Source organism: Lissotriton vulgaris, chromosome 4_1 (assembly GCF_964263255.1).
Source record: "Lissotriton vulgaris chromosome 4_1, aLisVul1.2, whole genome shotgun sequence".
Classification (NCBI taxonomy): Eukaryota; Metazoa; Chordata; class Amphibia; order Caudata; family Salamandridae; genus Lissotriton; species Lissotriton vulgaris.
Window position 1 is genome coordinate 834,163,760 of NC_141691.1, and position 72,089 is coordinate 834,235,848.

The window sequence follows — 72,089 nt, forward strand, 5'->3', positions numbered from 1 at the left end:
CTCCATACAGACTTTCAAAGTTCAAGCCTGGAGGGCTGGTGGAATGCCCAAAGTGTAGAAGTCCCAATGAGAAAGATATACACATGTTCGTGGAGTGTCCAAATATTAAAGAGTTTTGGGAGGAAGTAAGTAGCTGTTTATCCCAAGCTATCGACCAGACTGTCAAGGTAAGCCCTGAACTTATTATAACTGGAAGGTTGAATTTGCAGATAAAAAGCATAGATGATAAAGCTAAACTTGTATTTTATGGGATACTTTTGGCCCGCAGAGAGATATGTAAACTTTGGGTGTCCCCTTTATCTCCCGGGATTTTAGACTGGTTGCGAGCTATGAGATTCACAGCTAAAATGGATACTTTGGGTTCGACAAAAGTTAAATGCAAATTTTGGACATTATTTTTGGCACACTTTGGGTGATGAGTGTTTTTCTTAGAGTAAAGGGATAGTTGGAGCTGTAAGTAACTTTCAGTCCAATGATTAAGGTCTTGGCCTATCTCGCCGGTGGCGTTTTTTTCAACGTGACGGTGGAGTTCACCCATGTACCAACCTCCTACAAAGGGTGGCATATATAGGGAGGCGGTCATGGACTGACACTACTAGTGTGGTTGTTAATGGTCCCGGTATATGAGATAAAAAACCCATAGGTGGCATCGTTTGGTTAGAAATGGGTGGCGTAAAGGCTAATGAGGACAAAAAAATCTTTTTTTTTTTCTTTTTTTTAAAAAAAAAGAAAAAATTAAATTAAAAATATTAAAAATAAAGAAAAAAAATAAGGAAAAAAAAATTGCACACAAAGAAATATTAAAATCACTGCCCCAAATCACATTGAAAAAAGATACAGGGTATCTAGCCCGATATTCGGTTAAAATAGCTGATATTTTGTTAAAAATATTTACAGATTCAGGTAGGGACAAATTGTTGTAGAAGTTAACCATTAGATATGGGAACCCTTTATACGCCGTAATTCTGATGATTTGGTAATTCTCGGCTACTTTCAATTCGGATATTTCATTTAGAGGGAGGTCATTCGATAGACATATAATTAGGCCTCCTTTCGGTCTACCTGAAGGGGAAGGACGGGCACTAGAGTGAAACGTCTTGTAACCCTGTAAATGAATAGGAGAGATCGACCAAGTCTCCTGGAGACATACTATGTTGTGTTTACGAATTAATTCGAGCCAGGAGCATTGGTCGATCTTTGCACGTAACCCTGCTATATTCCAGTAAATCACATTCATAATTTTAAAACTTGGTGGTTCAATGGCAGGGGAAGGAGAAGGAACTTGTAGGGCTTCAATTACTGGAGAGCATTCAGGGAAAGAGGGATTAAGTGGAGGATTAAGAGAACTGGCCGCCAGTATGCATAGGTCCCGAGTCTGTAATTTAGAGCTGCACACTAAAGGGGGAATATAAGAAAAAACATCCAAAATAGGAACATCCAATATAGATGCTTCTACAGCATCAGTACCTGAACTAAATACAGGTGCAGGGACCTTTTGGGTCTTATTGGGCTTGACATCGAGTCAGTCTACCCCCTCTAAGCTCGAGAGAGCCATAAAACGATTGGTAGTGGTTATGTTAAAGGTGGAGCCCATGTTAGTCTTGGGATTCAGTCCGACCAAAGGTCTTGGGTAAAAATAACTTAGAGCTCTTGTTGATATACCTTCCTCATAGCTATCACTGTACCAGTCTCTAATAAAGCTTGTGGCCCTGTAATCTTTAAAATTGATTATTACGCAGTCCCCTTGTGCATCTTTAGGTCTTTGGCCCAACCATGGTAACCTCCTAACATGTAGTATTTTACCATCGATACTTGAGGGTAGTGGCCTGTTGGTACTTAGGAATGCACTTTTTTCTATGGACATCAAAGGTCCTAATGATTTTAATCCATTATATTCCAAAAATAACGATTCATATGCATTTATGATTTGTCATTCTTTTTCTTTACTTCTTAATGATTGTTTCTCATTATTGTCAAGTATTGACAATTTTCATACTTAATGCATTTCACATTTAACCCAATGCATTTCGGGTGCAAATGAACCCTTCGTCGGGGGTTTCTGCACCTTCGAAATCACAAGCATTGAACGCGCAGTCCAGCATTAGTTCCTCTGAGGTACATCCTTCCATAGTGAATTCCTGGAGCTCTGACACCTTCCGCTCGGGAAACATCTAGAACAGACGATAGAGCGTCCAGCCCCAGCGTTAGAACGTGGCAGAGGTTCCTCTTGCATTCTAAAAGTGATCTAAAAGTCTGGGGTCTGGACCCCACTTTTTATAGTACAGATTACGTTGTTCTCTGGAGGCAGAGAGTGTCTGTGCTCAGCAAAAAACTGTTCTGTCCTTTCTGGCCCAGCTTCCTGGCAGGAGCTGGAGACAACATTGTCCAATACAGACAAGGCCCATTCAGGTGTGAAAGAAATCACCTCCCCCTACTCTGAATGCAGCCCAGGTCTATTCAGCCCAGCCCTGACTTACCTTGTAAAGGCAGGACACACCTCAACCCCCCCCCCCCCCCCCCCAGTGGCTGTTGGAACAGAATGCACATCCAAAGCTCCTGTCACTCCAGAACCGGACAGTCAATACACAACCATAGCAGAGGCACACTTGATGGCTCAGCAAGAAAATACCTACTTTCTAAAAGTGGCATTTTCAAACCCAGAATGTAGAAATCCTCCTTACTAAAAGATGCAGCTTTAGATTCTGAGTTCAAGCATATTAAACTCCATTTTCCTACATTGTTCCCATGGGCAGTTATACTTATTATAAGATGGTATAAGTAAAGTCACCATTCTATCCTATGGGACATATAGCTTTTCAATAGTGAAAAAGTAAATCGGCAGTATTTCACTATAAGGATATGCCACACACTTCAGGACATGCCCTAGCTTGCTATTCACCGAAAAAACACTTCAACACCTCATCAGCAACAACAAGCACTAAATAAATGCAAACCTTTTTTCCCTCTCCTATCCCTCCGCTACCCTTCTCAATCCAAATACCTGACAAACATATCCACCACTCAAATTACTTTCATATTTCACTACACTAATTCAACACTAATCTTTTATGGGTTCCGGAGTAGAGTGCTACTCGCCAAAAAAGTGCTTCAACACCCATCAGGGGTAACAAGCGCTATATAAAAGCAAAACTTTTCCCCTCTTCTATCCCACTGCTACCCTTCTCAATCCAAATAACTGACTAACATATCCACAATCAAATTACTTTCATATTTCACTATACTAATTCAACACTAATCCTTTATGGGGTCCAGAGTAGCATGCTACTCGCCGAATAAGCGATTTGACGCCTTGTATGGGGTAGTAAGTGCTATATAAATGGAATTACAATACAATACATAAACTGCACCCTGCCCACAAAGGTACCTTGGGCCTACCTTAGGGGTGGCTCATATGAAAGAAAAGGAAAGGTTAGGGTCTGGCAAGTGGGAGCTTCTCCCAGTTTGACATGGCAGCCCAACCTGCACACAGACACTTCAATTGCAGATCTGAAAACCTTTTGCAAGGCTGCTTGTGTGGGTGGCACAATCAGTGCTGCAAGCCCACTAGCAGCATTTGATTTGCAGGCCCTGGGAACACACAGTGCACTGTACCAGCGTCTTAGTAGTAAATCAAATAAGCCAATTATGGAACCACTAATCCATGACAACAATTTACAGAGGGAGCACTTGCACTTTGGCACTGAACAGCAGTGGCAAAGTGCCCAAAGCATCTAGACCAGCAAAAACAAAGTCCAACACACAGTAAAAACACAGGAGGCAAAGGCAAAAATACAAGGGAAACATATGCCAAGGATGCCAGATCTGACACAGGACATCTGGACAGATACATACTGGCCCACACTAGCTCTTCCAGAGGTCGAGAGTTACCGGTGTCCCTGTTATCAGACAGTAGTGCTTATCATTTATGACTAGGCCCGAACCCGCATGCTAAGAATGTGAAATCGTTTTATTGTACCTCACAAACTGTATATATGATTGGCCAAAACTTCTGCACATTCAGACTGTTTTCAGATGCGACTCGGTCGATGCTCTACCGGCCGCTGCGTTTAATTAAACCAACTTGTTCCTGTTTTGCTTGGCGTCGCTTGTCTTTTCATTTTTTCACGGTAAATTCATATCCGAGCAACAATTGCTAACATCCATCAGTGACTCTTCTCCCCCATTTCGCCCAATGCCTCAATCACGTCACTGAAACCACACGATAAACACTTATCTCTCTCTCTTTATTTATTTTTGAGAGGGTTCATCTCACAAGTATGAATGCTTTGCTACTGGGATTTAATTCAACGTTCTAATGCATTCAGGCAGTTGTAGTTTTGCAACTCACCCCACCCCGCCCTTTGAAGCAAATTGGATTACATTACCAGATTGCAACAGTTTGTAAAAGAGGGAAGACCCGGATTGACTCCTTCAGCCCTCGGTGACATGATGTCATCTGGTAACCATTCCATTACCCACATATATTTTGGTATCTAGTATCATTTTGGTCAAATAAACATCACTTTCAAGATAAAGGCGAGTGATAAGAAATACGCATATACGCGTAGAGTACAAATAACCTATTCTATCAACTCTCAGCATGCAGAGCAGCGTCATCTGTCTTGAAACAGTAATCTGAAAATTCCATGGTTTACAACTGCAGTTAGAATGCAACAGTAATATCTACGCCAAACCGAGTAAAGGTTGCATTTTCTTCTGCTGCTTTATTTTCGCTCAGGTTAATATTTAAGCGGGGCAGGATGTGCGTGTCCAGTAGCAGAGCTCTTGGCCTCTACACAGCTATAAATGGAAAGGAGCGGGAGGGGGGAGGGGGGCGTGACCTGTTCCAGCTTGTCTGTCAGCTGTTTGTACAAGGTGATCTGATGAATGCAGCTGGCCTGCTTTGAGTGTGCTCCCCTCCCCCGCCTCTCACGCTATTCATTCGCAGCGACTCCCTGATTGGCTGGAGATCCTGTCTGCCTCGCAGACACGGTGACTCTGTTGCTGACTGCAGCGTAGTCCTCTTCGCGTGAGATTACTCTGCGTGACCTACTTTTAAAGCGGCCTCCCACACCCGCCCTGTTCACAACTCTCCTTTCACTCCATTCCATTCGAGACAGAATAGTAATTAATGCTATGTATACTTCATATAATACATGCCCTATGCTCCTGCTTAGTGCATTACTTATGTAATGACAGTTTACACATTAATAAATTATAATGAATGCAAAAAAATATCGATAGTGGTGTAAACCAAGTTTAACACATTTCGCCGAAAAGAAAGTCATCCCAGTACGATAAACGTACTCGGTCACGGTGCTCCCTAGAGGGCTTGAGGGTTTCTGCAGCCCATTGGTTGGCAAATGTGCTGCCGCGCACGCCCCCTCGTTTCCGCTGATTTGCTGGGCCAGTCTAGTTAGTCACACAGCTCCCGGCCAATAGGAATCCGAGTCGGCTATGTTTCTGAGGCTATCAGAACAGCTGAAGTGATATGAATGCGTGGTCTGATCCGTCAGCTGCTGCCTGCAGCCCTTCGGTAGTATGTGCCACACTGCCAGGGGTCAAAGGCAGTGCTAAGCACGCGACGACAGTTGTGTTGTTTACACAGAACGTCTTCCTAAGAAATTCCATCCTCTTTCTGGAAACACCGGCAGCACCCAGTGAAAGTCGCATTGATTTTCCCCGTTGTTTTTGCAGCTGCTCCAGTGAGCGGAAGCAACGCGTTTAAAGTAGTAGAATTTTTGTCACACCTTATTTTTTTCCATGACTAAAATCTAACAAATCATTCACAGATTTACACTTTCGTGCCAGCGTCGCAACTGCCTTTTCGCCTTCCCTTCGTGGCTAATAATGAGCGCAGCTTGACATCAGCGAAGACCATATTACATTAGTTATGGTTTTAAGGCTCTATGGTATATCAGGCAGCCTGTTACGATTTGAAGTTTTACTTTAATACAGCCGACCCCATTGTGTGCTGGTGGTCGAATCAATGTCAAATACTGCTCAGATTCACCAAAACATGTTTTTAGTACTGCGCATCGCATGGTAGAATTACCATCCTTTTCAGTGAATTTACGCTAATGTATAATGTTTTGAGATTCTGGAGGGGCCAGGTGCTGGTATTTGAATAATGTTTTGTGTAAAATCCTCTGTATTTATTTTAAACATGGCAATGTGGCCAATGTTTTTAAAACCTTTGTCATGGTAAATACCTGCCACAATATTATAATATTGTCTTGGTGGCAATCCTATCTTGGTTCATGCGCTGCTCTGCGATGCATGCTGTATTCAGGTATGGCAAAAACACAAGAGCAACCCATATGTCCGTGTGAACTGGGTATAGCTATTAAGCTGAAACAATTGTTCACAAGAAACTCATTTAAAAAAAAATGTTTAATAATACTGCAAGTATCTCGATTTTTTTGCAAATACTCTCTCATGAGCTTTGACAAAGAGAATGCAGTATTCATAATGTCTGAGTTAATCCAACATAAAAGGTATTTGCCTAACACAGTAAAAAAGTAGGCCAAAAAGGTTGATGTAATTAGTACTCACTTCAGCCTGATCCAGCCTTTCTCCAGGGATAAACTCTTCGCAGTCAACAAGAATTTCAAATGAGCCCATATACACATTCAAATTCCCTGGCTGTTTCGCTAGGGGTCAACTTTTATGTTCACTTTGATCTGGATTAGTCAACATCTAACTAATCTCCACAGATCAACACTCTTCCTTTGGCCAATGGACCATTAGTTGAGTAGTTGATGGTGATATTAACAATTAACTAACTAACTTACAGATCTAAGGGCCATATGTATCAAAAAAGAGTTTTGCAATTCTCAAATTGCGATTTTTAGCGAATCGCAATTAGAGAAACGCAAAATGCAATGTATGTAGGATTTGCTAAAAATTTTGAGAATCCTACATATTCCTTATTTGCAAATTGCAAGCAATTAGGAAATACCTTTCCATTCATTCCTATGGGCCAGGAGGACCATAGGAATGAATCGGAAGACATTCTCAATTTGTGATTACCAATTAGAGAATCGCAAATTGAGAATGCAATTTCAAGGGTGCAAGAGTGCCAAAAAGACACCCTGTTGCACCTCTGAAATTTGCATGTGTGCATATTTTGCGCACATACATGCCCTAAGGGCATGTACGTGCGGCATATGGCACTTTTAAATATAAAAAAAGTGCTTTATTAAAGAAAATCACAAATTACCACCAACTTGAAGTTGGTGGTAATTTGCAATTCCTTAAGGCCAAATACCAAATTTCTGGTGCTTCCAGAATTGCATTTAAGGAATCGCAATTTGCAATTCCTTAATTGCATTTGCAAAATAGAGAATCGCAAATGTTGCAATTCTCTATTTTGCGATGGCTTTTTCCAATGCGCAAACGGGCCGATTCTGAAAAACAGCCCGTTTGCAAATGGGAAAAAGGCTTGATACATATGGCCCTTAGTGAAATAGCCATAGACTCTGGGTAAGATTCAATAACTTCTATCTATACCTTAGTCATAAATGAACGATCATTAGTACAAACTCACAGTGCAAACTCCATCAACTTTCATGGGAGAGAAAATTCATTTAACAATACATTCAATTCACAGACTCATTCAACAATTCAATGCATTAAAAGTGGATAGATGAAGAGACAAAAGACATAATAAATCATTCAAAAGACGTGCAAATTTAAAGACCAAATAGTATTTGCCTCAGGGAGATAAAGGGAAAATCGGCCCTCTGGCCAAAGGACTGATGGAGGACCCCTGATTAAGAGTCAGGAGACAAAGACTATACGACAGGCTCAGGACAGGGCAATACTTACTAAGACTTCTCTACAGACCCAACGCACCAGGGCGCACCCCTCTCGTACCCTCTCTCCCTCCTCGATATTCTTCCGGAATCTTCAATCTAATCAGGTTGTCATTCAGGTATGAATCTTCTCAGTATGTTCTCTCTTTTCCACATCAGTAGCAGCTCTCGCCTCTCCCTCTCTCTCTCTCTCCCGGCATCAATGCAGGAAAAACGACGAATCACCACTTAACTCAATTAGTCACTCTAGTTATACTCTATTTCTGCATGTCCCACCCTCAGAAGTTGCAAATATTAGTGGTTCATGGACTGTGATTGGGCAGGAGCAGGGGAGTTGTCATCACCTCTTGCCGTCATGTTTAATTTCTTAATGAATCCTTTTATCTACCAAACCCTTCCCCTTTAGCTCATTTATTATTCTGCCTTATTTCTTTTCACGTGTTTAATGTTTCAAAATAAAACATATTTCAATAGTGTTCCACAGTCGAGAAAGCATTCAAACAGTGACTTGTCCTTGGCTCTTGGCAGCTTGTCAGCGAAATGGTCAGCGGGTCACATCATTATCACATTGCGCATGTCTTAGTTCGCTTTCATCTTCACTGCCATCTTTTCCCTTTGCCTACCTCATTAGGCCCAAACGTACACTATTAATAAAGGAATCATAAACAGATGTTAATTTCTGAGATATGTGATTGTCACTGTTCACCACCCTCTTCTACTCTACCCCATGTTAATTTCTCTTTATTTAAGCAAAAGCATTAGCAGCAACAGCTCTCTTTAAATTTAGGCAAGCATATGCCAGGCATGACCTAATGTTAGTAACTTATGCACATGCGTGAGAGTTTTCCCTCTCAAACAGGTTAGACACGTGGTTATCTACGCAGTTCTGGTTTGCACATGCGCAAAAGCGTTTTTTGGTTTAAAGCAGGGTTTGGTCACGCTGAAATTTATTTTTTGTTATTTAAGCGTGCGTAAAGCTCTTTTCCCCATATATAAATGTTGGGTGTATGTTAATTTTGTTTTCAATACTATTTTACTGATCTGATGAGAGATTGCTTCCGAGCAAGTTTCGTTTTCTTTAATCCTTGCTCCATGAAGTCGAAATGAGTAATCTATTTATTTATTTGAAAAAAACACAATCCTTATAAAAAACACACCTATTTGAAATTTATATCAGAAATAAAAACAAGTGACATTTGTGACCCCAGTGAAGTGACAATAACCAACTTATAATTTAAAAACATGAGTTAACTGTAGAGTAGAGGACAGGTTATTGGAATGCACAAGGATGTCTCATAGGATTCTAATTCAATATTTTCAGATTGAGGACCAAGGTTTTGTCCGGTGTTCTCAAAACTATCCTTAACTGTTGTCGACGGCGTTTCGACCCCACTATGGATATAGGGGGCAAAAGTGAAGTGCAGCGTCAGCCACACGTGATAGGGTAAGTTTGGGGGTACTCTTTGTCATGGGGAGCGGCACCTCAAAGCGTGGCAAAGCAGGGAATAGGGCTAGGTGATGTAGGTCAGGCCACAGCCCGTGCGTGACGAGCCTTTATGAAGATGGGTGGGCGGGGCCTAAGCCAAAGTGAGTATTCATGAACATAAAGCAACATAAGCAATTGTGCATTTTAAAGCTTTGAAACACAATGTGTCAGGAAGCATGGCTGGAGACATGGTTTTCTCATTTAAAACTCGACAAGTGCAAGCTAGCGATACTCTAAACAGTCTAGAGCTGAGTTCATCTCACATAAAAGGAGCCTGGGGTCCTCGTGGGGCATCAGCACCATGAGGAGAGATGATTCACATGCTTGGAGAATGCACAATATGGCACCACCCTGACACTAAATAACATTTCTCAGCAGGCTGTAAAGTCCTACATAGTGTAGCAGTGCATCTTGGATTTTTGAGAGTAACTTCACTTTGGGCCCACAGCATCTTTGCTAGGCAATTGTGATGCTGTGTTGCTACATCCACTGTCTCGAAATGTAGACCTAGAATGTCCCTTGAAACTACTGTTGTTTCCTTTTGAAGTTGTTCTGAAAAGGGAAGACAATAGTTTGTCAGTTAAAGTTCATAACTGTCAGGCCAAAGCATAAAGGCGCTGCTCACTTGTCTGCAGCTCAGATTGGAGTTCCTTTAGCAGCAATAAACACTACCATCTTGCATAATGTTCAACCATTAAAGGATGGACAGGGTTAAAATCTTCATCTCAACAGTAGCCATCATTTTGTTCATGCGCAAATGAGCTAAGGAATACTAAACTCCACATACTAAGACATTTACACAGGTTTGCACAAATTCATTAATATCTGAAATGTTGGCTACCCTGATAAGACAGATATTTTACAGCAATCCATTAACCCATGACACCTCACACCTCTTTCTGAATGATAACATGTTGAATGGGGATTGAGAGGTGGGGCTGGGGGAGGGGTTGAGGACGATAAATCGGAGCTGGGCACTGCTGAGCCTTTTCACTGGAGCCCACTGCTGTTTATTTTCTTTCTTTTTTTTCAGTTTATTAAGATTTATTGAGAATTTTTGCAGAGAACAGAATACATGCCAAAAGAGAACATATTATTATCATGAATATGAGAATTAAAAAAAAAAACAATCTGGCAAAGTATTATACTATCAAATAAATCTAAAAGGGATGGGCAAGGGATGAGCTAGAGGGGAAGAAGATAGAAGAGAGGGAGAAAGAAAAGAAGAAAGGGAGAAAAAGAAAAGAAAAGAGCGAGCAAAACTCATCTGTTTATTTTCTTTCACCAGGATAGAGGGGCTATAGGGGAGGAGTCGAGGATTGGCTGAAAACACAAGGGCTTATGTCAAGTAAGAAGTGCTGAAAGCAAAGCAGTTTCGAGTCCAACTGTGAGCTCAACAGCATGTGATTCTGGGCAATTCAATCTCTCCTCGCCTAAATAAAAAAGCTCCTGCACCTGGGGAAGAGGTCAGGGATGGAGGGAACAAGCAGGGGGGCTGACAAGCTTGTTCATGAGAAAGAAGTTCCACCAAAGCAGATGAGCACAAGTACTTGGGGCATGGAATACTGATAAGAGTAGCACCCGAGGAACAACAGGAAATAGCATGTTATAAACAATAGAAACAGACAAAAGTAAGTGACAAGCACAAGAACAAATGAGAAGTAAGGGGAGATGCAAGCTCTTTTTGAGATTTATATTAAATACAATAGATTTCACAAGAACAGCGCAAGCGCTGTGCAGGTGAAACCTAAAAATGAGCAGCCAGAGTAGCAACTCAAGAATTAGATGTCTCCCCTGTAATTAGATCAATATACTATCTAGAACGTGGGATAATGCCACGAAGGGGCAAATGTAATTGTATTTAAAAACAACTATGAACCCATTGTCCAGAATTGATTTTTCTTTATTTGTAGTCAAGTGAACTGTTTTGATACTGATTTCCCAGCTCATAGCATATCTTTTCATTTTCCAATCTTTATTTCGACCATTTGGTCATAAAAGATGCACATACAATAAAATCACATGAATTCTGTCAGATTTGTTAAAACATCAATACATGGTTTTAAGATCAACACAGACAATAAAAACAGTTATTAAGAATGGAAGCGATTCTAAAGTCTACCCAGCATTTTTTAAAAGACGAATACGCGTATACCAAACATTCGTAAAGAATTTGGAAAGTGCAAAAACGGTTGGGCCAGAAACGTCGGATTTTAAAATCCTGTACATAGGTGTAAATTCCCTGCCACCCAAATTCTTAATCAAGGGAAGCAGCCAATGCTTTCTGGCTGCCTTGTAGGCTGGGCAGAAAAAGATCACATGCAAATCATTTTCCTCTTTATCAACGCAAAGAGGACAGTATTTGGTGGAAGGGACTTGTAACCAGGTGCTTGAGAAGGACCGAAGAGGCAATGTACCGTATCTCCACTGGAGAAATAACTTTCTGGCGAGTATGGGATATATGGGATCGAAAGCCTTCTCAAATCTGTAGAGATCCTTAGTTTGCAGGAATATGGAAGAAAGGGACCCCTCTGTCTGGGTAGCTAAGGCCCTTGCCCTTTTGTGTTCGTGATACAGATTCACCAGGGATCTCTTAGAGATTCCTGGCGCTGCATTCGCTGGTTCGGTCCACAATTCAGGGAGCCCCAGATCGGTGCAGATTGACTGGATGTTTTTGACCCAGGGAATACTGAGCGCCTTGGGGTGCTTTAATAGTTCGGCCAGTTCCGCCCTATAGTCGGCGAGATCATCGCCGCTCCATAGCCTGCGCCAGAAGGCAATGGGTCTTAGACTTATCTCGTCGGCAAGTGGCCGTAGCCCTAGATCAAGCCTCAGAGGAAGGAGTGGAGTGCTAGGGGGAAGTGCGGTTATTTGTCTTATAAACCTATTTTCCGTGGAAGACAGGGTCCGACATGGAATGTGGCCCCACAATTCAGCCCCGTACAAGATCGCCCCCCTGGCCTGGGCTTTATATATCTGAATTAAGGCCCCCAATGGGCGGTAGGTCGAACCAGTCATCATCCGGGATATACCCCCGGTAATTTGCACTAATTTAAGGTTAGCCCTGCTCTGATGGGTCCCCCAGGTCATATTTTCGTTGAGCGTCACGCCGAGGTATTCAAACGTGGCTACTCTTTCCAGCCGCACTGCTCCCAGCTGGGGATTCGGGCGCTGTTTGGGGCTCGGATTCAATACCATATATTTGGTTTTTGTGGCGTTGATTTCCAACCCTCTATCCTGGCAGAAGGCCACAAAGGCATCGAGTATCCTTTGGATGCCCATGGGTGTTTTAGATATTAACAATGTGTCGTCCGCGAACATTATTGCGGGCACACTGTTGCCGTTTAATTTGGGGGCATCTGTATAGTCGGTGGCGTTAAGATGGGCGATTACTCCGTTGACAAAGAGGCAAAACAGGGTCGGCGCCAGCACACAGCCCTGTCTTACCCCTCTGCCAACGGGGAATCTATCAGTCAGTTCCCCCGACCTTCCACACCTCACCTGGGCATAATTGTTAGGATGCAACCTCTGCAAGGTCAATAAAATATCTGGTGGTACGCCCATCCCTGCCAAGATGATCCAAAGTTTTCCCCTGGGCACGAGGTCGAAGGCGGCCCGTAGGTCCACGAAAATCGTGTACAAACTACCGCCCTCGAACCTCACTGTCCTCCAATAGACCAGATTCAGTCTAAAGACCTGGTCCACAGTCGAAACCCCTTTCCTAAATCCTGCCTGATAGGGACTGAGGGCGCCCACCTCCTCTATCCATTCCTGAAGCCTATTCAGGAGAACCCTGCCGAACAGCTTCTGCGCTACGTCAATCAGACTAATCGGTCTGTAGTTGGCTGGGAGGAGGGGGGATCCCTTTTTGAAAATCGGGACCACCTCAGCCCCCAGCCAAGTACTAGGGATTTCCATCCCACCGAGGATACCGTTGAAAAGAGCAGCGAGGTAAGGCGCCCAGACGGTGGGCTCCTGCTTGAACAGGTCTCCCGGTAGCCCATCCAGTCCAGGCGCCTTCCCCGAAGCCAGGCCTGAAATAGCAGCAGTGACCTCACTCAGTGTTATTAGATCCGCCTGAGGGCCCAGCCTCTCCGGTTCGATTGGCGCACGAAGTTCTCCGGACTCAGCGCTATATAGGGACTGGAAGTGGGCCTGCCACACTCCAGGAGCTATGTTAGGCTCCACTGCCGAGTGTAGACTCCCTGATCCCCCATTCACAATTCTCCAGAACAGGCGTTGATCTTGAATTGCTAGGGCCTTTGTGAGTTCTTCCCACTGATTTTCCTCCCATTCTATTTTGGCCTGAGCAAGAAGCTTCTTGTAGGCTTGCCTGCGTTGCTTGAGGCGTTCCCCTCCTGTGCCCTCCTTAATTGCTCCAAGGAGTTCTGTTTTGGCCCGTCTACAGGCTACATTATACCATTGTGTTTTACCTTGGCACCTCTCCCTTGGCTTTCGTAAGTTACGAGTAAAGTGGGGTGCCGCAACTTTTATGAGTTCCTCGTGGGCAACAAACAGTTTGCTCCTTATATCTATTTTATTTGCCACACTGTCAAGATCCCCAACAGTTTCCAGGATGGGAGTAATCTCTGCATAAAGCAGTGGGAGCTTATCCTTGCTTGTGACCATATGCTCCCACCTAATTCTTCTCCTACTGTTATCTAGGAGGAGCGTGGGGCGATTCCCTTCCTCATGGGTCACTGGGGCCTGAGGTGCTGGATGGGCAAGGTCTAACTCGAGGGCATTGTGGTCACTGTCCAACCTGTCTATTACCCTGAAGTCCTGTATTGTTGACCATCTCACCAATTGGACCAGGACATAGTCCAAATGAGACTCTCTTCCCCGCCGATTGTAAGTGTTTTTGCCTGGTATATCGGATTTGATTCGCCCATTACACGCTCTGAGACCAAACCTTAACGTAAGGGCAGTGATTTGCAGTGCCAGTGGGGTCCAAGCTTTCGGAGATGGCACATCAACCCATGGTACTGCCCACCTAACTTCTTCTTCAGATAAGAACCCTTCCTGGAGGCCGGGGAGTGGCTCAAAGTGAGAGTTAAAGTCCCCACCCACCACATAATATGAATCAGTCGACAGTTCAGATAAGAAGTTCGAGAGTTCATCAAAGGTCGGTGATTCTTTTGCCATTCCCATCGGCCTGGAATAGATGTTGACCAGCAGGAGGTTAGCTTTGTTTGGCCATGTTAATAAGACCGCAAGGATGTCATCAGAGTTGAATGGGAGCCGTGTGGCCACACAGCCCAGGTGCGCAGCAACCCACGTCGTAAGGCCCCCTGATGGGCGGCCTTTGCCTTCCCACCTTGCTGGGATGAAAAATGACGAATAGCCTTGATGTCCATAGTCCTCTCTGGCCCAGGTTTCCTGGAACATGCATATGTCACCAGTTTCTATGTACTTTGCCCAAGCCGGCTCTTCCAGTTTGTTAGCTAATCCCGCGATGTTCCAGGAAATTATCTTCAAATGTTCGGAGGTGGCAGATGCCATACCATGAGGGTTGGAGGAGGTGAGTCCAGGCCCCACTTCAGTTGCGGGACCTGTAGTGGGGGCAGCAAAAGATGCATGTGGCACCGGTGGTCTTGGCGCACCATTGCCCACAAGGAAAGGAACCGTAGTTATCCCCTCAGCAACAACTACCCCATCAGTGGCTTGGTGAGAAGATTCGGTTCTGCCATGGTCTGAAGCAGCTGGATCATTCAGGGGGCCAGAAATTGAACCGGAGGACACAGTGGGGGGTTCCAGGGGGCCACAGGAGCCCGAGACCCCTGGCACTGTCTTACAGACGGTAAGTCAGTCAACCCCATCCAAACCGTTCAGGCAGTTAAAGCGATTAAAATCGCAGAAAGGTGTGTCCGGCGGTTGGAAGTACGGGCGTTGTAGGAAGCCTTTGTGTTTGCGTCTGTATTCCACCCTTGTCCAGTCATTGTGTATTGGGACCTGGTGCCTGGGAATCGGGGGGAAGAAAAAAGATACTGGGAGAGTCTGTATGGTGGAATCAAGGGATCGGTTCATTCCTCCACAAATGTGTCGTACCGTGCCCGGATCCTTAAAGGTTACCATAATGCAGTCCCCCACTATGGTTTTCCTGGTCTTCCCTAGCCATGGAACCCTTCTCACCATGATGATTTCGTTATTAAAATGGGATGGCAAGGGTCGGTTCCAATTAAGCCATTTGATTACCTTTTTCTTAAGGGATTGGTAGTCCTCATTTTCCCCTGATCTTAAGTGGGGGGCACCAGCTAAGACCACCATTAATCTATTAGCTTCAGGCGGGAGGTCTGGCCTTCGTGGTCTGGGAGTTGGGCAAACGGGCGTGGGTGGGGGGGGCGTTAACCTGATCTTGATGTATTCCAGAGGACTCTATTTGAGAGCTATGGGAGGCTAGGTCCACTGGGTGGCTAGGTCTGATGCTTTGGTTATTGTGCCGTGCCTGGAGTTGGATGGCCATAAGGGGTTGCGGAGGGGGGGCAGGCGGCGGGTTTCTGGGGGGGGCTTTGTTGGCATTAGTTGCAGCTTCTGCTTTGGAAGGATCCCCAGCAAAGGAATGGGTTCCCACTAGCTTTGTCTGCTTACTTACTAGAGTGTTCAAAGTGGTAAGAGAAGTTTCTAGTAGGGTGAGCCTGATCTCGACTTTTTTTAGGCTGTCGGTAATGGGCTGCAAAAGGGAGCGGAGTAGGAATTCAATGCTCCCTTTGGCAGAGAGTGGGAGGTTTAAGTTTGATGAAATTACCTCTGGTTCTTTGGTGGTGGCCGTTATACTGGGGTTTGGGGGCTTTGGCGGTGAAATGGTAGGCACTATCTCCGTAGGCTTCCCCGATAGAGCGGTGTTAGTGCGTTTCTTGCCAAAGTCAAGATGTGATATTTTGGATTTCCCCCGCCCCCCCACTGTTTTCCGAGCACGTTTACTGGGTGGGGGCCTATGTAACTCCGCCACTACATTTAATTTGGACTTGCTCTTATTAGCCAATTGCGTAGGTGGGGTTTGAGTTACCAGGTTAACAGGGGTATAGGAGAACTCAAGAGGGGCTGGCTCTGTGTTTTTTCCAAGCGCTATCCCTGGAGTAGAGGGAATTTCCCTTAATAAGACGGGGAAGTCCTCGAGTGTCGATTTAATTAGACTGCTGGGTGGAGTGCCTTCCTCTTGAGTGGTGGGGTAAGGAATGATATCGGTCAAGGGCCTGGTTTTCATAGATTCAATGGAGCGCCTGCGCTCCACCCTACGTTTCTCAAGCGAGCTTTCCTTGTCCGCTTCTCCTTTAGTGGGTTTAAAGTAGTTATCCAAAGTCCCGGAGCTGGAGGCGCCATCCCTTGAGGGGGTTTCCCGTGATGGGGGCGAAGGCATTGCCTTAATTGTGACACAAAGGGGGATCAAGAGAGTGGGCCCAGCCCGGCCTCCTTCGGCCACTGACGGCCAAAGACGGTCCCGCCCTTGTCCCGGGCTTCTCCCGGGACGCTCCCGTGCGCTCCCGCGCAGCGGTGTTCGTGCACTTACTTATGGCCTTGGATACAATTGGGTAATGGGTAAGGGCGTGGCGATGAGGGAGAGCGGCCCAGGTGTTGCGGGCGGAGCTGAGCTGTGACTCTTGGGAAACTGAGTCCAGCCCCTCCTGCTCGCAGCCCTCACAGCCCTTAGCCCTGGTCTGTCCAAACAACAGCAGCTCCCAAGTTCCAGGCGCCCCTTGGCGAAGCGGGACCCGCGCAGCGGGTTCCGCGAGGCGTGAGGTCAGAGGCAAAGGCAAAGGCGATCCGCACGCCGTCCCGCAGGTCCACGTACTGCCCAGGTATGTGCGAGTGTTGTCCCACGTAGAGGGAGGAATCCGGCAGCTTTCACTGGTCAGCTGAGGGCGGGGCGATGAGGGAGAGCGGCCCAGGTGTTGCGGGCGGAGCTGAGCTGTGACTCTTGGGAAACTGAGTCCAGCCCCTCCTGCTCGCAGCCCTCACAGCCCTTAGCCCTGGTCTGTCCAAACAACAGCAGCTCCCAAGTTCCAGGCGCCCCTTGGCGAAGCGGGACCCGCGCAGCGGGTTCCGCGAGGCATGAGGTCAGAGGCAAAGGCAAAGGCGATCCGCACGCCGTCCAGCAGGTCCACGTACTGCCCAGGTATGTGCGAGTGTTGTCCCACGTAGAGGGAGGAATCCGGCAGCTTTCACTGGTCAGCTGAGGGCGGGGCGATGAGGGAGAGCGGCCCAGGTGTTGCGGGCGGAGCTGAGCTGTGACTCTTGGGAAACTGAGTCCAGCCCCTCCTGCTCGCAGCCCTCACAGCCCTTAGCCCTGGTCTGTCCAAACAACAGCAGCTCCCAAGTTCCAGGCGCCCCTTGGCGAAGCGGGACCCGCGCAGCGGGTTCCGCGAGGCGTGAGGTCAGAGGCAAAGGCAAAGGCGATCCGCACGCCGTCCAGCAGGTCCACGTACTGCCCAGGTATGTGCGAGTGTTGTCCCACCTATATCATTTATTTGCTTGTCTGTATTTTTTAAAACTAAAACTTTTTCTAAACAGTCAGCATATTATATTCCACATAAGCATAGATCTGTGAATGTTTGCTACTGTTTTTATTGGTTTATGTTAAATCTCTTATGGAATTATGATTTGTAATAGCCAGAACTCTATGGAATTAGGAATGAGTTAATAAATACATTTAATTTTTATAATAGTTGTAATTGTTGACATAATGCAGGCATTCATTACATGGTGATGCCCACCTCTAGCGCAAAGATAAGCAAGGGAAAATGTTGCTAATTTTTCATTCTCAGTGGACACTCATGACTTGGTGGTATCTATTTCTGACATAATGCTGTCCCTGGTACAATAGTGGCAAATGTTTAGCATACTGTGGTCTTCCATGTCATGATGCCCTATATATCCTTTGGCATAATGTCTGGCCTGGGCATACATGGTGGCAATTCTTAGTGTAACATGGACACAGATGCTATGACAGTGCCAACTTCGGTCTGATGCAGGCCTTGGCATAATGGTAGTGGCTACTGGCATATTTTGGCATCCTCTCCATAATAGCTCCCATTTCAGAAATAATCCTGGCATAATGCAGGGTCTGGCACGATTCACATCCACTACCAATTACATGCAAGTACAAATGTGGTTGGTGGTTTATTACAGCATTTGATGGGTTGAAAGAAAGATGTCCCTTGCATCTTGCTCTGCTAATTACAAACCACATGCACAAATTATGTAAACATTCAAAAGTCCAGCTCATTAATTCACCCGTGCACTCACTCATTCATCCATCAATCCATGTACTAACTCACTCATTCATTGAACAAGCCATGCATTCTGTCATTCATGCACTCATTCACCCAAAGAATGACACTCACAACTCAATAAAAAACACTATCATTTATTTAAAAAGCCCAGAGCTATTGGCTTTGTCAGAGCTTGTCTAAATACTGGAAAAAATGACAACATTTTTCCATGCTGGGTAAAAGTTGCCAGTTTTCATCACCAAATTCAAGATGTGCATCATTAGAGGAAACCAAAGCACCCCAGATTGTTTAGATATATTCTCAAGTGGTCGATTAATCCCTGTGCTCATGAAAGGTCGCTGGGATATTGCTGCCTTCCTTACCCTTTTGTAGGTAAATAGTGGCAGTATGTCTGCATTTTCCTTCATTAGCATACTTTTGGACTATCCCTTTTTAGGCCTGGCTTGACAACACAGCTGTCTCCAGACCTTATGTGGTAAAAAAAATAAAGTTTTCTTGAGTAATACCTATAGGGATGGTGGCTCCATCCAGGTATTGGTTCATTAGTGTATAGATTCTTGATTTGTCAAAAGCTGTGCCTTTCCACCGAAAGACTATTTATACTTCAAACAATTGTGCTCATTTGGTTATCCAGGTGATTGATTCAGGCGCTTTATGAAGCAAAACTATTGCGTTTTACCTTTTGATCAAACACATGCCACTGTGATGGATAGTGCCTGTCCTTAAAGGTCATACAAATGCCATTGTGTTGCTATTGAACAACATTTCCTAGACAATTAGATTGTTGTAAACATATCTAGGACCCTAGTGTAAATTTTCCCGATTCATGCCCTTATATCGGTATACATTATCCAATCCTTATATAGGCATAGAAATCAGTACCATATTTGGCCTGAGCCTTGCAGCCCAAATACGGCATGGCTACTTCCACTAAGTTCCGAGAATCAACAACGATTTCTTGGAAAAACCCACCTTCAGCAGCTAGGGACTTCCCCCTGCTTGAATATTGATTTATCCAAGAACTCCTGGAGTTTTCAAAGAATTGAGACTTTGAGTGACGTTATTAAGTCCAATCATACGTCAAACTCGGCACCTTCGAGGTATAAATATGCCTACATTTGCCCAGACAAACACACAGTGGTTTGGAGCAGATCGACTAACTGCTTGCCCGACGCCCTGCAGCAGCAAGTGCCGAAGGAAGCCGACCCTCCAGCTGACGCACTGAGAGACGCTGTCTTTTTTCTTGCAGAGAAATCCAGCTCCAGTGTTTCCGGCTTACCCTTGCGGGTATCTGGGAAATCGAGTCCTAAGAGAGAGATACAAGACCGCCTTCATTCTGAAACCAAGGTACGGAGCTGATTAGACCCTTAGAGAATTCTTGGAATAGATTCTTGGCAGAAAACTACTAAACTTTAGCTACTCCTCACTTACTTCTTCACTTGTACTAGACTTAGGTTGGGTACACCGGGGTAGGCGTATTTTAGAAGCACCAGTTGAGTACTTTTAGTCATTATTTTATCACTGTATGTATTTTATACATTTTAGGCAGCTTATGGCCTAGAAACCATATCATACTTTTACAGTACTACTTTATAATACTGTTCGTAATATATGCCTTGTACTTTATAACCAGTATTACAATTGTAGCAGTACATTTCTTATGCTTGAGAAAGAAGACTGTTCAATAAATACTTTTTATTGAAAACGCCCATCTCTCTATTTTCTTAGCACCTCTGGTGAAACGAGCATGCACGATTGACTGAGTAAAATAGCTATCTATTGTTTCCGCGACTCTAGAGATTGATTTCTTATTCTTGGGAAACAAAGTTGTCATGTTTATGCGGTTGTCAGAAACTAATCACTTCTTGTTTATTCGAGAAAGTTTCTAGTGACCTCTGAGCTAGCTGGCACTCACAATTAAGTTTAATATATTCGTAAAGACACAGTCGACCTCACTCCTATGTCTAAACTACAGTATATATTATTCCAATGCCCAGAACCTATTGGGAATATAGGAACTACACTACATGGCGCCTAATGTTTGGTAAGGCGATAATTTAACGCTAGATACTAGAGTAACTCAGTCGTGCTTTTCACACAGACCCCTTTTTCCCATAAATACTCCAATAGACGTCTGGAATGGGTAAAAGGTTAATATCCGCCAAAACTGAGTAGACGAAAATCCTATGTATTAGTTTTTGGTTTATTCAACGTTGAAGGATACAGTGTTCCAAAATATTGTGCACCTAATCTTTGTGTCCTTGAAACTTGTTCTGCAAACTTTCATTAAACAATGTCGGTTAACGGCGACAACAACGCAACCAGTAGAGCTGCAGTAAATGCGAACCAACCGGGTTTAGACATTACAGGGTTTAATGAAAACGACGAGGATGCTGTAATCATCCCGGCAAATATAAGGAAAACCATAACTATAAAACTTATAGAAAATGGGGTATCGTCAAGAGGTGGTAAAGTTATATTTGTTATAGAGGCACATGAATATCGGCAGACAGAGGTATTCTATTTATTTATTTATCTATTCATAAGCAAATCCAGTAACACAGGAGTTTCACTACTACAAAGCAGAGGAACCTCCAGTGGAATACGTTGCTTTAGAGGACGTTGAAATTCCACTAACTTACCAAGAGCATCAGCTCTGGTTTAATGGCGCCCTACAACATCAAAATCACATTACCAGGCTCGGTCCACTAGGTAGACCAGGAGCTACATGGCCGGTACTAGCCAGCTATACACCACATCCTGACATAGAAAATATGCCAGGTAGAGAATAAGCATGGGCGGAAAATCCGCTCCGCTCGCGGATTTTGCGGATTTTCTGTAAATTCGCGATCCGCGAACGCTCGCGAATTTACCGAAAATCCGCAAATTCGCACGCAGCAGATTTTTTTTTCTTGGTGATACAATTTTGCGGCGTGCGGCGTAAGTTCGCAATTGTGAACATGTAGGTGCGGCGGGCAGCAACAATCTCGCACTCGCGAAATTACAAAATTTGCAATTCTGCACAAGAAATCCACTAGCAAGCAGCATAGACCTTCTGAAAATGATGATTTTTATCAGAATAACTCCTCAGGTTGACATTTGTCTGCCCTTTTTTGGATTTGAGGCCTTTTGATTTTCTTTGGATCACTTTTGGATTAGAAATCAACTTTCACAAGTAAGTTTGTTTGGGGCATTACATTTGCTGTTCTGCAGAAAAACGAGTTCTGCTAAACTGAAAGCACTCAGCAGGTGCAAAAGTTCAAATTCATCATTAGTAACCATTCCCTGTAGTGCTTCCTGACTGGGGCCCCTCCAGAGTTCAGTTGCTAGTTGCAACAATTGTATGACCCTGCTCTGACCCTCACAGCCGGATCATAGAATAGCTACAAGTAGGCCACAAAGGTCCTGGAAAAAAAATTGCACTGCAACAGAAAGCAAATTACAGATAAGGAAGCAGGTGCCAGAGTGGAATTTTAAAACAGTGACGCATTAATAAATCAACCCCAAATTAATTCATGTCAGTTGAAGCAGGGCAGGTGTGCTTGCTTTTCCCCCCCATAATCTACAGTGATGATGATGAACCAGAGGGTGGCATTGATGTACCAGAGGGTGGCATGGGTGAAACAGAGGGTGGCAGTGTTGAAACAGAGGGTGCTGTGAACCTGTGATGATGAACCAGACATAGAAACAACATAGTCGCGACCGTTGCATGCCGACAAGTAAGTTCGCAATTGCGAACTGGTACAAAATCCTCGCGAACTGGCAGAAACCCTTGGGAACACTATAAAAACAAAAAAATCCGCAAATTTGCGAGAATTCGCGGATTTTGCGGATTGCGAGTTCGCAAATACGCAAATTCGCGAATGCCAGATTCGCAAAATTCGCCCATGCTTAGTAGAGAACTGTTAATACAGCTGAAACAGTTAATTAAAATACATAGACAATTGGTCCAATATGTCATGCCGACTTTAACAGTCCAACCTGCTATAAGGATTCCATAGCACACTCCTCACCAGGGTAACACAAACAAAATTACACCACAGACTATACAATCAGTCATTGGTAAATTACCAGCAAAGAGGGAACAAATTCCGTTCTAGTTAGCTCAAAAAATCACTCAGATAGAGGCAGTATTTCCTGATAGTACACCTCATGACACAGAATTCTGACAATCTGTTTACCAATGGGGATAGCACTACATGTGGAGGACTGTGACATTTGGGGTACAGTTTTTGCTCCAATCTATACAAAAACACATGGTGTACTGTCTATTGCTGTAATACCAGACATTCTGAGGCAGATTCAAAATGAATACGGCCCAGAACCGGCCTTAAATCTAGGTATGAAATTACTGAAAGATTTCAAACAGGTCTTGGCTATACTATTAGCTAATATTAAAGGTGAAGCAGCATCCGTGGCAATCCACCAGAAGTTAAAAGAAACAGATATAGCAGATCAACCATTTGAGCTTGCTAGAATTATTGAAAAATCTTATGAAGAACTAGGTAAAGATAGTTTGGGTGGGAAACCGTTAAAACCCCAACTAACTGAAAATACTGAAATTTTTTTTATTAAAAATAATCTCACCACTCCTAAAAAGAAGTGGGAAAACACTAAACAGACTGTTCCTAAAGAGAAACGTTCTCAGTCCAGAGGAAGATCTCCCCAACAGGGAGGTAGGTCTCCCCAACGGGAGCCCTCTGAAAAAAGTTATAACCTGAGAAATAGGGATACTTTAAGAAAACCTGATAGATGTCAAGATAATGATACACGTCCCTCTCGATCTTTTCAGACTTCCTCACAGAAATCGGAAAGAAGAGGACGGTCAGAACACAAAGAGGAATGCGTCAAGTCCAAAGACAAAGAACACGTTCAACAAAGTAAAAAAGCTCAATTTTCCTAAAAGAAGGTAGCAAGCATTAAGATCAGACTTTGACGAGGATCTTGAGGACACAACTCAAGAACGGGGAATGGGCCCAGACAATGCTAGACAGCGCAGCAGAAGTAACCATAGTTTGCAGGATCCTGATGGATCATCTGGAGACAGTGGACTTGAATGAATGCATTCAAGTTGAAACTGCACACACCAGGGTTAGTGTACCCCACAAGTTGTATGAAGTAACACTCTGGATGGAAGGGGACATAACTAGAAAAATAAGAGCACTCTTTTGGGAGAAGCTCTCTAAGGGCTATGACATTCTTCTAGCTGAACGAGACTGGGCACCTGAATTTGTCAGGGAGTACCCACATGGCGAAGAGATAATTATGCCAGCCTTCTCAAATCACATTCCAATTCATAAAAAATACACATATGCCAGAAAATGGGCTGTGGCCAAGGCTCCAGCATTATATAAAAATCATGTGGGATGGGCTGAGGACTCTCCTCACCATAAAATCCAGTTAAAAAATCAACCTACTGCACAGAGGCAGTATCCAGTTAAGCAAGAAGCTAAAAAACTAGTCAGGGAGATTTTAAATCAACTTGAATACCAATGGGTGATTGAAACATGCACCTCGTCAATGAACAATCCTTTGTTTTCTGTCTCCAAACCAGACAATTCATATCGTCCAGTATTGGATTACAGACACTTAAACTCTTGTTGCAAAACGTTTGCAGTACAAAATGCACATAGTGCAGCACTAATGAATAACATAGTGTGTAAAAAATTTAAAACGACATTAGATATTTCGAATGGGTTTTTCTGTCAAAACATTGCACCTGAAAGCAGGCATTTGACCGCTTTCTCAATTATGGGGACACAGTGACAATTTTGCCGTCCCCCACAGGGATTCAAGAATAGTCCAGGGTTATTTTCAGCAAGGGTAACAGAGTTACTACAAACGTACGATGATGAGGCATTGTCTTATGTCTATGACATCTATCTTACAGACGACGATTTGGACGTACACTTGAAAAGAGTGAACACCATAATACTTGGGTTCGCATCTGAAGGGTATAAATTCAATTTTGAGAAATCACGAATTGCCCACCTCAACGTCCTATTTCTAGGCTACGAGTTATCAAGTGAAGGCAAAAGCCTGGCAGCTAATTTTCTAGAAAGATGTGTGCTGCTCCAACCTCCAAAGACGCTGAAAAACTTACAGTCAATTCTAGGTTTCCTGAATTTTGGAAGAACCTATGTTCTGAATTACGCAGAAAGGGTAAAACCTCTCTACGAATCATTCAAACCTGATTTCAAACCAACTAATTGGACTCAAACACATGCAGAAATTCTGTGTTCAGTCCAAACAGACATGTTAGCAAAAACACAATTACAGACACGCGAAAACGTGCGCAACCTTGTGATCCGAATTGTCCCAGGGAGATGCGGATTCAGGTACCTGACCTTTAATGAAGGAGAAACGGTACCAATAGCATACAAATCACACTTGTACACACAAGCAGAAATGAAATTCACTTCTACTGAGAAAATTCTGACAGCGGTTCAAACTGCAGTAGCAAAGGAGAGAGCACTCGCGCAGGGTAAACGCATAATGATCGTTACACCTGTACCTGCCTTAGAGGCAGTGACAAAAGTGAGCATTCCGAATGCAAAAGCTTTGCATCCAAGATGGATACAATGGGTTAATTTTCTTACTGCAACAGACGTTGAATACGTGTTTGACCCATACTTGAAAACACAAGAATTTCTCCAATACGAACATGAATGTCCTCTGCTGACCGAGATTCTACCTCTAGAACATTACGGATGTTTAATTTATACAGACGGATCAGCACAACCCCAATTGGGGGTAAACAAGCCTATAGTGCTGCGTGCGCAATTGTTAAAGGTCGCTGGCGCGAAGGCAAATTCAGACCTATGGTCACAAAAACTCAATCAATCGGAGACTGTACAGCTCAGCGAACTGAACTACAGGCTTTCAAGATGGCGCTTGAAAATACTACTCGCGAATTCCCCACACTCATAGTGTGCGATTCGTATTCCTGCGTTGAATCTTACAACGAAAATTGACAGAACTGGGTTAAAAACGGGTTAAAAAATTCAAAAGGTGGCACAATTAAGCATAAAATGCTTTGGGAATAAGTAGTTCTTTTACAGAAAGAACTACAAAAGACTCGTGTGATACATACACTGAGTTATCAGCGTGATGGCGTTCACGTTGCAGGGAATTCATTGGCTGATGTAGCCGCGAAGGCAGCTGTGCAAACGGCTTCCGTAGCTGCAATCACTCGGTCAAAAACAAAAATAGACAGCAAACCAATGCAAGCTGTCGCTGCTCCAATCAAAGTCAGTGGTAAGACACTCCCGAAACGCTTTCCAGTAAAGTACTCATATATAACTGATGCGAATAATGTTCCTTTTACTCGAATCCCTGGAGTGGGGGACAGAGAAATTCCAAACATGGAACACACGTTAGGACTAATCTTAGCAGCACATAAAGTGCTCGCCTCTGCACACACAGGAGTTTCTGCCACAGTATCTTTATTAAAACAGAGTTATTGGTGGCCACGCATGAGGAAACAAACTAGAAACTATGTTCTAGAATGTGAAATCTGCCAAAAAATGAAAGTTTCTACAGTGAAGCGACCTGCACAGACGCCCCTTCTGATTGCACATGAAGCGTTTACCTGGACCACTGTGGTCCCTTAACAAGGGATGGCAACTATAAATATATCATGGTCGCAGAGGATTCCTGCACAAGATTTATTTGGATGTGGCCCCGGCGCTCGGCTGACGCAGAGCTGTCATAAAGGATTTGCTAGTCTTTATCGGCACATACGCAATCGGCACGCTACATTCTGACTAGGGTCCTGCTTTTAGCTCTCGAGCTTACAAAGAGGCCATGGCTAGCTTGGGCTTTGCATTGCAGAATTCTAGTCCCTTCCATCCTGAGGGTAATGCCGTAGTGGAAAGAAAAAAAATGACATAAAGCAATCCATAACAGCTAAGGTATTAGGTTCGGGTGATGGGTGGGTCAAAAATCTAATAAGTGTCCAACGTAGTCTTAACAATCTGCCAAGAAATTCTCTGGGTGCAATCACTCCATATGAATTACTATGTGGTACTAGAATGATAATCAAAGACCTCGATTGTCAAACTTCAGTGGTGGAACAAAAACCCTTTGATGTCAAAGATCATTTGGCTGTTTTACAGGACTTACATGAAACAGGAAGAAGTCTGAGTAACACAATACAGAAACCAACGACCACTGAAGAAAAAACACCTGTCCCAGCAAGACCTGTCTGGATTCCAAAGATTGGGGATCTAGTGAGGGAAAAAATCGAGGTAAAGAAGGAATTTGGGCCTTCTTACAGAAAAGCAGTACCTGTCTTGGCAATCCAAGGAGCAGGATCATTAGTACTACCGCCCCTTGCTGGTAAAAGGGAGAACATAGTTGTGTCCATCGACCTGGTCAAACCACAACATGTGGCCAATAATAAGTAGTAGCCCAGTGGATACCCAAGATGTAGCAGAAGACCAAATCTTGCTACTATCCAAGAGGTTCAAACTGAAAGACTTATCACCTTTGATAAATCTGCAGTAAGAAAAGAAGGACTATGTAACAAAGCCATGGAACTCATGCCTCTTGAGACCCAAATAACAGTTCATCAAGAAACACCTACCTACAATGATGTAGCTTCTGACTATACCAATATGACAAAGGAAGAAGCAGCTCCAAAGATTAATAACAATCCTGATGCAATTCCAACAATTGACAGAACTGCCTCTGGCTATTTTATCAACTTCAATACATTTTCTGAGGATCCCAGTGAACCTGAAGAAACGCCAGCAAACAAAACATTCAAAGAAAAAATAACAGAACTCTTTCATCAACTTGAAAAAACATATCTGGTTTCACCATGGAATGAATTTTGGATTGGGTTAGGAGTACTTTTCCTCCTGCTCTAGCTCATTTTGGTTTTAAGCTTGGGAAAAATGATAGATGGAAAATACAGTACAATGGACACAGCAAGTCAGAAAATCAACTTGGTCCTAAAACCTCACAAATCATCTCATCGTGAAAAAAGAAGCCTGTCATCAGTAAACATCACAGCCGTTCCTATACCTGGTGGTATAGCATGGGAAAGAACTGATTATGACAGCTATGGCCCAGTGGAAATGTTGAAGTTTCCACACCAGTACAAGGTTTCTTTAAGTGACTTTGTATCACCCAGCACATTTTCTGATGATTGGGACTTTGAGACTATTAATAATATGATGTCAGATTTATAAATGTCTGCAAAATTTACTGAACATGACTATTTAGAAGGATCATTAGATTATGAAAAAATGTATTGTTTTAATCATTATGGTCACCATTATTTGCATAAATCTGCAAGCCCTAGGAATGTTTTTACATATAATCAATGGGAACATTGTCCAATGCCACCAAAAGGCAGCTCAAAAACATTTTATGAAATATTTCCGTACTTCTCAGGGTTTAATGTTACAAATTCAGAAACATTTTATTTCAAAAATGTAAATAAGACAGGAATGAAAAGAATGTTGACCAATACTAAACAAATGTATTCTGCAAACTTTTGTGCTCAGCTGTCTACATTAGGTTTCGACTTTTGGAAGGACAACATTGAGACAAAAACTGTCTAGGGCACGAAAGAATGGCAGGTGCAAGGTTTAAAAGCCTTGCTCAGAGTCTACATTATACTAGAACAAATAATGTTTTTAAATGACACTGTTCAACAAACTTCTTGTCTTGGCTTAGCTAAGATAAAAGATTTAAATAAACCGTCTATACCTAAACCCGCTTCTGGGAGTAATGATACTACAGAAAAGGAGGTAGACGTACTCTATAATTTGAAACGAAACAGAAGTAATCCTGATTGGACAAAAATGGTTAATCTGGCCCACAGACACTAATACCTGTCATGATAGATTCCTGCACAAAACACAGGGGTTAAGACTGAACAGGCCAGATCCAAGATACTCCCAGAGACAACATCAAGGGATACTATTATTATTATTATTATTATTATTATTTATTTTTATAAAGCGCGATAGTCACCCGGAAAACTATGCCTTGAGTGGCTACAGACATCCACACTTCCAGAAATCAAACAACACTTATCTTTACTTAAAGAAGGCAATGATTTGCGAGATTTCTTAATGGGGCCTCGCAAACCACGTCAAAAACGTTTCATATACGCCAGTATATACGCTGCGTACAACGAAGCTTGGAAATTAACGCAAATGGAAACTGCAGAAAGAATACGAGAAATTGATCGTGTTAATTTAGAGAAAGCTCTCTCTGTAGTGGACAATGGGTTAACGACTCTGTCCTCCAGAATATATTCTTTGGACAGCATTGTATCCTCTGCAATTGACATAATAGAATAGGATTTGCTAATGTTGCAACATGGACAGTCCCAATGACGTTCTATAATGCAGCTAGGCTGGACGTTACAAAATCTTCGTTCAGGCTACGTGCCATGGCGTCTAATCAACACAACGTCATTGTTTGCTGTATTTAACCTTGCAGATAAACAAATCTCTTTGGCACAAAGAGGAGCAGACTATACGGTGCTGAGCATTGAAAAACTGGAAAGATTACCATTGACAGTTTCTGAGAAGCCTGTCATTGAATGGATAATTCATGGCACCATCATGATACCAGTGACGATTTTCCAATTTCAGTATTGTCTACAGCAGTGTTTCCCAAACTGTGGTCCGCGGACCCCTAAGGGTCCGTGACACATTCCCAGGGGGTCCGCAGGCAGCAGTTTTAGAAGCATTGCAAATGTTCCAAGTATAGTTAGAAGTTTTCGAGCAACAATAAAAGTGTCAAGACCAAGATAACGCCAGTAAATAATGCGAGATGAGTTTTGTCCAGTGGCAGCTTGACTTATTTAATGTAGCACATAGGGTTAATTTGCCTCTTGCAAAGAAAGTGTGCCTATTTTTATTTCTTTAACTGTGTTTGATCTGCATAGGTCAATGGGTTACTGCTTTTGTCACAGAGATTCTTTAGTTACAGTGCAGTTTATAAGTGACAATTGTGATCTAGCACAGAGACGTATAAACTGGCCTCACAAAGATGTTTGCAAACTGCATGGTACAAGATAGTAACTTAAGTTTCTTCCCAGTCTTTCATTATCCTGATGTTGCTAAAAAGGTTTATTTGAATAGAAATAAAGTTTCATTGTTAAAGTCAAAGCTAAACACTGTGTTATGCCTACCAGTATGAATGATGCGAATCCTACAACTAGTAGTCCCCTTTGCCTTATGTTATTACATGTATGATTCATTGTCTCTATGGGGCAGATTTACAAGGAAAGTGACTCAGTGAGTGCTGCAAGCCATTTGGCTGTGCTGCACTTAGTTACTTTCAAAGCACAGGGATGCAACATATTTACCATAGTATGTTGCATCTCAGTGCTCCCCTGTGCAGGTACACAAACTGCTGCCATGCGCCGGCACAGGCACCCTTGTACCATGGTGCAAGGGTGCCTGCGTGGTGGGGAGATTGTTTATGTTCAGGTACGATTTCCTTTCTGCACATAAACAATCACTAGAGGGGATTTCTTCTTCCTAAACAACGAGGAGAAATTAATAAATTTCTTCTTGTTGCACCTCCCTTGGGGAGGTGTAGCATTCGGCCGCATTTCCAGATTCATGATTTCTCATAAATCTGGAAATGTGTCTGGTTTCATGGGTGTTGCTTGGGAACACTCACAGCAAAACCCATGAAACGCACCTTTCACGCAAAGTCCTGTGTGTAAAGGGGCCATATTTATAAGAACAGGAAAAGTCACGCAGGATGGCTTTTCCTGTTCTTATAAATATGGGGCACTAAAATGCGCCGCCGGAGCGTCACTTTTTGTGACGCACCGGTTGCGCAAGGGTCTTGTAAATCTGCCCTATATGTGTGTGTGTTGTAAAGTGCTCTGACATCCTACAATGGTATGAGAGATGCTATAAAACAAATAAAATATAAGTGACAGAGGGACTATGGAGAGACAAGAGGCACTGTTGGAGTGTGATAAAAAGGGAATCATTGAAGAACCTGAACAAAGATTATCGTATCCTGGTGCATAGTAAAGTCATCATTTACTATTCTTTTAAAGCTAATACAATTCAATATATAATGATAAATGTGTTGTAGAATGCACTATTGTTTCCTAAATTGTCTTGGGGGGGAGAACCTCCCAAAGTCCCCTTTGTAGTGGTTCGACTCACTCACTGCACTTGGTGTGCACTGTGGGAACCGGTCTGAAAACATTTTCCAGGGCTGCTTTGAGTTTCCAGACTGGCCCTGGCAGGAGCAGGAGCCTCGTAGTGTCAAATAAAACAAAACATTTAAAAGTTAGTCTTGGAGATGCAGCACCAACCTTCCCAATAAAGTTTTTTGTTTTTTGCAGATTCTTTCAATAGAAAATACTAAAATCCTTAGTAATTCGACTATTTGTTTTGTGTTCACACCTGTGTTTATTTTTTTTGGATTACTGTTTAAAATTTAAATTATACAGATTGCTAGGGGGTCCCCGGCTTCCAGTGCTGACTCAATGGGGGTCCTCAGGAGCCAAAACTTTGGGAACCACTGGTATACAGCATATACCAGCGGGCCTGTATGAAAGGTTGGGTAAAGAATACATTAAGTCGACCTGGACTTTACCTTACACACAAAAATGTTGGAATAAGGGAAAAGAGGTATTCCTTAGTGGTAAAAATTGTAAAAACTCACTAAGTGGTACACTTTTGTGCCAAGGTATTAATTTACATGAAGCTTGCGACGGTTTGCAAATAACCTCTCTTGCCACCTGCATGGTACACCCTCCACAGTGATAGAACCCATTTTCAGGCAGCTATCCAATGGAAGCTACATTATGCTCAATGACCACAGCTGCTGTGGCATGTTGCCAGGAAAACTTTATCTCGTTAGTGCATCCAGGGCCACTTGTTGTATGCAAGTATTGTATTCAAAGAGCAAGACAGACAGTGGGACAGCATTATGGCCTTCATTGAATATCTCTTCTATACGAATTGATACTTTAAGCAGAATAAAAGCCATTCTTTTGCAAAGGACTATGCCACTGACCTCGTCTAGAGAAACGTATGATCTGCAAGTTGCGAGGACAGCTATAGAGATACATGCATTATTATCAACAAACTGCCCAGTACATTTCGCAGAAATGTTAAGTAAAATTTTGAACATCTCTGATACCAGTGGCATCGCACATGTATTTAAGACGATTTTTTCGGGACTGTTAGCACCATTTGAAGCAGTCCTCTGCATTTTTCCAAATTTCGTGCACTCTGTGTTCGGCGGTCTGCCTCTCATCTTGGGACTCGTAGCAGGAATTCTATTTTTATTCCTTCTGCTCCGATATGGCAAGTCCGGTAACAGACGATACCCAGACTACCATGGCAGGGACCCTCCTTGCCATGAGGTATCGTGAAAGAATTACACAGATTCTTGGCTTGGCTCGGCTCGTTTAAGAGATCTTAACACAACTTGGTTTCTATCGTTCAGACCAATCTGGCAAGATTGCATCTTACCTGTTCTACAATGCCTGCTTTGCGGAGAAAAATGCGTGTTGGACATCTGTCTTACACTTCCATCAGTCCTGCCATCGGATGTCGACGCCTTGCTAGGTCCGGTAACTACTCATGCATCGTGTTGTCCCCAACGGCTACCAATCCTGATGACGGCATTCATTGAGGTCTCACCAGTAAGTCTAAGTGAGGGTGAGATACGAGGAACAACAGGCACACAGGTACCATCTGATACGAACACTGCTAATGCGGCACCTTGCGCTGACGGCAATGCCTCTCATCTGTGCACATTTGATCTGCTTGATCAAATCGTTCCACTTTCACCTAATGTGGTAGACGATTTCTTTGCCAGCCTAGACAATCTGATGTTTTCCCCTGACACCGAGAATAACTTTTGATTCATGCACACAGCGTTCCATGAACTCTGAAATTCGGCATTCACTTTTTCAAAACAAAGACTTCTAACTTTGGAACTCTATTTTTTCACATCCAATTGAATTTTTCTCCGGCACAGACTAATCTGCTTAAAGTATAACTATTCTCAGAGAACAAGAAATTATTTTCGAACACTTCCTAGAGAAAATATTTGGCCTTGTCCTCAATATTATAACTATTGATATGCTATATTGTGTTATGAAATGGTCTCGACCGTTTTTTCTGTATTTAAGAGCCATTTTCATAAATGTAATTACATGATTAATTCAGTTTGCATTTCAGATACCAGACTTTATGCTTAGAATGACATAACTTACTTAAATGCGTACTGTAGACATGCTCAGTTTCTCAGGTGCTACCATTTCAAGTACATTTCATGTATTTTGGGGTGGGATTGTAAACACTAGCTTTAGATATGTTCAGTGCTTATACGTTTAGCTTTATTGAACTTAAGATCGTGGAGTGGGTGTTGTAAACGAATCTAGGACCCTAGTGTACATTTTTCCGATTCATGCCCTTATATAGGTATACATTATCCAATCCTTATATAGGCATAGAAATCAGTACCATATTTGGCCTGAGCCTTGCAGCCAAAATACGGCATGGCTACTTCCACTAAGTTCGAGAATCAACAACGATTTCTTGGAAAAACCCACCTTCAGCAGCTAGGGACTTCCCCCTGCTTGAATATTGGTTTATCCAAGAACTCCTGGAGTTTTCAAAGAATTGAGTCTTTGAGTGACGTTATTAAGTCCAATCATACGTCAAACTCGGCACCTTCAAGGTATAAATATGCCTACATTTGCCCAGATAAACACACAGTGGTTTGGAGCAGATCGACTAACTACTTGCCCGACGCCCTGTAGCAGCAAGTGCCGAAGGAAGCCGACCCTCCAGCTGACGCACTGAGAGACGCTGTGTTTTCTCTTGCCGAGAAATCCAGCTCCAGTGTTTCCGGCTTACCCATGCGGGTATCTGGGAAATCGAGTCCTGAGAGAGAGATACAAGACCTCCTTCATTCTGAAACCAAGGTACGGAGTTGATTAGACCCTTAGAGAATTCTTGGAATAGATTCTTGGCAGAAAACTACTAAACTTAAGCTACTCCTCACTTACTTCTTCCCTTGTACTAGACTTAGGTTAGGTACACCGGGGTAGGCATATTTTAGAAGCACCAGTTGAGTACTTTTAGTCATTATTTTATCACTGTATGTATTTTATACATTTTAGGCAACTTATGGCTTAGAAACCATATCAAGCTTTTACAGTACTAGTTTATAACCAGTATTACTATTGTAGCAGTACATTTCTTATGCTTGAGAAAGAAGGATGTTCAATAAATTCTTTTTATTGAAAACGCCCATCTCTCTATTTTCTCAGCACCTCTGGTGAAACGAAGCATGCACGATTGACTGAGTAAAATAGCTATCTATTGTTTTCGCGACTCTAGAGATTGATTTCTTATTCTTGGGAAACAAAGTTGTAATGTTTATGCGGTTGTCAGAAACGAATCCCTTCTTGTTTATTCGAGAAACTTTCTAGTGACCTCTGAGCTAGCTGGCACTCACAATTAAGTTTAATATATTCGGTAGAGACCTAGTCGACCTCAGTCCTATGTTTAAACTACAGTATATATTATTCCAATGCGCAGAGCCTATTCGGAATATAGGAACTACACTACAAGATAATTATGGTGTTTTTTTATTCTCTGGTTGTCATATTTGAAAACTTATGCCACATATAGCAGGGCCTTGTTGGTTATGGTAGCAAGCCAATGACCAAGGTTATAAACTAAATCGGTTTACTGTGATCAGTTGTGATAAAATTAATGGGACTCACTTATTAAGTGTGGAAAGGATATGTTATAGTCAATATGAAAAAAAGAATAAATGATGGACAGAATGCTGAACAATGTCAAACACTCACCCCCAGTACAGAGATCCAGGCCTCAATCCATTGTTGCTTGTGTTCGGTTCATGGCGGACCTGGCCTGGCAGTTCAGGCTGGGCTGTTCCCATGAGGAGCAGGGTCAAGACTGATTTGCATATTGTTGGTTCCAAACTGGAATGGCGTGAGCTAACAAACAATGGGTCTGGATGTACTTTTGTAATTGGATGTACTGTTGTATCGTATTTACTGTGATAACTTGTATTTTTGATTTTTATTAATCGTATAAAAGTGATTGACTGACTGACAAACAATGGGTCAAAACTGAGGTGGCATGGTGGGCAAAAACAATGCATTGGGATGCAGCTGGTAAGAGATTAATTCAACCATTTCATCCATCACCGTGTTGTTTTTGCATTTGCCGCCCTAAGTGCACTGGGTATGCCCAGATGTGGGTCCCAGGCTCACTGTGCCACTGGAACCAAGCTATACCTGGCTGAAGGGCTTTATTAGGGTGAGAACAATCCTAGGTTGTTTGTGTTCCCCTTCATGGCAAACCTGGCCTGGCAGTTCAGGAGCAGTATCAAGACTGATTTTCAAATGGCTGGGTCCAAACTGAGGTGGTATGGTGGGCAAAAAACTATGGATTGAGATGCGGCTACAGCGATTGCCCGTTGCTAAGATTAATTCAAGCATTCCATCCATCACCTTGTTGTTTTTGCATTTACCGCACTAAATGCGCCAGGTATGCCCAAACGTAGGTCTCAGGCTCACTGTGCCAATGGAAGCAAGCTATACCTAGCTAAAGAACCCTAATTTGGGCGAAACCGTTCTTAGATTGCTTGTGTTCCAGTTCAGGGAGGACCTGGCCTGGCCTGGCTTAGCAGTTCAAGCTGGACTGTTCCCATGAGGAGCAGGGTCAAGACTGATTTTTATATGGCTGGGTCAAGCAAGAGTTAGGTGTCATGGTGGGCAAAAAACAATGGATTAGGATGCGGCCCGAGCAATTGCCAGTCGCTGAGATTAATTGAAGAATTCCATCCATCACCTTGTTGTTTTTGCATTTGCCGCACTAAGTGTGCCAGGTATGCCCAGAAGTGGGTCCCCAGCTCACTGTGCCACCGGAACCAAGCTATACCTGGCTCAAGATCTTTATTAGGACAAAACCGGTCCTAGGATGCTTGTATTGCGGACAGGAGGACCTTTCCTGGCAGTTCAGGCAGGACTGTTTGCCGTGAGCAGCAGGTCAAGACTGGTTTGCATATGGCTGGGTCCAAACTGAGGAGGCATGGTGGGCAAAAAACAATGGATTGGGATGCATCCTGAGAGATTGCCAGTGGCTAAAATTAATTCAAGCATTTCATCCATCACCTTGTTGTTTTTCCATCTGCCGCCCTAAGTGTGCTGCGTATGCCCAGACGTGGATACCGGGCTCACTTTGCCACTGGGACCAAGTGATACCTGCCTTAAGATCCCTAATTAGGGTGAAACCGGTCCTAGGTTGCTTGTGTTCTGGTTCAGGGAGGACCTGGCCTGGCAGTTCAGGCTGGACTTTTCTCATGACTAGCAGGGTTGTCGTGTATTTCCTATAAATCTATATAGGATCGGTGCGTTTAGACAACATACACTGTGGGATTGGTATCCAGACTGCTTCTCTACACCCCTACTGAGTATGTTATCCTTTATACCAGGTATCTCACAGTGCCACTATACACTCCTCATACCAAGGAGAGAATAGTTCTTGGCAACTATCGAATATGACAACTCTGTCCCATCAGGGATCATGGAAACAGTACATTACTTTTTGCTCAGTCACTCATGCTTGCTTCGACTCAGAGGAAGACACAGAATAAACGGTGGGGACGTTTTCAATAAAACTTTATTGAACCAGCGTCATTCTAATGTAACATAGGTGTGCTGAAACAACCATAAGACAATGATTGTAAGCACCAATAGAGTAAAAGGTTGGTAGATTCCTACCTTAGTGCTAAAACAATGAATACAAGCAAGTAAAAAAATACATGACAGTAATAATGAGTACTCCTACGATGCAACCATAACGAAATGTACCTACGTGTACCTAACATGTATGTGGGTGTGGAGCCAAGAATCCCCCTAGGATAAAGCCAACCCTATTGCCTGAATTGAGAGTCTGTGGGACCCCGTCTTGGTCTCAAGGTGGACACCCCGCAAGGGATGTCAGACCACTGCGTGCAGGAACCTCAGCGTCCCCGCATCATGGTGTCAGCATGGAAGTCCTTTTCTCCTCTGCCTGTCTCAGCAAAGATATGGTGTTTATACACCCAAAGCGGTACCCTCAGGGATATACCTTGCTGTGTCATGTCGGACTGGGATGACGGAAGGAATGACCCTAATACATAGTTATTATGCATGAGATGGTAGTCCTGCTGAGATTCCAAGAATCTTCAAGCATAATGAATGAGGCTATTTTTCGGAGAAAACCCCATGCCATTTAGGCATTACCGTAACTAGGTCAGTACTAAGAACTATTATGTAGTGTAATGGCAGGGGAAATGTAGGTGAACAGTGTATTCGCTACCTGCGGCTACATCTGGCTACCTATATAAAACATAACACCCACTCCTCATCCAACTGGACGACATACTAAAAAGGTCTTAAAATGTATTAAAAAAATACGCAGACAACTAACAAGTTCATTAAAAAAAAGGAAAATGCGTGAAAAAATGCAAAAATTCTAGCAGAAGCCATAGAAGTCAATTAAATATGTTCGTATATATGGTCCAAACAACTATGAGTGCCTGAAAGCCATGCTATTCAGCAAGAAAAGATAAAATATGTTTTTTTGTTTTTTTTTAAATTCCAAGTTTTATTGAGGTCAAATGGTTTTTCATCCGCCACTGTGCTTTCATAATCGAGATCAGGTACCCACATTCTAGTCCCAAATAGGACTTTGTATGGAGTGAAACCGCCTGGGGAATTTCTTGGCATATTGTTGAGAGTCCTCTGGACCCCATATAAGTGATTGAGCCAAGTACCACCCAAACCTAATTCTCTTGCTGTTAAAGATTGCTTTGAGTCCAGTTTTTTCTCTCCACAACCGAATTTTGCTCCGGATGGTATGGAGAGGAGTACCGCAGAGCTACACCCAAACTTCCCATGGCTTCCTTGTAAGCCTTAGAGCTAAAAGCCGGGCCATGGTCAGAATGTTATGTGCCAACTGCGTATATCCCTATGAAGACTCGCAAATCTTTTATAACAGTTCGAGTGTCAGCCGAGCACTGATGCCAAACCTACAGGAATCTAGAGCATGAATTCACTGCCACCAATATATACTTGTAAACCCCATCATATTGTAAGGGGCCGCAGTGGTCCAAATAGACAAAAGCAAGTGGTCTGTCTGCTATTAGTAATGGTGTTTGTGGTTGAAGTGCTACAGTGGAACACTTCATCTGCTGACAGATGTCGCACTTGAGTACAAACGCTTTCATTTATTTTGTTAAGCGTGGCCAGCAATAGCGCTGTTTCAGTAAAGAAACTGTCGCAGTAACTCCTGCGTGTGCAGAAGCCAGTCCCTCTGGTGCAGCTAGTATTAAGCCTAATCAGCCATCCATGTGTTTTTTATCTGTATTTATTAGTGCCAGGAACAGTGCTTTTAATTCTACCAGCTGTGCCATGCAGTCTCATAGAGACTGTGTCTTTGTACTGCTGGGATGGAACTTGCCTTCCTGCATACAATCCTTCTCAATCGCACATGCAGGGCTGTATAGCTGTTTACTTCCTATGGAGGGCTGAGCAGAACTGTCAGTGTAAATAATATATTCATACTGATCTAGAGGTAATATTTCATTTGGGAGAGGATATTCTTGTTCATTTTGCAGGAGTGCTTGCGTTTTAAGTGTAGAGTCAAATTTGTGTTCTACACCTATTGCAGTGAGAGAATTAGCCCATTGTATCCATCTCGGATGTAAAGCTTTAGCATTTGGAACGCTTGCCTTGGTGACAACCTCTAAGGCCGGTACTGGAGTTACGACAATTATTCGTTTCCCCTGAGCCAGCGCTCTCTCTCTCACTACAGTAGTCTGTACTGCTGTTATTATTTTTTCTGTTGAAGCAAAACGCATTTCTGTGTTTGTTTACCAGTCTGATTTACATGCTATTGGTACAGCTTCGCCTTCATTGAAGGTTAGGTAAGTGCACCCAGAATGACTCGCTATAACACGGATACCGAAATTAGTGGTGTTTACACATGTGTGTAGGTGTTTGGAAGCTATCATGTATTCTTGTAGGTAACAAAGTATATCTGTGTGTTCCTGTGTCCAATGACGATCTGAAAAATCCGGTTTTATGTCATTTAGGCATTACCGTAACTAGGTAAAAGGTCAATACTAAGAACCGTTATGTAGTGTAATGGCGGGAAATGTAGGTGAAAGGTGTATTCACTACCTGAGCCTATATCTGGCTACCTGTAAGAAACATAACAGGGTCAAAACTGATTTGCACATGGCTGGTTCTAAACTGAGGTGGCATGGTGGGCAAAAAAATTATGGATTGGATGCGGCCATGAGAAATTGCCACATTAATTTAATCATTCAATCTATCACTGTGTTGGTTTTGCATGTTATAGTCAATAGGCATTTAAAAATCGATTGTTATTGCTCTATTAAAACCTGCAAAGGGGTATTTTGTTCCATGGAACCTCCCAGATTACCATAGTAGTCAAGTGTTTTATTGTTGGCTACCCCCTTTAACAAACTGTGGGGATAGAGGAATTGTACTGTGATGACTCCTGTTAGACCCTCTTAGGAAACCTAGGACCTCATTATAAAATTGTCGGAATAGGGTGGGATATTTACCACACTTGGTAAATAACATTACCCCAGGGTGTTATTTACCACATGTTTTGAATACTTCCTAGACAGATTTTTTTAAAGGAAAATTGAGCATAACATACAGAATACTTTTTTAACACTCCGCATTCTGCATGTTTTTCCTTTTTTCCAGTCCCTTTTCTTGATATATTTAGCAGGTTTCACTTGCTGGAATTTATCTGGGGCAAAAAAGCAAGGGCATGATAATTATCATATAACTCATAATTCTGATTCCTGTGCAAACGTGTTTGGAAAGCGTCAGAAGTTTGCCCTTAACTCATAATGAGGGCCTAGTATTTTGCTTTGCTGACTGTAATGTTGTTTATATTATACATTTTGTAACATTTCTAATTGTGTGCCTGACGGTTGTTTTGTTGGAAGGCTTGTGTTTAGTGCAGTAGGCCTGAGCTGGTTATGCTGACAAGCCAAGAAAAAAGGGCACAGGCCTGATTGGTTCAGTGGTGAAAAGTTATGACCGAAGACATAGGTGTAAACTCTTTGTCATAAATTGTTATGACAAAGGCTGTATTATTGGCTAATTTATTGTGAAAAGCATTTGGTAAATCCAATAGGCCTTTAACAGTGGATTGTTATCACACTGTATTACAGGCTGTAGAAATGTATTTTGTTACATGAAATCTCACAGATTACCATAGTAAGCAAGAGTTTTAGGGTCTCATTTATGAGTAATTGGCGTGGGCAGCGCTGCAAATCTTCTTGCTGCTCTGCCCATCGCCAATGTGAAAGGGCAGGAATGCACTGTATTTCTTTTTTTAAATGTTTTTATTTATTTATTGGCATTTCAGTAAATAAGGCATCCGACATTACATCAAGTATTATCGAACAAGGATTGATTGTTTTTTTTTTAAAGGTGAACTAACAACTATCAAAAACAGAGCAGAAGCATCATATTAATTGACAAAACATATGAGATAACACTTCATGCATTCACAGTTTAGGATTGGAACTAGGAAAAAGGGGCTATGTGTGAATGGCTTGAAATCCAGCCCAAACTAGACTCAAAGAGCAGAGGTAAGGTTAGCAGATGATGCTTGATTAGGGTTGCTCGAGCCCTCAGGGTCTTGTTTGTCATCCAGACTGCCAGCTGATAGCCAAGGTAAAAAAGGACCCAAAATATCTTTTAGTCGTGAGGCCTGCAGCAGTAATTCCCAATATATGTTCAATTGCTCTTGACAAAATGTTGTATCCAGGATCAAAGTTTTGGTGAAGGGAGGGGCATGTTTGTCCCAGTGCATCGCTACGTGCCACTTATCTAGAAGTAATAACATAGCGAGTAGCCTGCGATGGCCTGGAGGGGCCTCTTTAGCATATCCTAGGAGACAGAGATTGGGGGTAAGGGTGTAGTGTGTTGTTAGGATTTCGTTAATGAATGTTAGGGCCTCTGTAAAGCAGCAAACGACACCGGGGATGTGGAGCCATGTGGAGAAATGAAGCATCTGGGGACGCGCATCTCCAGCAGCTCGCCTCGGGACGTACTCCCATACGTTTGAGCTGCACGGGGATTCTGTAGATGCGGTGTAGGTATATGAAATGTATGAGGTGTAGTTTGTAGTTGGGAGAGAGCATCTCCAGTTGACTGCAGCAGAATTGCCACTGAGCCTCTGTTAATGGGTTATCTAGATCCTCATTCCAGTTAGCCATGGCCTTCGGGTGTGTGATTGGAAAGGATCTCTGAATGCTGCTGTATAGATGGGTAATTAGTTTATCTGGAGAAGAAGTTGTGAGCAGGATCACAAGAATTGGAAGAGGGAATGGACTGTATTTCTGAAATACACTGGATTCCTGTCCTTTTCTCCTGCTCTGGCGTACAATCTGCTGCCTAGCACCAATATAGGTACCCCTGCACCATAGTGCAAGGATGCCTCTGTTGCAGGCAGAATTGTTTTTGTGCATCCTTCCTGCACAAAAACAATCCTGAGTGCGTTTTCCTCTTTCTATGTGTGCTGCAGTATGCAGCACACAAGAAAAGAGGAAAGAATTAAGAGAAATACACATATTTTTCCTCGTTACGCTTGCTCTGGGGAAGCGTAAGGTTTTGGTGCTGCCCAGGATTTATGTGATTAAGTAAATCAAAATCCATGGGTGGTGTGTTGGAAAATCCACAGGAAAAAATACGGATTGGGGGATTTTATCAACTATTACTTACATATTTACCTGATGATAGGCAGAAGATTATTCAGAAATGGCAAAAGAAATTTATAATTTCAACTGATGAATTTGAGTATGTAAATGAGCTATCACAAACTGTACTCATGTCAACCAAATTACAGACACAATTTTATAAAATATGCTTCTTCATGTACTATACTCCAGATAGAATTGCCAAATGGGGTAATGGGAGAGGAACATGTTGTTTTCGCTGTAACTTGCAAGATGCGGATTGTATACATATCTTTTCATCTTGTCCCATTTTAACTTCTCTCAAATCAAAAATTGAACATTTCCTCTCATTAATCCTTAAAACTGTGGTCAATCTATCTGATCAAACAGTTCTATTAGGCTTAGTAAACAGTACTAATTTGAATACTGGTCACGAACTGATTTTTATCTCGATGGCCGTTCTAAGAATCTGTATAGCATCGGCTTGGCTAGATCCTATTGCCCCCTCATATCAACAGTGGTTTTCAAGACTGTTAGCAATTTTTAATTTAGAAATGGCAATATATCAAACTAAAGGTAGGAAACGTAGAATAAAAGGCTTAAAAATATGGTCTCCTTTAATAGAATGGTCTGAACTTTAGACAATCATTTAACAATAATATGGCTAAAACTGTTTAGATGTAATGTATACCCATCTATCCTAATTTATATCTGTATCTTGATGATTCATCTGTTAATTCAAATATTCAATTTTATGTACTATTATTATTTATAAGCTCTTGAAATTCTTTTTGTTCTACATTCAATCTGCCCGATCAGAGTGGGGGGGGGGGGGCTGGGGGTTGTCTTATGTGTTGTATTGTCTGTTCGTTGTATAAAATCCAATAAAAAGAGTTTTAAAAAAAAGGGAAAAAAAAAAGGAAAATCCACCATAAAATCCATGGAATGCCCCTTTGACGCAGAGTAAGGCAAGGCAGCAACTGGAGCTGCTTTGACTTACTCCTTTTCTATAAGGCCATGCAAAGCCATGCAGAATGGCTTTGTGTTGCCTCATAGATATATTTGAGAGGTTTGCGTCACTGGAGCATCAAAAAAAGTAACACTCTGGTGGTGTAAGCCTCTCATACATAGGCCCCTTAATGTTTATCCTCTCCTTTGACAAACCTTGGGAGTAGAAGGATTTCATTGTTGTAATCCTTATTAAGCCTTTTTGAGAGAGGTTGTATATTGTTTCACCACCTGTAAGTTTGTAAATATTTGTAATTGTATAGCTGTATTCATAATTGTTGTAAGCAGATATGTACTTTAGTAGGCCTGTTTTGATTTTGGTGTCAAGCCAACAGTAAAGGGTATAAGCTTAACAGGATCATTGCAACAAGTTATATCAGTTGTCCTTTCTGTTTATTGTGTAAAGTTATGAGAAAGCCTAAAGGCCTGACTTACTTAATGTGAAAAGTGTTCTAAAGGCAATAGACTTTTAACGGGGATTGATACGCTGTGGTAAAAGCTTGTAGGCAGGTACTTTGGTAAATGGAACCTTGCAGATTATCATATTAGGCAAGCCTTGTGGTGTTGGTAACCTACACAAAGAAACCATGTGTATAGAAGATTGAGATAAACCTTATTAGTTCCTCACAGGAGATATTATATAGGAGTTTGCCAACTGCAGTTTTGAACATATCTGTAATGTTATTACGTTGTACCTGATTTTTGCATTGTGGGAAAAGAATTGCACAATACAGTAGATATCAGATTAATATGATGATAAGCCAATGATATAAGCAATATATTGCACACTGGGAAAAAGTTAGACCAAATGGCATATTTCTTTTCCTATCTGTTTCATTAAAAGTTACATGGAAAAGATATGTGGAATTTGTTTATTATTAAACACAAATATTAAAGCCAATAAGCCTTTATGGATGGATTGCCATTTTAAGGGTGGATTGCCGTTGTTCTGTGGTAAACCTGCAGACATATATTTTGTTACATGAAATTTCACAGTTTGCCTTTGTATGCAAGGATTTTGATGTTGTTTACATCCTCTGATAAACACCCCAAGTGGTACATTTTCACTATAATAATTCTTGCTAGAAACTCTCCGGTTGGTCTGGCATTATATTTAGGTAAAGTATAAGATTTTAGCTTACATTAAAAAAGCTTTAGAAATTCACTAAATGTTAAAGTGGCCTTACTGTTAGGCCTTGTAATAATGTGCAACTATTGTTTTGATAACCAACAAGCTCTGAAATTCACCAGCTATAGTTTACTGCGCTAACTATAACTTGTGCCCCCACCATCACATTCCACATTACATAACTCATGACATGTTCAATGACATCATTGATGTCACAATAGCGACATATATAAAACACATCAATTATCTTTGGTAAAAAACATGACCAATAGAGTTTAATAAAGAAAAAACAACAACAACATGTCTTTGAGTCTTTTGAAATATTTTGAAGCTGCAGTCGGCAGCCATAGATAGAATGCACAGCAAGGGGGCTCTGCACTCCAACTAAAGAGCATAGAGCTCCAGTTATGAATGTCTTAAAAATATATGGTACCTTTTCCAGGGCACATGGATTTTATGACCCAGGATACTTAATGACATACTGACTTTTAATGTTGCACTCCCTGCAGCCCACCCCCACAACATTCAGAAAATGCTTTGTGGTGCACCCTTCTAGAGACAACACGAAGCGCCAAGAAACAAAATGTTTAAAGAGCCCTCGCAGGGCATTATGTGGTGCACCTCTAGGAAGCAGTGAAAAATAAATGAGTGACTCCTGCTGCTCATTTATTATTCATACATTTAAAAAAAAACGTGTGTGTCCCTGTGTTAACCCGGGATACCCAGATTCTTATTTATTGGTGGAGGCTGCAATGAGAAGGGGGGGGGGGTCCTGATGCCAGCTGGCTCCACTGCCAGCACCCATGCCTGGTATCAGCGGGAGCCAGCAATTCTTTGGTTTTTATTTAAATTATTGGTAAGGGGGCATGTGACCCCCAAAGCCAATACTGGTACCAGGGATCCCACCCCTTGGACCAAAATTAATTTAAAGGGGAGGGAGCGTGACCCCCCCCCAACCTTTGCAGGCCCTGTGGACTACATCCCTCGGGCCAGTTTTAATTTTTAATGGGATGAGGGTGCGGCTTCCCTCCCCCAGTCTAACAGGCCAAAAGGACCCAATCTCTTAGGCCGTTTTCATATTTAAGGGTAAGGGACTGTGCAGTACCCTCCCTGAGCTTTTACAGGCCCCTGGGATGCCATCCACAGGGCTGATGTCTTTATAAAGGGTAGGGGGATTGTGGCCTCCTACCCGAGCCAATACTGTCCCTGGGGACCTCCTCCTCTGGGTACTCTCTGGGTGAGTTCCCCATCGCCCACATAGGGTATGCACAATACAGAATGTTGGGGCTGCAGGTGGAGGTACATAGCGCCTCAGCCATGCTGGTTCTCCTGTATGCACCCATCCTGGGTGCATCTGGAGCCAGCTTTGCTCTTGCTTGATTGGAGCACGTTTTTATCGCTGCCTTTGCCCAGCAGCAGCAATCTCTGTTTCCCTGCCCAGAAAAATGTGGACAGGGAAAAGAATGTGTGCTTCCACCAGGCCTGAGCATTTTGGCAGCTCCCACTTGGTGGGAAGACAAGTATTCCCTTGCTGCACCTTTGCAGGCAGGGAAACTGTGTTCTGGGGGTGGGCTCCGTGTGACACAACATTGAGCCGGCCCCTGAGGCTCAGGGGGGGTCACTGTGCACCCCCTCCCCCTTTTAAAATAGTGGCCCGGGGGCATGGCATCCCCAGAGCCTTATAATGCTCAGTGAAGGAGACTGCCCGCCCACTCCCCTTTAACATATTTGCAGCCCCAGGCGATGGGGTTCCCTGGGCATCAGAGAGGCTTTGGGAGGGGGCCACCTCCCCTCTAATCTATTTTTGCCATCCCCTCAGGCCCTGACCCACACCTGGGTTTACTTATTTCAAGTTATTGAAATTTTGTTTTGCTGTGATCCACCCCAAATGTGTAGTACATTTTTAAAACAAAATCAATTTTAGGCCCCTAGGTTTCCCTCTGGAACCCCCCACTCCCCACACCATCATAACATATCTCTAAATTTTGAGCCTTTATTACTGAAAAACTACTGAATGGATTTACACCATGTAGAACTTGGCCCTTTTTAGCTAAAGTTCCCTAAACTTTTTGCTTTCCCCCTAGACCTTTTTTCTGACATGGTGCTGCCAACTTAGATGCTTTGGACACTTTGCCACTGCTAAACAGTGTCAAAGTGCAAGTCCTCCCTGTATAAAGTGTAATGGTAATTGGTTATCCATGATTAGTATATTTGCCTTACTAGTAAAGTCCCTAGTAAAGTGCACTATGTGTACCAGGGCTGGTAATGCAAATGCTACAAGTGGGCCTGCAGAACTAATTGTGCCACCCACACAAGTAGCCTTAAAAAGGGAACTCTGGCCTGCCATTGTTTGTTAAACTGCCAAGTTGTTCTGACAAGTGCACCCACTTGCCAGACCTTACCCATCCCTTTCTATGCACATCAGGCACCCCTATGGTAGGTCCAGGGTACCCCATGGGCAGGGTGTAGTGCATGTGAAGTAGGATATGTACCAAGGTGTGTACCATGTGCTGACGGTGAAACAATCTCCATTTCGTTTTTCACTGTTGGAAGGCCATCTCTCCCATAGGATAGAATGGGAAGGCTGTGCAATATGTTTTCCAGCCTATCTGCCCAAAGGCTTACGATGGAGAGGTGGATTTAGTATGTCTGAACTCACAATGTAATAACACATCTTTCTATAAAGGTGGTTTTGGCATTATATGTTTATAAGCCACTCTTTTAGAAGTGGCTGGGTTTTTGTTCCCTAACATTTCTATGTGTTTCTGCCTGGTTGTGGATTGAATGTCTGGATTTGAATGCAATAGGATCTGGGGAATGTCTTGATCCAGGGGAGGAGGTGAGACAGCAATAGGCTGACCTGCATCTGCCGTGTAGGGGGAGGAGTAGCCCCTAGAGGGGAAGAGGCCTGGGTTGCTGCTATAAACCAATTGTCCCATCTCCTGCTGAGTGATTGAGAATCCAGACCCCCACTAATCAAAGGAAGAAGGTGTCACTGGCAGGGAGGCACCCAGAAGTGGTTTGAACAGGGGTCAGTGCCCCCTGAAAACAAAGACTTCATAGCCATTGAAGGGTATAACTATGAGAGCTGAAGCCCCTGAACTTTGGAGAATGGCTTGATCAAGATTGAACAAGACTGAAGCTGCTTCGTGGTCAAGAGGAACCTTTGCCAAGGAATAAACAACTGAAAAGATTGAAGGAAAGCACTGACCCTTGCTGTGTGTTCTGGGGCTGGCCTGCAGTTTGCTGTTTTAACCAAGAAAAGGCTAAAGGGACTTTGCTGTGTGCTGTTTCCCCCTCCTTGAAAGGACTTTGCTGTGTCCTGAAGTAACTTATCCCCAAGGGCCTGAGGTGAGCTGGCGCCCTGTTGCAGAAACACAGGAACACAAAAGTTTCCAGGAGAGTCTCAGCAACGCTGTGTGCGTGTGCTTGTTGCAGCCTGAGAACCTCGTAAGATGTGCCCTGTGATCGTGTGCACCGGAATCCAAGTGAGTCTCATCGACGATGTGTGCGTGTGCTTTGTACAGCATGAGACCTACGTGATGGATTGCCTTGTTAATGTGCACACCCGGAATCCAAGTGAATCTCATCGACACTGCGTGCGTGTTCTTTGTGAAGCGTGAGACCTTTGTGAGGATTGCCCTGTTATCGTGCACCCAGAGTCCAAGTGAGTCTCATAATGCTGTATGCGTGTACTTTGTGCAGAGTGAGACCTTCATGAGGATTGCCTTGTAAACGTGCAAGCGGAGTTAAAGTGAGTCTCAGCAATGCTGTGCGCATGTTCTTCATGCAGCCTGAGACCTTCGTGTGGAGTGTGCACCCGAAGTTCAAGGGAATATCAGCAACGCTGTGTGCGTGTGCCCTGTGGCAGCCTGAGATTTTCATAGCAGTAGCGGCCCGGTCGGACAGCCCTGGTGGAGCTGAGCCGCCGGCCCGAGCCCGCCGTTGCCAATGCACAAAGATTGTATTTGGAGGCCCAAGCTGCTGGACGAGGAGAGGAGAGTCAGTTTGCGCCCCCCATGTAACGTGTGTTGACTCCTGGTGCAGGGTGCGGGCTTGGAGGTAGACGCTCTCATCCTCTCTCTCATTCCAGCAGCATGAGCCTCTGCTTCGGCTCGTATGGTGGCCCGTATTGCCAAGGGAGTGACAGTACCGGGGCCGGGGTGCGGAGGTGCTCTTTTTGTTACACCATATCTGTGTTGGGGGCAACTGTTGACAGAGGCTGACTGCGAGTTAGAAGAAGTGGCGGAGAGACCGCCTAAGGCACCGTGATCGGTGATGGAGTGCATTACGCATTATCTTATTTCTGCATAACGGAGTACCTGATTATCGTATTCTACATTGCATCATTTCTGCATAGCAGAGTCCCTGATTAATGTATGACGCATTGCATTATTCCTGCATAATGAACTACCTGATTAGTGTATGACGCATTGCATTATTCTTGCATAATGAACTACCTGATTGTCGTATAACGCACTGCAATTTGTCTACATAACGAACTACCTGATTAGTGTATTACGCATTGCCTTATTTCTGCATAACAACGTACCTGGTGGTTGTATTATGCATTGCATTATTCTTACATTGCAAAGTGCCTGATTGTTGCGTTAAACATTGCATTACTTTTACATTGCAAAGTGCCTGATTATTGTGTTACACATTGCATTATTTTTACATTGCAAAAGTGACTGATTCTAGCATTACGAACTGCATAACATGGTATTAGGATTACAGTGGAATGTTTAGAAGGCCTCATTAATATCGCCAGAACTTACAAGGGCTGGCTGGCCTAACAACCGGCCAGGAGAGATAGTACACATATTTATATGTTGGATTTATATTGTGTGGTCTTATTGTATATCTTTTTATATAAAATGTACACTTGTTTTTATAAAACTCGTGTGGAGTTTATTTGTAGTGTCATCATTGGGCTGCTCTGAGCGTGGTTGCAAATATTTTACACATTTGCCTTGAAGATAAGCCTTGCTGCTCGTGCCAAACTACCAAGGGGATGAGCGGGGGCTATCTCAGAAGGTGACCTTCCTATACCTGATGTGGAAATGCGGGTCCCTATTTGGCCTAAGGTACCTACCTCAGCCAACCAGGGATCCCGGGTCTAACACACCAAATCACAAAAAGCAATCTTTCTTGACCAAGATCAAGCTTTCTACTAAATTTGGAGTAAATCTGTTTAGCCGTTTGGGCAGTAGCTGTGTCTACATTTGCTATTGGAAAATGAATGGGGAAAATATGTTATGGGACCACCTCTTTTTCTGGGCCCCCGTTAAAAGGATCAGCCCAAAGATTTCCTGGAAGGAGCTGAGGTAGATGAGACTAATATTTTGGAAAGTTTCATGAAGATTTGTCAACCTGCTCCAAAGTTATATGGAATCCAAAAAATATGTTTCCTATGGAAATAAGTTATAGGTAGTTAAACATAATTTATTATTTCTATATAAAACCAACTCAAACTACACAAACCTTAGAAACTGAAATATTATACTTATAACTTTAAATGAAAATGTATGCTCTGCCAAAACGTACCATAACTCAAGCACCTCCGTATATCAAGATGTCAACTCACTAGCCACAGTAAATTAACTATAACTCATGCCTTCCTCATACACTGCTCCTACCCTCTTATCTTACATCACTTATAGCATGTTAAATCATAGTAAAAACACGCTTGACATCTCAAATGAAATAATTTAGAACACTGTGCATGTTAGTGGGCCAAGTTATAGTTAATTTAATGTGACTAACGAGTTGACAACACTGTGTATGTGGGAATTGGGGCAATCAGAGTAACTTTTTTTAAAGTGAATAATAAATGAGCAGCAGGAGCCGCTCATTGTATTATACACTGCTCCTTTGAAGGAGCACCCCAATGGCTTTATTTTATATATTTTTGTGAGCTTGGTGGTGGTCCTAGAATAGGGAGGGGTACACATAAGCCTTTTTTATGATGTATGGGGCAGCAGGGAGTCCATCAGCCACCCCCCCCCAGTACTATTACAAAAAACAGTAAATCTCCTGAGACTTTGACTCAATCACCCAAGGAGAACTTACCATAAGTTTTTAAATCACTCTTAGGGGCGCTCTATGCGCTCCAACTAGAGTGCAAAGTACTCTTGTGGTTGTTTTTATGATTCCATTTTGTGGGCAAACATTTTTTAAAAGAAAGACTTAGAGATGTGGGATCAGATTTATGTTGGACTTGCGCCACGTTTGCGTCACGCAATGGCGGCGTAAACGTGTCGCATCCCTGCGACCTATTTACAATGTGACGCATCTAGGCAGATGCGTCACGTTGTAAAGCCCTGCGGCACATGTGGGCGTTCCGGCGCAGGGTGGGTGTTCCGGGGCAGGTGCGCCTCGCAAAAGTGGCTGAGTGAAATCTACAAGATTTCACTTAGTCACTTTTAGGCCAATGCTGCGTCAAAACCCTGCGCCTGCTTGAAGCAGGCGTAAGGCTTGACGCAGCATTGGACAGATAGGGCATCCCCGAGCCTTGCTGGAGTTGCGTCGCGTTTGCGACGCAACTCCAGCAATGCGCCACCTTTACAGCACAGATGCGTCACGCATCTGTACTGTTTTTGCCCCATGGTGCGCCGCATTGTAAATGTGGCGCACCATGGGTGGCGGAGCTGCGGCGCACAATAACTGGCGCATCCCTGGGGATGCACCAGTTATTGTAAATCTGCCTCCGGTGCTTTTATATTAAAAATATCTATATGTCTGACTCTTTCTTTTTATATTTTTCAGACCACAAATTACAATAATAAAACTTATGTTAAAAGGAAGGCTCTCAAACATGTTTATTTGCTTAGCATACGTTTATTAACAATTTCTATTATAATCGTTATTATTAAACATAGCATTGTGTGAAATATACACTAGACAATATGGAAATAAGAAAGACAGTAAGAAAAATAATGTTGATCTTTGGAGAAAGATTATAATAGGGCCACTTTTACATTTTGATGTTGGGACTTTTTGACAACATCTACCTGAGTGCAGCCAGGACTTATGTTCATGGCATGGGATTGGCTGCTTGCAAGAGGTTGGATTCAGGGCCTGGCCGCAGGTGGGGATTGGTTTTACGTATTTTCACATTAAAATAAACCTGGAACATTTATGAAAAGAACAAAGGTTAAAGTGATGTTATAGTTAGGTGAAAATGTCAGTTAAAACATGCCATTTCAAAAATCATGCACTCGCACCCCTTCATGCACAGTTTTGTCATCAATAATGTTATGCAAGTGATGCAGTGACATTATCAATGATGTCACAGAAGATATCATGAGTGATGTGACATGTAGGGTAATAAGCAGCACATGCCAAGGGCACAAGTTATAGTTACCTTAGAGCACAAGTCATAGCTGTTTGAAATAGTTATAACAACCAGTGAATTTCCGTGGTTTTGTACGTTAAAATTTTTTTTAACTGACATTTTTACCCAACTATAACCTCACATTAACCATTAGTTTCTTCAGTGAAAAAAGAACATATCTATCTATCTATCTATCTATCTATCTATCTATCTATCTATCTATCTATCTATCTATCTATCTATCTATCTATCTATCTATCTATCTATCTGTCTGTCTGTCTGTCTGTCTGTCTGTCTGTCTGTCTGTCTGTCTGTCTGTCTATCTATCTATATATCTATATATCTAGCTAGAGGCGAAACGCGTCATGCAGGACTGCTTGGGTTTTACTTCTTTGAAATAAAGAACACTTAACTTTTGCACGAAGCTTTGGGTCCGACTTGTTCGTTTTCCTGTGGAATGGAGGAATGATGCTGTGCGCATTAAACGATATCGGATTTCATCTATATATCTATCTATATATATATTCACTGCTGAGGATGTCACATATTACTAAAGTCTTTGGTTGTGCACAGCCTCTGTGTTTATCCAAATGTTAATATCTTTACCGTGCTTCCAAGGTATCACTCCCCGCCTGGAGCGTAGTAAATGATTGGTTGGTAGCAGTTACATACACAAATATAACTGACCCCCTGGGCACTGGTGTTTGAGCGAGACGCAGGAGCCGCACAGGCTCATGATGAAACACTAGTGTGGTGAAGACTGACCCCGAGCCCTAACGAAATTGCAATGGATTTCTGATGAAGGTGGTTTCTCCACCGAAATGCATTGGATACATATCATTTTTTGGATGAAATTTGAATATTATTCATATGAATACGTAAAGACTTATAAATTCAATGAAATAAAATTGAATGTAAACAATCAACGGAATGAAACCATATGATGTATAAAAAGAGCTGGATTTTTTTGTCAGCCAAACACCAGTGCCCAGGGGGACAGTTATATTTGTGTATGTAACTGCTACCAACCAATCGATGTCACATATTACATCATTCATGACATGGTCAGTGACATCACTGATGACATCTCAAATGACAAAAAACAACTTGATGGACAGAATGTAGATCAATGTCTTACATTCACCCCAGTACAAGGATCTGGGCCTAAATCCATCGTTTTCTGCACTCCACACCACCCTGGGTTAGATAATGGCTTTATGCAAATCAGCTCTGACCCTGTGCCCCATGGGAACAGTCCAAATGACATCACTGATGACATCACCGATGACATCATCCAGTGAATGTGGTTTGGTTTGATATTTAAATAAGTATTATATATATATAAATATAGCAATCTGCCCTGAAGACTGAATGGATGTATAAGGGTCTGAATGGAGGATTTAGTAGCAATGTGATTGACTGTCTAAGTGATGAATCTAAAGTGTCTCACTAAATATATAGGATAGTGATTAAACTGTGTGAATGCCTGTATCACTCTATCTCTTGTTGTGTAAACTACTACATAAGTTGGTTACTAGCTATGTGAAAGTCTATATTAGTTATTCATTAGTTAAGTGAGTATTTGTATGGGATAGTGAATGAATGTGTGTGTGGTTGGATGGGAGGTGTGTGACTGTCGAAAGATGTTTAAATAGTTGATTTAGTAGGTATATGAGGTTAAGACTGTATGTGGAAACAGTTGTTTGGGTGAGTGAATCTCTTTATAGGTGTGGTGATGAGTAAATATATTTCTCAATTATACATGTCCAACAAACTAGAAATACAAAAGGCAGTGTATGTGACAGTTGTTGTATATAAATAAGTATAACTAAGACTCAGTGATTATATGAGTGCCTGTATGGATAACTGTATACTTGTAATGATGATTTTATAACACACTAAGTATAACTTTCTAACTATATGAATACATAAAGTGGCGATTCTGTAAGTGTTAGTAAATATAAGTACGATCAATTGTTTGCATAAGTGAGTAGGATTTCTGCATACGTGAATAGGATGTGTTCTGTGTGTAATGTTGAAGTAGGTGTATAACTATATTTAATAGTATTCTATTGACCTTTTTTAGCATGTATGACTGAATGTATATGTAATTGTTTAGATGTGTGTGTCGATGTAGGAATCACTAAGTGGGTTTTTAGAAACTTGTATTGGTGTGTCACTGGTTTCAAACATGATACTCCATATTTTATAATGTGTGTTAAAAAATTATGCTACTATATGATCAGGTGCATCAGCTTGTCACATGGATGATGTCATCAGTGATGTCATTTGAGATGTCATCAGTGATGTCACTGACCATGTCATGAATGATGTAATATGTGACATCATCAGCAGTGGATTGCGGGCGCGTGAGTTATAGTTAGTACAACTAACTATAACGGGGGAATTTCAATGGTTTTATACGAGTGAAATGTGTAGCTAACTATAACACCCCTAAAACCTATGTTTTTTCAGTGAATTTCTAAGGTTTTTTAAATGCTAATTCCTAACTACAACTTATCTGAAACCTATGGTTCTTTCAGTGAATTTCAAAGGTTTTTTAAATGCTAATTCCTAACTATAACATGTCTGAAACCTATGGTTTTTTTCAGTGAATTTCAAAGGTTTTTTAAATGCTAATTTGTAAATATTTTTATTGTTTGTTTAATATTTTCCAACTACATTTTTTAAATCTTTTTCTTTTTAGACGTTATTTTTTAAATTGCATTACACATTTTTTATTATTTTTTTTACAAAAAATATATATTTTTCATTATTTTATAGTTTATAATATACTTTTTTAATATTTTTTCCTTTTTTTTTGCAGTTGCGCACCCTACAAACACCCTGCTCATTTACTGCGCGAAACGTGTCCGCCATTTTAGGGTCGCTGTCTGGGATCCGCATAGGGTGTGCGACGGGTACAACTTTTCCGACGTGGTTGCTATGCGACTTGTGCGCGGCGCCTTGTGGATACGCGAGATGTACGTATAACGTGCCGTGACAGACACGCGGTAGGGCGTGACATCATATGCATATCAGACGCGGTGTGTGTGCGACTTCCGCAATTTTATCAATGTTGAAAAACAGATTTATATATATTTAATATAATTATTAAGACAAGAGATTATATGAGGTTATTATTTTAATAATTTTCTTTAACTTTCTTAAAAAGTACATCACTGTTATCCTATGGGGGGAAATTCACTTAGCAGGTTAATAGTGTTATCCTTACCTTTTCTTACTCAGTGGTGGATCCTGGATCCAGCACTGCTGTATCTCTTCTACACAGTTGAAAGAATGCAAATTACCAAAGACGCGCGGAAGCCCACGTCTTTTTAAAAAAAAAATATTGCTAAAATGCGCAGATCATACGCACAGCCCGCGATCCCCCCCCCCCAAAGAAAACATAGGGTTCCTGGGAGACCTTGTGGGACCCCCTGAGGAGACCTAGAGGATCAGGGTGTGTCTACTCTCCCCCTTTTCACGTTTTAAACACATATTTCACACGCTTCTTCAGCCTCCCTTGTACCGAGACAAAAAATGGCTGCCAACAGTTTCTAGTTTTGAATGTTGACAACCACTTGACAGCCAATTAGCCTTCAGCGCGTGATCGGAAGGGTGCGCTTATGGTACGATGACAATAAGCGGGCAGTTCCGGGCAACGGGGTCCCCAGCCCCTGGGGCATGGCTAATTATATATTATTATTTTATGGAGGAGGGCTGCAAAGCCCCCCTCCTGAAGCCACCTCAAGATCACGGAGACATCCAAACTCCATCTATGTATGTACCCCCTAGGAGTTGCCTTCACTTTGCGCATGCATGTTTGTGGTAACGCATGCGTGTTAATGTTACGCATGCGCATAATACGTCCCACCATCTGGCTATGTACCCCAAACGTACTTCAATTTATTTGCGCATGCTCAATTACAACATGTCCAATCACAGCTCTCACACCCAGTGACATCATGCTGAACCAATCATCCTTCTGCAAAGCATTTATAAGCTGCCATCCTTCTTGAACTTTTCCTATTATGCAGTCACAGCCCTTGAGACTGTTCGTGTCCACTTCTTCGTAGGTGAGCACTTTTTTTAAGAGTAATTAAATTAATTAATCGGAACAACCTTTAAATACAGCGTAAATGCAAATTTATGTTCGATTTGACAATGTTGTTTTTAAGCACACTTTTCTGCTTTTTTATATTGTTAAGGTTGACTTTGTAACTTTTGTTTCTGGGCAAATCACTTAATCCTGGTGCGTTTGTTTAATTTGCTAAGCACTCCATGGCCGCCCCTGCAGCAGTGTGCTATGTGCTGTTCAAGTGAATGTGATGTTGTTTTTCTCGTGTAAATAGTGTGTCACATGCCCCATGCATTGCACAAGTAATGTTTTCAGCAATAGTGTATTTTAGCACGGTTTCCAGCTTTTATACCTCAAATATGTTGCCTTAGTAGGCGATGTTTCTGGGCAAATCACTTAATCCTGCCGCCTTTTATTATTTGAGTAGTGTGCCACGTGCTGCTTCCTCCACATACACTGCACATGTAATCGATTGCTCAAAGTTGTATTTTAGCACGATCTCCATATTTTTTAATAACGTTAAACTTGATTTGCTATCCTTTGTTCTGTGCACATCACTTAATCCTGCTGCGTTTGTTTAAATTACCAAGCGACACGTGGCCGCTCCTGCAGCAGTGTGCCACGTGCTGTTCAAGTTAATGCAATGTAGTTTTTCTCATGTAAGTAGTGCGTCACGTGCCCCTTGCATTGCAAAAGTAATGTTTTTGGCAAAAGTGTATTTTAGCATGGTGTCCAGCTCTTATACCTCAAATATCTTGCCTTGGTAGGCGATGTTTCTGGGCAAATCACTTAATCCTGCTGCATATCATTTTTTAAGTAGTGCGCCACGTGCTGCTTCCTCCCCATGCACTGCACATGTAATCGATTGGTCAATGTTGTATTTTAGCACGCTCTTCATGTTTTTAATAACCTTAAACTTCATTTGCCCCCTGTTCTATCTCATTATACAGATATCTCAACCATGAGACGTACTGGTCGCCACAAGCTGTCCTGCCCATACACTATATCATGTGGTGGTGAACAACTCGACACACCAGATCAACTGACTGCTGTCCATATGTTATCAGCCAAAAATTGCAATGGATCTAATGGAGTTATCAGGGTTGACTTCAACATTTCATGATAGAAAACCATTCTGAGATAAGCATTTGTGTATTTCATGTGTTTGCAGACGGATAACTGTGTTATTGTCATGTTTTACTAGAATTAGTAGGCATTCTGAAATCAACCAAACGTAAAAAAAGCATGTCCTCCCGATTTCATTGCCCAAATATATCATTTAAAATTGAACAATGTATGAGTTATAATTTTTCTTTCTTCTATAAATATTTTTATAAAATATAAAACTGCATTGTGATAGTCTTATAGACGTTTCCTTCTGAAACCCATTTCTCATTTAAATGCTTGTTACATGTTTTCAGCCTGTACTACAGATACAAATTAAAATTTTTGTTATTAATTATTTTTTTTTTAAACTTGTCTTTTAATTTTCTTTGACATTTATTTCTCAATTTCTAAATCATGGAAGTCCAAAAAGGGTTCTATCAGATCAAGCCCAGGAGTTTGTGAATGAAGTGAGTGACCAATCTCGGCCTAACATTTGTATAATGCAATACTATTTCCTATTTTTCTGTCCAAATATAACCTCTGATGATTACTTTTCATCCCCAGTCCTATTGAGAACAATTGTTTTTATGAACATTAAAATTAAGCTTGGACATATGTACAACATATACATTTTAAACTCTTTTTTCAGTTACCACAATGTTACATAAGTCAGCAGCAAGTTACCAACATTGAAGAAAGTATATTCTCCTGTTCCAGTTCATTTCAGCTATGTCTTAAATATGGCATGAACTAGTTGTGTGAAGCCAGAGAGATTCACAAATATTTAACGGACAACTTTAAGGTAAATACTCACAATACGACTACTCAACGAAGTTAAAAAGTAACGGATATAAGTACTTGAGGGGTTTTCGTGGCAGATAATCTCCAATTCACACTTGTACGGACGGGTCTGATACAGGGTGGATCTCTGTATAACTAATGGATGATTAGGTATTAGGATGGCATACAGAGCTCCCAACCTTCTTACTTTTTCTCTTAAAGGGTTCCAAATTGGGGACGAATATTAGGCTGTGCAGTAGAGGTTGACGGTGTTGCTCCACTGGTACTTGGGCCTCCTCATGAAGCAGGAGGAGACTCTCTCAATATCTTTAACTCTTCCCTTGCAAAGTTGACTGGATTCTTAGTCTGCAAGTGCTTTTGCATACTTGCAGTTCCACACCAGTCCTCTTTATTGGGGTCTCCTCTTGAAAGCAGTCTTGCATATGCAGCAAGTAACTTTTCTTGCATTCACCTTTTTTAAGACTTGTGAAAATTAATTTCTAAACATTCAATAAATACGCTGTCACTATGCATTGTGTCAAATGCTTTATTAAAAATATGCAGAAAATTTTCCCTTTAATTGTTGATAAGGTCTTTACAAGCAAATTTGAAAGGAGAAAGTAGGAGATGAATAACAGAGGTAGGACGTTATATCTCAAAGTGCAAAAATGGAGAAAAAGGGTGGACCAAAGTCTTCATGTACAATGCCAGTGGAAGCGTTTTAAGAGCAAGTACATCCAAGGTCAAGTAAAGAGATTTGATTGATAAGGCATAGCAAAGGAGGTGGCAACAACGGGGAGGAAGGTCCATGGGTGGTGTAGGCTTGGTTTGTAAATCTGCTCCATCTATAACTTTCTATCACAGTTTTAATGTTGTTTTCTCTCTCTTTCTCTCACATCGTTTTTCTTTCTCTTTTAAAGTTATGGACACTGCAGTCCACTCTGACGTGTAGAACCAAAGCTGAATTGAAGTTGTGAACTCTGTTGTTCACAGTGTTTACACAAAGTAAGCAGATCGGCCTAGATATACAAAGCCTCCAAATAAATGCAATAGAAATAAAAGAGCTTATTTACAAACCCCTTGCGCCACATTTGCATTACTTTCATAATGAGGAAAGTAACACAAAAGTGGCACAAGAGTTTTGTAAATAACCCCTAAAAAATATTGCCCGCATAACAAGTTGATCTCTCACCTAATTCTGTCTCATCTCTGAATTAAAGACTTGTTCATCTGTTATATCAATATGACGCAGTAGGCATATCTATACAAACACCATTTGAATTCATGCCTATAAGATAAATGAAATCTATCAGGCACCCTGCAAACATTTTAAAAAATATAAATATCGTCAAGTGTTACTTTGACTTGTAATGTTTGACCTCATTTAGTCACATCAATCTAATTTTAAACACAATTTTCTTTTTTGTTTTGCAGATTAACTACATTACTTCTTTTGGAGTCCATATTATATGTTGTTTATTATATTGTTTTTTTAGTTATGGTTCTAGTTATTTATTGTATTGTTATCTTTTAGTTATAGTTCCAGTTATTGTTTTAATTAAAGTTAATTAAAAAAAGTACATACGTTTCTGTTTTTTTTGTGGGGGTAGTAGTCATCAATAAAAATGATATTTATAATTTGAAGTATAATTCTGAGGCCAACTCATTAGCAACATAGTGTGGTGAACTTCTAACCTCTGTACTCACGTAAGTGTTCCATGAACTGTTACTATGGTAACAGGCAGAAAGCCGTTTGGGAGTTGGGTTAAAAGTTACTGGCTGTACAAAAACCGTTATATTTACCCAGGATTTTCTACATCACAGAAAAGAAAGCAAAGTAAAACAAAATACTGCGTACCAGATTTACAACCCCCTTGGACCACTTTCGCGTCCAACACCCCCCACAACATTACAAGTATGTTGGCTTCAACGACCCTCCTCAAGCCCCGGGAACCACCACCCCCTGAAATTTGTGTATTACGGGAGGCAAACTGTGTGGACTATGTTTGTATTTATTCACATGCCACCTTGCGTGATGCACCAGTAGGATGCAGGAGGCCTTCAGCCCCAGGAGCAGTAGCGTCAACCTGACAGCTGAAAGATCAGAATCAGAGCCTGAATATTCCGAACCCGCTGTTCGGAGGGAAAAAACAGAAACTGCGCCGAGTTCAGAACCGCTCCGATGAAGAGGAGCTTCTGAGAGGGGCACAGGTGCGACTTCGGCACGTTGATGGACAACCCCAGCAGGTGCAGGAGGTCGACCGTAGTCTGGAGGTGGAGACGACTGTCTGTGGCGAGCCCGCCTTCCACAACCAGTCGTCAAGATAGGGGAAGACTGGAACACCTGATCTGCTCAGATAAGTGAATAAACATGTGAATAAATCTTTCTACTTTTCTATGAGACTATAGAATAGTGTCCATATACCACAACAATCTGCGTTTCAATATGCATGGCATCTACTGGAACACCTGATCTGCGCAGATAAGTGAATAAACATGTGAATAAATCTTTCTACTTTTCTACGAGACTATGGAATAGTGTCCATATACCACAACAATCTGCGTTTCAATATGCATGGCACCTATTAAAGAGATAGTGTACAATTTACAGATAAAGGAAACCAAGTCTTCCTCATGAACTTTAGACTCTGCATCGGTACTTACTTGTAAGTACTAAAATCTCTCAATAAACACAGGGGCTCTTTGTAGAGCCACCCAACATCTATGCACATAATCTTGATAAATATCTCAAAAATACATGCTTCATTTTTTTCAGCGACCAAATGCGCGGATCCTACGCGCATCCCGTGACTTTTTTTGGTAAAAATGTTCTTACTTTATTTGCCCTACGGGTCCCTATGTCACCCCCTGAGGAGGCCTAGGGGGTCAGGGTGTGTCTAACCTGCCCCTGTTCACGTTTTGCCAACATATTTGACAGACTTCTTCACCCTCGCTTCTACAGAGCCACAAAAAGGCTGCTAACAGTTCCTGGTTTCGAATGTTTACAACCGCTTGACAGCCAATTAGAATTCAGCGCGTGATCGGGACGGTGCGCTTATCCTACGAGGCCAATCCTCGCACAATCCGCGGATTCACCGCGCCCATAGGTATATAAATGACTTTAACCTCAATTTTCTCAAAAACTACTGAACAGATTGACACCAGATAAGCGAAAGGCACAAGTCGGAACTGAAGACAGTTTGTCCTTGATTGAAGACGCACTCTACTGCTGATGAATTTCGCAGAATTCTTTTTTTAAAAGCAAAACCAGCATATTGCATTCAGATGACATTTCTGCCTGATGTGTTTCCAGTCACGCTGATCCTTGTTCACAGGCTTGCCAGAAACCTTGCAGTGGTGCGGAGAGACAGTCTTATGTGCATGCCAATAAATTATTTATATTGCCCTCTGGTGGGCCTCCCAGGTGAGTATTACCTTCAATGCATGCTGGGATTGTAGTGACTTTCAACTAATTAATCTCCTACAAAGGTCTGCACCGTCTCAGGTTAATAATGTATTAATTATAGCCCTCCAGTGGGCCTCCGAAATCTACTTGCACACTTAATTTACAATTTTCTCTACCTATCAGCAGTTCCACTTTCAGGCTAGAAGGTTCCAGCCCCTGCGGCCCCTCAGTTGCTGCAGTGGTGGTGCAGTCTTCACCGGCAGGGTAGCCGGAGTTACTGTTTCCACCGTTTATCCTTGATTGAGGATGCACTCCACTGCTGATGAATTCGCAGAATTCTTTTATTTAAAAGCAAACCCGGCATATTGCATTCAGATGCCATCTCTACCTGATACGGTTCGAAGCACCCAGCTACTTGTTCACCACACAATTACAAGAAAGGGGATCCAAGATATGAATAGTTGGAATAGAAGGGAAGGCTGGCGGTAGGTTAACATATGCTGGGGGTCGCATAACTACTTAGCATGGAGGAGTCTCGTTCGTTATCGAAATTAACCAGACAAATCACTTCTCCAACTAAGAACGGCCATGCACCACAACCCACAGAATCGAGAAAGATCTATCAATCTGTCAATCCTTTCCAAGTCTGGGACTCCTCCATGCTAACTAGTTACGCGACCCCCAGCGTGTGTTAACCTACCCCCAGCCTTCCCCTCTATTCCAACTATTCATATCTGGATCCCCTTTCTTCTAATTGTGTGATGGTCCGATGGATGATTATGAACTATATTTGAAATTCATAAAGAAAAAAGAAAGTTCACTATGTGTACTTGAAAATCTATCATTTTACATGAAAGCTGTACGGTGGGATAATGTATGAAAATGTATTGCTGGCTTTTATATTGTAAATTACTTATCATGACCTGTTTTTGATAAATGAAATTAAAATTGCAAATATTCTTTGTATCAAAAAGCACAAGAATTATGTATAATGTTTCCAGGCACTGCGAGTAAATCTGTACGATGTAATTATTTGTTTGCTGTGCATATATATAACTGTGTATACTTGCCAAGGTTTTTTCTTATTTAAGCAGGTCTTTATGTCATTATTTGTAAGTAGCAAGTATGAGGACACATTGGTAAGTTCATTTCCATTACATCTGTATTACATATCATATAGGGCAGTCAGTAACCATCATGATGGCCATGCTGATGCTTACAAATTGTTTATCCATCTTATAAAGGTATCTCTAAAGCTGTAAAAAAAATGTTTAATCAACTTCATTAGGCTTATTATTTTACAGACCAATCTGGCATTATTGGAGCCTCTACTTCTCCCCATTCGCACCCCACCCTTTTCTGTACTATCAATGAACATACATGTAGGGAGATGAAAATTATTAAATTCCTATCAAGATTTACCTAACAATTGCTCCTCTGCGGCAGTACAGCGATCATCAAGCAAAACTACCCCCAAAGCTCTGCTCAAATTACTGTAGATCTGTTTGAAATCTCTGATTTAGGGACATTCTCACATGTGGCACATCAGGGCATATTATTTACAAGCCCCTATTGCCACCAGAGCATCACATTTTTTGACACTCTGGTGGCGTTCCACCATTTTCCATATTTACAAGTTGGCTCAAAGCCAATTAGCGTGGCTTAATGGAAACATGTAAATATGCAGTCCTATGCGGCAAAGAGGCGTGCAATGGGTGGTGCTGTGGGCGTTCCACGGCAACACCTATTGCTTATTGATGCTGCCCCAGATTTACAAGGCTGAGGCAGTGCCAAAAACGCCATGAAATACTAGGCGTTAGAATGGTGATACAAGGAGAAATTATTAATTGCTTCTTGTTTTTTGCTCTTTCGATGTGTGCCTCATTCTCCAGCACACATCGAAAGAGCAAATTGCTATCATTGGTTGTTTATGTGCAGGAAGATGTCCCTTCATGCACATAAACAATTGACCCTGCAGCGCATGCACCCTTGAAAAATGACAATAGGTTGCCTACAGTGACGCTAGGCAGCTTCTTTTGCACCAGCACTAAGGGAAACACAGGGGTGCATCTTATTCTTGTGAATACGGTGCATTCCTGCATTGTCAAAATGTCGGAGCACAGCGTTGCCAAATTTGGCACCGCTGTTTGCACCGACATTTTTGGAAAATATGCTCCCAAGATTACACTAATCCTTGGCACTAAGTGCTTTGAATGCTATGCCTTGGCCCAATGCAAATGTGAGACGACATTTACCCTTGTGCATGTACCACGTTATTGAAACATTCCACTGGCAAAGAGGCTCTGGTAGATGCACCAATCAGGAACTTGTTCTGATTAAATGCCTTCTTTTACCCTCCCCTTAGTGGCCTTTAGGGTAGAGGTGTGAGAAAGATCCAAGACTCTGTCCAAGAGCCTATTTTTTGGTCGTGTAATGATGAGGGCACATGCCTGAAATGGGGATGTTTGGAACCTCTTCAGGGGTGTAGCCTTCATGCAATGGGCTCTGATGCAAGCAACGAAAACGGGTCCCCAGTCGGTATTAAAATAAAGATGTAATTGAGGTTTAGTAGGGCATTCACACCCCTGGATTTGAGTGTAAGTGCACTTTCAGAACTAATGGTAACTGCGGCCCTGCGTAAGGTATCCATCTTCCAGTTTTCTACCTCTAATTCCTTCTCTCCAGCCTATCTCCATCCCTAATCTCTTTCCTCTCTTTACACTCTCCCACCTATACCCTTCCTCTGTCTATTTATTTTCCCTCTTCTGTCTCTCATGCTTCCTTATCTCCTTTCCCCCTTTTCTCTCGACATCCTATTGACTCTTTACTTTTCCTTTTTCTCTGTCCCTTTTGTTGCACTTACTTCCCTTCTCTTTCTCTCTGATCCTTAACTTTTTCTCCAGTACTCTTACTTGTTTCTCTTCTCCCCTTTCTTTCGCCCTCTCATTTTAATAATCCCTTTCCTCCCCATCGTTTCTCCCTTTATTTTCTACTCCATCCGTACCCGTCTCCTCAAAGAGTAAACACAAAGCCAGGCTCCAGGCAGACTCAGTGTTCGAAAAATGCTAGCAAGCATTGGTACAGCCAATAAGGTTTGCCAACGCTAGTGATAGGCTTTGTCAATGTTCTTTAGCCCTGTTGTACAGCAGCACCTCTGCGCAGCATGGCGAAAAGTAAAGAAGAGAAGAAATGATAGTGTACCTGGCGCACTCTGGTTCAATTTGTTTTGATATTACGATACGTGTGCAATGTTGTGTAAAAATTATAGTAGCTCCAGTCAGAGTCATTTTATCAAATAGGAGATGACACCACAATAAAACCGAGCATAACCCTTATCTTACCTAAAAGAGTGATGATAATAGATGTGCAACTCAATGATCTGTAAAAAGAACAAAGTAATGAACTCTTAGTTCTATGGGTTTCAGAATGATCGAGGAGTAAACTACCATAACGTTAAATTCAATTTACACAAAAACGTGTGTGTAAACAGCCATAGTCTTACCTACACGAATGGTAGTAGGGACAGTGTAGCCAAAATGATCTGTGAAAAGAATCGGAGGAAAGAGCTCTTAGTTTCTATAAACTTCGAAAAAGTAAGCAGGAGACTGCCATACAGTTAGCTGATTGCAAACTCCTACCTCACAGGCAAGGGTCTTCTCCTATCACCGTCAGTCCTACTCGCAAGCGATCTACGCCATGCTGCAAGATCGCGTTGTAAACCCGAAGATAATCCTTCCGCGTCACGTGATCGTGGTAAAGGAGCTCAAAAGCATAGAAAGCGGACTGTGATCAACACGGAACTCCGTGTATACAAGTTTGTATATTCGTTGAACAGCTAAGAGAAAACGATACGAGTAACGATGATAGCGAGCTGTCAAGTATTAAAAAGAATGATTGTGACGCATACGCTATGTTTCCAGAAAATTGTCGTCGACGACGTGACACTCGATAATTGTACTGCAATATTATCTATGGCTTGGTAACAAACTTTTGACCATCTAGTTACACATATAGAATTCATTTCAGTTTCCAGTTACACATAACTGGTCAATTCACATCGTTTATCATTTCTCCAAAAAGAATGAAAGGTGAGGAAAGACTCAGTGAGAATAGAAAACAGACTCAATACAATAACAGATTTAAATTATAATAAAAAAGTCAATATCAAAATAAAGTAAGATACAATAAAATAAAATATGTTCCATTACATCAAAGAAACAACATATGAAATATGCTCTCTTCTACAAATAAGTTAGGTTACAACAAAAAGTGTCTTGTTTAGGTGTGAGTGTTGTGTTTTGTTAAGGAGTGAAAGGAACACATTTCAGAGAAAACACGACATCTTCAATTTGTCATTGAGTCCCGTTGGGTTCAGGGTTCTTAAACATTTAATCCAGTATACTTCTCGTTGGAGTAGTTTCTTTGAATTATCACATCCAAGTTGTTTATCCACTTGCTCAATAATTTGAAATTTCAGTTGGGCAATTGTGTGTCTCATATCTTTCCAATGATTTGCCAGGGGAGATGTTAGATTTCCAGTTCTTATTCGACTCTTATGTTCTGAGAGTCTCATTTTCATTTTACGTTCAGTTTTTCCGACATATAACAGTCCGCAAGGACATTTGATGGTGTATATAATATTTTCTGAATCACAGGTACTTTGGTTCTGTAGTATGAATTTTTATCCAGTTTGTGGGTGTAAAAGAGTATTGCCCTAAACCTTATTATTACAATGGATACAGTTCCAGCATTTAGAAGTCCCTGTTTTCTGAATTTTCTCCTTTTGTTTTTTTGTTAGAAGTTCTTTCAAGTTATTAGACCTAGTGTAGGCAAACAGGGGTTGATTATCAAATAATTTGTGGAAATCTTCTTCTGTCTTAAGTATTTCCCAGTGTTTCAATATGCTTCTTTTGATCTCACAAGAAGCAGTTGAATATTTTGAAACAAACACAGTTCTTTCAGTAGTGGATTTTGTTTTCTTCTCCAAAAGTTTAGATCTAGGGGTTTCCCGTGCCTTCTGCATTTGTTTGTCAATCAGATCTTCTGGGTAACCTCGATTGAGGTAATTGTTTTTTTGATCCATACAGGAATTTTGGCATGTTGTATCCTCTGAAGAAATCCTACATATTCGCAAAAATTGAGAGAATGGTAAATTCTTCACCAATGTAGGTGGATGAAAACTATTGTAGAGTAGTGCATTGTTTTTATCCGTTTCTTTTCTGAATACACTTGTATGCAGAATGTTATTTCTCAATTCTATTTGAACATCCAAAAATGATATTTTGTGTTTGTCCATCGAGAAGGTAAATTGTATCCTTGGATCAACTAAGTTCAATGTTTTGATTTTGTTTCTTAGTTTATCTTCTGTGTCATTCCATATTATGAAAATGTCGTCGATGAATCGGCGAAAACATATTAGTCCTTGTGTCCAGGATGTATCTTGCAGAATGTACTCACTCTCAAACTTCGCCATAAAGGTGTTCACGTATGCTGGCGCTCCAGGAAAACCCATGCTGGTTCCATTCAACTGAATATAAAACTTATCATCCCAAGTAAAATAGCTGTTTTGTAGACAAAATTGCAAGATTTCTAGAAGGAAGCTCTTCGGAGCGTCTGAGTCAACTTGATTTAGTAGGGCCCATTCTACCGCCTCAATTCCATTAGCATGTGGTATTGACGTGTATAAATATACTACGTTGATGGTGCATAGAATGCAGTTCACTGGGATCTTATCCTTAATACTCTCCAAACATCTCAAGAAGTCAGATGTGTCCTCTATGTATGTTTCCCATTGTTGGACAAATGGCTGTAAATAGTGATCAATGAATTTCCCCAGGTTTTCAAATATCGAACCACATCCTGCCACGATGGGTCTGAATGGAGGATCTGTTAGATGTTTGTGCATTTTTGGTAAAAAGTAAATCCTTGGTCATTTAGGATGAATGTTCATCAGGTATTTTTTGGTTGTGATATTGATCCAACCTAGTTCTTCCGCTTGATCAAGTATTTTCTTCAAATTTTCCATAATTTCCAAAGTGGGGTCCATGTCCAATTTTCCATAAGTAGTTGTGTCTGTTACATGATCAAAAGCTTTTCTATCATAAAAGTCTTTATCCATTATCACCAAACCTCCTCCCTTGTCAGCTTTTTGTATCTGAATGTCAGTTCTTCTTCCTAAATCTTTCAAAGCGCTGCATTCGGCTCTACTCAAGTTTTTTTGTCTTTTTTTGTAAATTATTCTTTTCAAATCCTGTTTTACGAGTATCTCAAAGGTGTCCAGAGATTTGTGGGAGGTTGGCGCCATAAAAGTACTCTTAGCTTTGAAGATTGGAATTTCTCTACTTGGTTCTTGAGGACAAATGTTTGTGAAGAAATTTTTTAAACGCAAAGTTCGCATAAATCTGAATATGGCTATCTCAGTCTCCAATTCAGAAGTTATAAGTGCTTACAAAGGATGTTCCTTTATTTAAGACCTGATTTTGAAATTTTGTTAGTTTCATTTGAGAGATATTCATGACTAAATTCATTTCGGTGTTTGACTCCGTAATCCGGTCTTTGATTTCTCTTTCTCTTTTTCCTTTTCCTTTTCTTTTACTTCTCCTTGTTTTTTGTTTAACGGTTTGCCTGTCTGTATTGTGGTTGTTTCCTCTGGTGGACGTCCTGTGAGGGTTGCCCCCTCTAAAAAAGACACATTAGGTGGTGGTTCAGATGTTCCAGACGTTGATGCTTTGGTTTGCTCAGTTGTTGTGATTGTAGATGAATGTCTTTATCAAAAGGAGGGAGGGAGATCAATAGATCAACGGACACTAGTTACCACTAGAGTGGAAGGTCCAGTTACAGCATGTGTCCGTGAGTGGTCTTCACTAACAAAGCGGGGGGCTGAACTGTTCCTGCAAGGAGTGGGAAGAGAATAGGAAAACTAAGGAGGACTATGCAAAAACTGGCGTGACCAAAGGTGTATATGTAACACCTGTGGGCATCCCTTTTGTTGGATGTATTTGCCTCACACACCCCGAAGGATGTCATGCTTCATCATCGGCGGTTGCTCCTCGTCGGGGGGGCGGTGCAATCCCCGACGGGCACACCTCAAAGAGGGGCACTTTGGCGGAGATCTTTTGTATCCAACTGCCCTATGGTGAAGTGTGGGTGTGTGGGCGGAGAGGCAACTGCGCCTGGGGTGAAGGTTAAAATGCAGTAAGAGGTACCGGAAACTATTTTATTCTGGTGGTCCCCCTATTGCAGTTAAAATCGTGAAAACGAGCTCACTCAGTGTCACCTCGTTAGGTAGAGTGACCTATGTGGAGCTCTGAAAAACAACAAGTGGTCAACATGTTTCTCGCAAATGGATTAATATCCTGCGATTCATCAGGACCTTAGAACGTGAAAAGAAAGAAGAAAATCTAACTCAATAACATGCTAGTGTCATGTATATCGTGTGGTATAGGTATGCAGTTTACCTCAATGGGAAGTCCTATGCCTAAGGGTTAAGGGCTAAATACCACATGAGTGGTCGGCGGGTCAGTACATCGGGGTGAGCCTTCAGATTTGGCTCACTTTGCCCGTGTCCGCGTGTGATCACCTACCCATCTCCGCCGAGCTCGGATAGATGCTCGGCGGAGACGTCTTTTCACGTTCTAAGGTCCTGATGAATCGCAGGATATTAATCCATTTGCGAGAAACATGTTGACCACTTATTGTTTTTCAGAGCTCCACATAGGTCACTCTACCTAACGAGGTGACACTGAGTGAGCTCGTTTTCACGATTTTAACTGCAATAGGGGGACCACCAGAATAAAATAGTTTCCGGTACCTCTTACTGCATTTTAACCTTCACCCCAGGCGCAGTTGCCTCTCCGCCCACACACCCACACTTCACCATAGGGCAGTTGGATACAAAAGATCTCCGCCAAAGTGCCCCTCTTTGAGGTGTGCCCGTCGGGGATTGCACCGCCCCCCCGACGAGGAGCAACCGCCGATGATGAAGCATGACATCCTTCGGGGTGTGTGAGGCAAATACATCCAACAAAAGGGATGCCCACAGGTGTTACATATACACCTTTGGTCACGCCAGTTTTTGCATAGTCCTCCTTAGTTTTCCTATTCTCTTCCCACTCCTTGCAGGAACAGTTCAGCCCCCCGCTTTGTTATTGTAGATGAATGGCCAGTTGGTTTTCTGGATATATCTATATCTTTATCGGAGACCACACTTTCTTCCGATGACATTTGGGTGGGTCGTTTTTTGAATCTGCGTTGGGCATATACTTCTGCCCAAGTATATGCCTCGTTCAATTTATAGTCTATTGTATCTCTCTTGAATTTTCGTAACTTGGTCTCTTGTAATTCTCTGCCATATTTGTCTAATTTAACATTTAGTTCCTCAAGAAATGTATCCCATAGTTCTTTTTCCATCCTTTTTGTCAAGTCATTTTTTAAGTTGAAAATTTCTTCAAAAAAAAGCTGACAAGGGAGGAGGTTTGGTGATAATGGATAAAGACTTTTATGATAGAAAAGCTTTTGAACATGTAACAGACACAACTACATATGGAAAATTGGACATGGACCCGACTTTGGAAATTATGGAAAATTTGAAGAAAATACTTGATCAAGCAGAAGAACTAGGTTGGATCAATATCACAACCAAAAAATACCTGATGAGCATTCATCCTAAACGACCAAGGATTTACTTTTTACCAAAAATGCACAAACATCTAACAGATCCTCCATTCAGACCCATTGTGGCAGGATGTGGTTCGATATTTGAAAACCTGGGGAAATTCATTGATCCCTATTTACAGCCATTTGTCCAACAATGGGAAACATACATAAAGGACACATCTGACTTCTTGAGATGTTTGGAGAGTATTAAGGATAAGATCACAGAGAACTGCATTCTATGCACCATCGACGTAGTATCTTTATACACGTCAATACCACATGCTAATGGAATTGAGGCGGTAGAATGGGCTACTTAATCAAGTTGACTCAGACGCTCCGAAGAGCTTTATTCTAGAAATCTTGCAATTTTGTCTACAAAACAGCTATTTTACTTGGGATGATAAATTTTATATTCAGTTGAATGGAACCAGCATGGGTTTTCCTGAAGCGCCAGCATACGCGAACACCTTTATGGCGAAGTTTGAGAGTGAGTACATTCTGCAAGATACATCCTGGACACAAGGACTAATATGTTTTCGCCGATTCATCGACGACATTTTCATAATATGGAATGACACAGAAGATAAACTAAGAAACAACATCAAAACATTGAACTTAGTTGTTCCATGGATACAATTTACCTTCTCGATGGACAAACACAAAATATCATTTTTGGATGTTCAAATAGAATTGAGAAATAACATTCTGCATACAAGTGTATTCAGAAAAGAAACGGATAAAAACAATGCACTACTCTACAATAGTTTTCATCCACCTACATTGGTGAAGAATTTACCATTCTCTCAATTTTTGCGAATATGTAGGATTTCTTCAGAGGATACAACATGCCAAAATTCCTATATGGATCAAAAAAACAATTACCTCAATCGAGGTTACCCAGAAGATCTGATTGACAAACAAATGCAGAAGGCACGGGATACCCCTAGATCTAAACTTTTGGAAAAGAAAACAAAATCCACTACTGAAAGAACTGTGTTTGTTTCAAAATATTCAACTGCTTCTTGGGAGATCAAAAGAAGCATATTGAAACACTGGGAAATACTTAAGACGGAAGAAGATTTCCACAAATTATTTGATAATCAACCCCTGTTTGCCTACACTAGGTCTAATAACTTGAAAGAACTTCTAACAAAAAAACAAAAGGAGAAAATTCAGAAAACAGGGACTTCTAAATGCTGGAACTGTATCCATTGTAATAATGCGATTTTGGGCAATACTCTTTTACACCCACAAACTGGAGAAAAAATCATACTACAGAACCAAAGTACCTGTGATTCAGAAAATATTATATACACCATCAAATGTCCTTGCGGACTGTTATATGTCGGAAAAACCGAACGCAAAATGAAAACGAGACTCTCAGAACATAAGAGTCAAATAAGAACTGGAAATCTAACATCTCCCCTGGCAAATCATTAGAAAGATATGAGACACACAATTGCCCAACTGAAATTTCAAATTATTGAGCAAGTGGATAAACAACCTGGATGTGATAATTCAAAGAAACTACTCCAACGAGAAGTATACTGGATTAAACGTTTAAGAACCCTGAACCCAACGGGACTCAATGACAAATTGGAGATGTCGTGTTTTCTCTGAAATGTGTTCCTTTCACTCCTTAACAAAAACACAACACTCACACCTAAACAAGACACTTTTTGTTGTAACCTAACTTATTTGTAGAAGAGAGCATATGTTGTTTCTTTGATGTAATGGAACATATTTTATTTTATTGTATCTTACTTTATTTTGATATTGACTTTTTTATTATAATTTAAATCTGTTATTGTATGGAGTCTGTTTTCTATTCTCACTGAGTCTTTCCTCACCTTTCATTCTTTTTGGAGAAATGATAAACGATGTGAATTGACCAGTTATGTGTAACTGGAAACTGAAATGAATTCTATATGTGTAACTAGATGGTCAAAATTTTGCTACTGAGCCATAGATAATATTGCAGTACAATTATCGAGTGACACGTCGTCGACGACAATTTTCTGGAAACATAGCGTATGCGTCACAATCATTGTTTTTAATACTTGACAGCTCGCTATCATCGTTACTCGTATCGTTTTCTCTTAACTGTTCAACGAATATACAAACTTGTATACACGGAGTTCCGTGTTGATCACAGTCCGCTTTCTATGCTCTTGAGCTCCTTTACCCCGATCACGTGACGCGGAAGGATTATCTTCGGGTTTACAACGCGATCTTGCAGCATGGTGTAGATCGCTTGCGAGTAGGACTGACGGTGATAGGAGAAGACCCTTGCCTGTGAGGTAGGAGTTTGCAATCAGCTAACTGTATGGCAGTCTCCTGCTTACTTTTTTGAAGTTTATAGAAACTAAGAGCTCTTTCCTCCGATTCTTTTCACAGATCATTTTGGCTACACTGTCCCTACTACCATTCGTGTAGGTAAGACTATGGCTGTTTACACACACGTTTTTGAGTAAATTGAATTTAAGGTTATGGTAGTTTACTCCTCGATCATTCTGAAACCCATAGAACTAAGAGTTCATTACTTTCTTTTTACAGATCATTGAGTTGCACATCTATTATCATCACTCTTTTAGGTAAGATAAGGGTTATGCTCGGTTTTATTGTGGTGTCATCTCCTATTTGATAAAATGACTCTGACTGGAGCTACTATAATTTTTCAGTGCCAGATCCACAGAGGAAATCATTCCGTCAGTATTAGGATTTATGCAAGGAACTTAAGGTACTGAGACTTTGTTTATGTTGTTGGAAGTCCAAATTGGGGCAATTATCATGTTGGATTTTGCTTCAGTTCATGAGTTTGTTTGGCTCTTTGTTTCATAGGATTACATTGAAGATTTCAAGTAAGTTTGGCCAAGGTGGCTTGTTACACTGATGTTGGTGATTGGGCTTGATTCACTGAGTTAGATAGAAAATAAACCTTTTGTAAATGAATTGGTCTCATTTTACATAATTTCTTTTGCAGCTATACCCCTGAAGAAGAGACTCAGGTCTCGAAATGCATTGGGTGTGAAATCAATAATGTATATATTTTTATGATGATTGTAACATATCAAAATATGTGAAAAATATCAATGATGTAAAATTCTTCTTTGAACCTTATGGAGAAACATAAAAAGTTTATTTGAATGAACATTGACTAAAAGCATTGAACGTTTTATTGCTCAAATATGTTGTTGTTGCATGTTGTTGTCCCAGTCGCCCTTGAGGGGCTGGGCCTCTAAGGAAAAGTAAAGAAGAAACAATAGTGCTGCAATGCCTCAAAGTGC